General features: G+C 36.6%; 3 protein-coding genes across 4 annotated transcripts; all 3 read left to right on the top strand.

The window, feature by feature from the left end:
- The first annotated feature begins 517 nt into the window (after positions 1-517).
- On the top strand, positions 518-6,585 carry LOC140140643 (uncharacterized). Its single transcript, XM_072162400.1, has 2 exons — positions 518-619; positions 5,791-6,585. Exons 1-2 carry the CDS (start codon positions 518-520, stop codon positions 6,583-6,585), a joined length of 897 nt encoding a protein of 298 aa, XP_072018501.1.
- A 7,848-nt stretch (positions 6,586-14,433) lies between these two features.
- Positions 14,434-16,780, top strand: LOC140140644 (uncharacterized). Its single transcript, XM_072162401.1, has 3 exons — positions 14,434-14,535; positions 15,976-16,177; positions 16,281-16,780. Exons 1-3 carry the CDS (start codon positions 14,434-14,436, stop codon positions 16,778-16,780), a joined length of 804 nt encoding a protein of 267 aa, XP_072018502.1.
- A 6,341-nt stretch (positions 16,781-23,121) lies between these two features.
- LOC140140777 (uncharacterized) lies at positions 23,122-39,795 on the top strand. 2 transcript variants are annotated; one of them, XM_072162522.1, is made up of 3 exons: positions 23,122-23,193; positions 35,443-35,548; positions 38,170-39,795. In XM_072162522.1, exons 2-3 carry the CDS (start codon positions 35,447-35,449, stop codon positions 38,959-38,961), a joined length of 894 nt encoding a protein of 297 aa, XP_072018623.1. In that variant the 5' UTR covers positions 23,122-23,193; positions 35,443-35,446; the 3' UTR covers positions 38,962-39,795. The 2 variants fall into 2 exon arrangements, with proteins under 2 accessions (XP_072018623.1, XP_072018622.1); XM_072162521.1 differs by lacking the exon at positions 23,122-23,193 and adding an exon at positions 23,966-24,080.
- The last annotated feature ends 20,054 nt before the right edge of the window (positions 39,796-59,849 follow it).

The following is a 59,849-nucleotide window of genomic DNA, read 5'->3' on the forward strand; positions in this document are numbered from 1 at the left end:
AAAAAATGACCACAAATTTTCCTGAAAAAATTGAGTTTATATGCTTTTCTATGGTGTTGACCCATAATTTTCATGTCAAAAAGGGGGCCCTGACATTTTTGAGGTCTGTAAAGGGGGGCCCGCAAAATTTTCGTGATGATTTTTTTTTGCATCTTGCATCAGGCCCCCCCCCCTTACAAGTGTTTGTGAACGGTCCCTTAGTTTCGCCCGCTACGCGAAAGGCTATACATTGACACCCGGTACCCTGAATTGCAGATTTTGAAATGTGCAAGCAAAATAGTAATAGTGCGATCTTTGAACACGATATCTTGATATTGTGTTTACTTAGCATACAAATACGCAAATTGACATAATTGGACGTTCTAAAGGCTACCTAAGGATCAATGTTTAGTAATAACTGACATTTGTGGAAAACAGTTTTCGGGTTGACAAGTTTGCATTCTAATTGTTTTAATATTTCAAATACTTCAATTCACCTTATTCAATGAACAGCGAAAGCAATTCACTTTTCAGCAGTATGGATGAAATCAGTAACGAGCCTAAACAAAGAATATTTCTTTGGACAATACCAAGATCTTTGGCGACGGTCTTCACCAAGTGTATGAGCTTCGCAGAAGGGGTGAGTTTAGTTAATACTACCTTTTTATTAACTTCTAAATGAAAGTAAGTTGCTATACAGGGTGTCCTAGAAAAAAATAGCTAGTGAATAAATGTTGAAATATAATTTTATTATTTTATTTCAATCGGTTGACTAGCTGACTTGTTGCGAAGAAATGAGCGATTACATAATATGCGCATCAATGCAATTCATTCCAATTTTGATCAACAAACGGTTTTTCATACTCGAAGACATGAGCGCAAGAAGACCGTAAGTCCACTTGGCCCCTCAACATGTATACACTAAAGTTGCGTATAGTTTCGTATAGTTTAGTAATGTTTTATACATGTTCAGGGGCCAAAACAAATCTTTCACAACCTTTCATGATGTTTTCACACTGGAACATGTATTAAACAATATAAAACCCCAAGAAACTATACGTAACTTTAGTGTATACATGTTGATGGGCCAAGTGGACTTACCGTCTTCTTGCGCTCAGGTCTTCACTCACTCACCCCTTCCTAAAGTCTGTGTATCTCATTAAATGTAGTCCTCTTATCTATTTTATAACCCGACGGTGTTATGTGATATCACCTGAGGTGGTCGCACATTACTCAGCCAAAATAACAATATGTTGTGTTGGTAATGCATAGGCGGCTATGTATGTACCGTTACTTGGTGTTTTTCTGCCTCCGCAGGAGGTAGTTTGCTTTGAAATTGACACCTAAAATGCCGCACATTGAGCGGCATGTAGGCCGATTGTACAAATTTATATTCTGACAAGTACTCTAATTTCCGCCCAATATTGAGAGCCCAATATATATCCCCACCTCTCTGCGCCATACATAAATTCGCCTATCGCCATTTCCGAATGTTCAAAAAGGTAATCACGCTTCCTCAGCATGTGCAATAAATTAGCATTAAAATTAATCTTATTCTATAGGGATTCTAGAAACACCTAGCACGTGGCGCCAATGGCGTGGGTCTATCAAGTTAATGAATTATGCATTAGAATATTCTCAAACTCATATGTTGTATAATTGAAGACCGAATTAAAAAAGACTAGCTTGCGTATGCCGTCCTGTCAACCAGACCAAAAATGCCATACTGCGCAGGTCAGCAACCAATCACGGCGCGCCTTTGTCATGACGTCAGACGCAAACTAGTCTTTTTTAATTCGGTCTTTAATTATAGGTTGTAGCCTCAGCGCTCATCAGCAGCTTTATCGTAGAAGACAAGTTCGAAAACCGTTATGCTGTGGCAATGGGAATACACATCAAACAAGGTTTAATTTCATGATTACATGAAACCTGATTATCAATGAAAAAACTTTGGCTCGAGAAGTTGAAGCTGACGTTCATGGCGACACTTTGGATGTGATAATTTGACATCATGGATTGTTTTGTGCAAAATTGAGGTAATTTTGTGCCGCGGCGAGTCAGCAGACCGACGGGCATGCATGCTAGGCTCGACTAGGCCACAATAATGATCATGATGCATTTGAACTGCAATGTATGGTATGATACGCCTAGCCGCGCCTATGGCCGGCTTCATTGCTGTTCAAATACATGTTAAGTATTGCAATTTTATTGCGTTGATATAATTCGGAATAATTCGTTTTAAAGTATTTGCTTCCCCAATTCCCATGCGTGGTTAGTCATGTTGGTGGTATGTATGTCAGTTTTTTACATTCTACTGAGTAGGCTACTGTTGCAATATTTTTGCATGCATACCCATGACCGTTTCAAGACTTTGACTGAGAATTTTGCTTTTTGTTTGTTAAGATAAAAATAAAAATAAAATGCAAGAATCGTCTTTCCCCACACAATACTTCTTACAAACAAGGTGTTGATATTGGCCCTTTCGATGCAAGACAAAGCACAAATGAAGGAAACAGAACAAAACAATAATGTTTTTGATTTTTTATTCAATTACACATACAAAAGAGTAATGGCCTATGAAAAGACCCCCCTAAATATAATAATATTAATATTATTTTAGTCCTGCATACAAAATAAAATAAACAAGCATAAAAAAATCTGATACGAAAATTTGTTACTCTGAAACGTTACAATCGTAATTGTCAGTCAAAAAATCCACGAGAAATGACTCTTGATACAACTTAGGCCTATATTTAAAAAACCAGAAACGGCTGCCTGCATCTGGAACTCTTCATATCTGAAAGTTTGAAGGTCTTATTTCATAGCCTACATCAGAATTATCTGCAAGATTGCAAGATGGCTTTAGGTGACCGTGGCTCTATTGGCTAATGCACAAATTTAGATTTTCTTTCTATTTAAATAATATGTTAAAGCTTATAATGCCCTTTAGATTACATTCCGTTCTTGAGATATGGCCTGTCAAAATGGCGCGAAACCAAAACAAAAAATTGGCAACAACTTTCTTTTTATTTTCTATATTTTTGACAAGTCCAGTTGCCAGATGATTTTCTAATTACATGCATGAATTAATATGCAAAGTAAAGATTTCAGATACAATTAAAAGAGCTATCATGGTACTGAGGCATGGTACATGGGTAGAACACACACTTTACTACAAAATTACTGTTGCGTTTGGCAAATTTCAATTTGCATAATTAATTAGGGCCACTTATTAGAAAAGTTGATTAGGGCCCTAATTAATTATGCAAATGGAAATTTGCATGAAAAAAGGCATCCATGGGTTTTATATCTTAGTTTGTAGCCGATCTGAACATTTTACTTTGTATAATTCTTGCATATATAATTAGAAAATAAGGCCTACCTGACAACATTGCATAACAAAAATAAAAGAAATTTGTTGCCAACTTCTTGGTTTCGCGCCATTTTGACAGGCCATATTTTGGTAACCGAATATCCGATTAAAATAAAATTTTCAGTCTTGTAATCAGGAGAGAATGGACTCACATATTTCAATCAGACAAAAATCTATATCCAATAGCGTTACCTTAAAGCTAGCATTATAAGTGTCTCCTTAACTAATAACAAAAGGTGCCCACTGGTATCTTAAAGACATTTCTTGTTCGTTTTATTTTATTATTGACTATTGACTTATTATTATTATTATTATTATTTATTTATTTATTTTGTCTACGGGATTGATCAAGCTTTCATTTTGAATATAACATTTTGAATAGAACATTGTCAATTATAAATACATACTTTTCATATATGATATCAGTCTTAAAGATTGAATAATATTTTAACTTAGAATTAGTACGCATAGACTCATCAAAACGTTGTAGTTCTATGTCTGTACAACGATGCTTAAAAAGTGAAATAAAAACATTTTTATTGGCAACACCTTGTGCAATCCAAACGTGACCAAATCCTCTGGAGAACAAAATGTTTTTAACAGCTAGTGCCCAACACTCCTGGCCACGTTCGGCTTTGTTGTACTGAAATTTATAACACTGAAATAATGTTCTATTATGACTTAATTCAAGAATATATAACCAATACTTGATAGCTCTCATCAGGGTTTGAAAAACAAAGGATATCTGCCCAATTCCCCTCGCACACCATCACTAGAAGTTGTTTTTGGTATGTCGCAGCCATAAAACATAACTGGGGCAATTTTAGTATCAAAGTTTACTGAACCTAAATACCAATAAGTGTTGATCAGAACTGAAATGCACTTGTAATGTACCAGTTTTGAAATGGGAGGAGCTTTTAGCAAAATTAGCTCATAAAAGTGGTACGTACTCAGAAAGTTTGAATGGCCCCCTAGAGCCAAATGTTATAAACTTACTGTACACAAAGAAAAGGCGCGAGTCAAAATAAATTTGATAATAATAGAACAATGTTGCATAAAGTCCGAAATTGTGTCCTGCACGAAGCTCAAATTCAGCCTTCTTAAGTCTGCCGTTTAAGGCAAATGCACTATACGAGCGTATTACGAGCACTTTAATGTAAACTCGTGGAAAGCACGTTTTCTATCAAACAATAATTATTAATTTACGCCATCTCCCGACACACCCAATTAATATTTAGCCCGTGCGGTTTATGCAGACCCTTCCAGACTAGACTTCGTGAAGAAATATTCCATACTTAATGTCATGTTAGCAAGTGAAAAGTGAAATCAAAACGGATATTCTGACAAAACTGTAATATTTAGACCCACATAATGTGCCTTATAGAGGTGGGGAAAATCTTTCTTCAGCGAACTATATTAGTTTGAAACGTTAAAAAGTTAATTTCAATAAAAGCTCACGGGCGAAGTTGAGGCCTATAAAAATCTTACACTAAAAGACTAAATTTCATGCCTAATTTTAACACCAAGATTTTTTAAAAAGGTATGTCTAAGCACCATGTTTTTACTGAAAAAAATAAAATTATTGTTCTTTATTTGACCGCGAAAATTAATTCCAAAACAAAAAGGTGTGTCTCTGAATTGTGCGGATTTCAACATGTATCGATCGAATATCAGCACGACTATGTTGTGCATAAAAAATGAGGATGATGAGTAGCGTTCTAAGTGTCATATGTGATCCTGTCATATACTGAGGTACCCAAAAAGATGGTTTTGTTACATTTTGATGTGCAGCTTGGACTTCAAAACACTGTCTCTTGAGTATTCCTTCACTTTCAATTAGGTCTTAAATTGAGGCTAATTTATTCTATATTACTCATGTTTTTATCCTGTTTTAAAATAATTTTTAGTTATTTTCTTATGACGTTTGGCATGAAATGTGCAAAGGGTGGATGAGGATTAGGAGGAGGTGGATTAGGGGGAGGGATTCATATCGTAAATTTGATCTAAAACCCCCATTAAAAATTTGAATCTAGTAAAAAATGTTTAAATGAACTCCCAGACATCTAAACCAAGTAAATAAATACAGAAGGTCATTTAAAAGACTAATACTTGCTGAGAATGATTGTAAATGTGGAAAAAGAGGTGAGGTTAAATCCCACCTACTTTGTGATTGTTTTTGCCCGCACTCTCTATTTTTAACCGATTTCCATTAAAAAAAAAGGTGTCAAAATGCTCAGGAGGATGAACCACTTCAAATGAGACGTGTAGGTAAAATGTTTGAAACATTTCATTTTTTTTACTATGTAACACAAAGGTACCCCAGGTTGTGACACAGGACCATGTACGTCTCAGTTCGACGGATTTCCACTCCATGTGATTCAGCTCAAAAACCATTGTTATAGTAGCCTATTAACAGTAATTTTTTTATTAAATTTTAGGTTCAGATCATCAATGAGCCACTGGTCGCAGCTAATTGTTTTGGTCCAGAGTGCAACGCAGCAGAAGATGGTGAATTGCAGAAGACATTAAAAGAAGGCATCGTTTTCCCAGAATCCAAGCCAGGCAAAGTGACTTTAGCTTTCGATGAAAGCATAGCTACATTCAAGTGGGTCAAACAGATGTTGGAATCACCGTTTCCTGGCAAGTCCTTCGTATTCGTTCATGCCCAAGCTTTCGCTCTACGATCCAATTATGACAACATACCACGTGGATATACACACACGTTTCTCATACGTAATCCGTATAGGGTATTTCCATCATGGAAGAAGATTTTGGTGAAACTAATGCCATCGTTTGTTGATAAACCATTCACAGAAATGCCAAAGTACGCAGTTCCTGGGAGGTTTGGCTATGGCGAGCTATACGATCTTATAGTCCACGTCCAAGAGAATTTGGGCCAAACGCCAATTGTCATTGATGCTGATGATCTGCAAGCGAATCCTTTGTCTATTCTTCGCCAATACTGTCATTTCTTGGGTGTAGAGTTCAAAGAGTCAATGCTACGATGGGAAGCAGGGGATGAGATAGTTGACACGTGGGTTGCGTCAAAGATAATTCAGCAAGGGACTAAGATGGACGGAGGTGGATTCTATGAAGATGCGTTTCGGAGTACGGAGTTTCATCCTCCAAAAGAATTACCATCTCGAGAACAGATTGATCCTGATCTCCTACCATTGATCGATCAATGTATGCCGGTTTATGATAAAGTGTACAGCATGCGAATTCGGCCATGACATTATGAACTTATGAAGCACGAATGTATGTAAATAAAAATTATATACTTCAATTCAGTGGTTTGGGCTTTTGATCTTTCTCAAAGGCAGGTGACAATACAACACACATACATGATCAGCCAGAGGGATAGGAAAACCAATAGAAACATAACTGGTTCCTGGATATTAATATTACAGGCAGGATGTGAAATGACTTAAGTGGGGATAGTAGGCGGATAAAATAAATTGCAAAAAGAAAAAGAATGAAAATTCGAAATGGAATGAAAACGAATAACTATAATATTATACGATATCGGGCAAATGTAAATTGTGTTATTCTTTGCCAAAATTTATGAAATGATATTGATTCTCGGATTTCAAAACACGATGCGGCACCAGCGAAGGATTTCTTATGATCCGTAGATAGAAAATGGATTTACTACAAATATGTTTTAGTGTGCATTCGCATGTAACATTATCATATTAACATGTTTACACACAATGACATATCATGATATGTTCTCGTGTTGTATTCGTATTAAGCGGTCTTTGGCGAGGGCGCTCTGCACTGGAGGATAGGATATGAATACACAATTGTGCACATGGTGTTTGTTTGCAGTAATAGGCTTCCCCTGGTATACAGGGAGCAATAGAAGTCCATGTGTACAATTGTACACAGTATGTACGAAGGGGATAATGAGGTAAAATGAAAAAATAAAAAATTACTACTACCTTGGACGCTTTTAAGCACAGTTAAAACTGTGTGTATGAGGATCGTACGATATTAATTTAAAATTGTGAGCACATTCCGATTTTAAATTGTAATTTGGGAGTTTTTTTAAATGTACAAACATTACCAATGTGCCAAAATGGCGTAAAAACAATATTAGCAATATTGCAATATAATTATGCTGAAGATATTTTTTTATCAAAATCCTGATTTTTATATACGATAGGCACTAATTACTAATTTAAGAAACTAACATACCCACTAAAATCGAAGGCCTTGTTTGCTGCACTCGTATATTTTAAATACAATCGCAGAACACGACATGAATTCATAGATCAAAATATTAGTCGAACATGGAAAAACAGTGGCATGATCAACGGGAATTATTATAAATAAACGTAATTTTTCACCAGGTTCTGGTGAAAAAATAAGGTTTATTTCTATTAGTCCAAACGTATATTTATATTAGTCGAACTTGCATATGGCTGAAATGTCTCTCGGCTTGTGTTTAAATTGACGTATAAATGGGCGTATATGTATATTATTATGCATTCTTTTTCTTATATTATGCCTCTTCTTTATACGTACATGCGTGAATTTACGTGATGTTCATAACAGATTGAGCCGATCGACCTCATTAACGATCTAAGGTTTGATAACACGTGTATAGCCGAGTTTTTTTTGTTTGATTTATTCGGTAAACTTCCACTGTGGAGGATTTGGTAATATCTGCCACAGGTAGGTATGAATTTCAAATGGAATTAACACATTAGCAGCTCCATAAAAAACTCCCTCTCCCTCAGGGGAAGATTTAGGTTGAATCTCTCTCAGAGGGTGTATGAAATTCAAATGGAGCTGCCTAATGTATTAATTCCATTTGAAATTCATATTCCCTCTATGGTAGATATTTCCAAAATCTTCCACATGGGTAGTGTGGATTTTAAATGGAATAGCACATTTTGAAAGGATCATTTATTAATTGAAATGTTGCAATAAGAATAGAAAGGAAATATGCGACGTCTTATTGTGGTATGGATAGGATATGTGCACTCATAGAAATGACTTGTTCGCCTTGTTGGCGCAATTCAAAAGGAGTAAGTTTGGACAACTCAAAAATAGTGTAAAAGTTTCCAAAACAAAATTCATTTTAGTTATCCGAACTTAAAAATGCTGAAAAAGCTCAAAAGTTCCGTCAACTAATCAACTTTGTTGGCATTACTTAAAAAGTTGATGTAAGTCGTTGCGTCAACTTTTTAAGTAATGCCAACTTCTGAATTCAAGTTCAGGGAACTTAAGAAAAATAAACAAGGTTCAAAGAACCAATAAGTTGAGTTATTGTAACTCAACATGTAAGTTGATGTAACTCGTTCATATTAAGTTACTGGTACTTATTGTTTTGAGTTATCCCAATTTGGTACTTTGTTACTTAATTCACGTAATTGGATCATTTTCTGCACAATTAGCAGTATTCAAATACTTGTTTTTGTAATCAGTGCAAAATTGTGTATACTATAGCACACCTCTAGAAAATTATGCTAACCTAGGCTAGTTTCATTTTCTGAGTTGTAACAACTCAATAAAGTAAGTGCAAATGAGTGCGACCAACATAATGATATCGAGTCAGCGTTACTCAAAATTGTACGCGTTTGGCATTACTCGGAAAGTTGACGCAACGACTTACATCAACTTACTGAGTAATGCCAACGAACAATTTATATGAGTGTGCTTCTTAACTGCAGGTCCTGGCTGCCTGGCTGTTGGTTGTCTTGGGACACAAGGGTTAATAATTATGTGACGTGGTATATCGAAACGAGACACTTTTGGGCATGATCGTAAATGGAGAAATAGCCAAAAACTCGGGGTGATTTTTTTCACAATTTGGGTTTGTTGCAAATTTGTGATGTTAATAATGTTTGAAATACTGTCTGATAAGTTCAGACTGGAATATAACTCCCGATATAACTGGCATCTTGTATTTTTATCAGACATTTTTCAAGGTCAGTCCTACTCTCGAAATTGTCAATAACATTTTGAAAGGCCGATATCTTAATTTCCGATTTTATAATACCTTAACTTACGAAGTCATTCGGTCATTTCAAATGTTTAGTTTTAGTTTTGGTTTTGGTTTTGGTCACGTGGTTTCTTATTATCCTGCCTAACCACTTGATTCACAAGATATCGAACTCTTTGTTTCTACCTTTTGTTAAAAACTGAACAATTGTATCAGGCAGATTCGGTATTCGTTTCAGTTTCTTATAAGTGGTGTGAAGAAGAAAATTACAGGATTTGAAGTTACCTGATCTAAGTATACAAAAGAAATGTTTAAATTTCGCAGTGCAATATTCACGAGCAGAGAAGTCGAACAAAGCAGTCTACATTTGAAAGCATTGATTTAATTTGAAAGCATTAACTTGAGACTACGAAATAGCCTTAGCTTATTTCACTGTCAAAATATATAGACCATCGAAATATTTCCACAGACATTACAATAGACACTTGACAGATTATACACTTGAGTGATATAATAGACATTTCAGTGATATAAACACTATTATACACAACTCTATTTATGTGCATGTCGCATGACGGAAGATCAATATCATAGAAAGCTAGTTTAAATTGACTTTTATTCAATTTATTTATTAATTTGGGTATCGCATGATGTGATAGGCCTAGACTTAGAGTAACAGAAAGATGGAGAAGAGAGAGAGAGAAGAGATCGTCAGGGAAAGAGGGTGTGTGGGGGGGGGGGGTAAGGATAAGGTAGAAAGCGAAACAGAGGGGAGAGAGCATTGGAAGTGGGAAGGGAAGGAGGGGGAGAGGAGAGGAGAGCTCAAGAGTGGGGTGGAATAATAGGGAAGAGTCGATATCGAGTGTGGGGAGGCAGGAGGGGGAGGGAGGAGGTTATATATAGGTGGCGGAGGGAGTATAGGTAAGAGGTATGGGTTGTATTTTTCGAGGAATAAACTAATTCATAATCAAATCATCTACATCATCATGCATCGTTTATATTTCAGACAAATAAACAAAACACCACCCCCCCACCCCCTCAATATATGCACTTGATTTCTACATGTAGGCCTCGTAGAACTCGGGTGTAATTATAAGGTGTCATGAAAGTGGGCCACCTACGACAGAGAGCATCAACTGTCGCCCGCGTTGATGATTGATCCGATAATGAAAATGTTAGCACAATGGCTATTATATACGTTTGGTTATAGGTAAAGCCATGATTTCTCCCTTATACGGAAAAACGGAAACATTCACGGAATTCGGGGTTTACTCACAGAAATTTGAAAATGCCACAAAATAGTGAAAAACTGTGTAAAATGTCTAACTTTTGTGTTGATTTGCAAAAGAAAACAAAGAAAAGTGATAATTTAGCAGTAATCAACCATTAAACAATCCATTCTAGCATTTATTCTCGGCCTACGATGCAAGATTCTGGCCGATACAGCATGTACAGCTATCGGAAGTACACACAAGACAATTGATGATGCTTAATTTTAATGGGGATGTTGAGGGAGACTACAGTAAAAAGGTACATATAATTATATAAGACAAATTACACTTTTAAAAACATGCTTGTATTCACTTTTTAGTGCTTTATAAATGTAAAACGGAAAATCACGGAATCGTCCAATTTGTAACACGGAATTTAAATTTTGTAACACGGAAAAATCGTGGCTTTAGTTATAGGCCATTATACTTTTGGTTATATATACCCTCTTGTGTCCTCCCATCACAATAGTGTTATGATTGCAGACCAGTTCATCTCCACTTTTTAATCCCTTGATTTTTGGTTTCTGAACAAAAGAGAAACCAAAACTAATGATTTGAAATGAGGGACTGTCTTCGCAATAGGATTGTCCGATTTCATTGGGGAAAACGGCGTTGTGCAGCAAAATACCTATTATTAAAGATATGTTAAATACTCCCAATTGATAAACTGCCCAAACGTGTCTCTTTTTGATATATCACGTCACATATAATGAAATATGCCTGTGCGTAGGGTACTAAAAATCACTGCACATTTTTTTTTTTTTTTTTTACAATAGGAAGTACATGCTCTAGAGCCTTGGCAACATTTTTTACCCAGTGAATTGGTACACAATTAAAATGATCCAAGTCAATGTAATGAAGATTATTATGAAATTACCAGTATACCAAGTATAGGGTCCACAACTTATAAGTTCCCCCCTAATATTTTTTAGAATAAGTCAAAAAATATTTTACGGAATGTAACAATGTAAAAAGATATGTATAGCCCTATTTATTTTACACATGTGGACCAATTTATAGCGTCACACGTCATTGCGTTCAGTCACAGTGGTAAATTGTGTAAGAAAAGAGTCTGTTTTAAAAGTTGCACCTGAGTCCATAGCAGTCAGGTTTTCTTTAACAAACACATGAATAGACCTGGCCCACTGTATTGTTTGAGAGCTGACTCCTATGGATTCAGATGCAACTTTTAACAGTCCCTCATTTCAAATCATTAAAAAGTAGAGCAGATCTGGCCTGCATTCATAACACTATTATGCTGGGAGGACACAGTATAGGGTATATAACCATAAGTATACAATAGCCTATTGTGCTAACATAATTATTATCATGATTATTGGATGACAGTTGATGCTCTCTGTCGAAGGTGGCATATTACACCCAAAGTTCTAGGCCTAGAAATCATATACATGCACGTATATTGAGGGGTGAGTGGGGTGTTGTGGGGGCTTTGTATGTTTGTATGAAACATAAACGATGCATGGAGATGATTTGATTATGAATTAGTTTATTATCCCCAGTAAGCACAACCCATACCTCATACCGAGGCTCCCCTTTCCCCCATCTGTATAACCTCCTCTTCCTTAAGTGTCTCCTCCCCCCCCCCTCCTCGCTTCCCCTACATTCGATATCTCATCTATCTCGAGCTCTCCTCCCCCTTCCCTTTTCACTTCAAATGCTCTCTCCCATCTGTTTCTCTTCCTCCCTGCCCTTACCCCCCCCCCCTACACACACACACACACCTCTCTCTTTCCCCTCTATCTTCTCATTTTTTTTCCAGTAAAAATTGCTTAAGTTAAAGTCATTAGCTTATATTAATTGGAAGTCATATAATGGCCTTCCATCGATTCTGGAACCTGGGATTTAGGACATCATAGGATCGATTTTGTTTATAACACCTGAATCGCCCCTTTTGTAATGTCGAATGCAAATATTGGGTCCATATTTTCACAGCTAAAATAGCCATGGCTTATTCGGTTTTCTAAACCACGTTTTTCAATGTAGATCGGCATGCTCGATTTCTCTCCTCGTGAATATTGCACTGCGAAATTTAAACATTTCTTTTGTATACTTAGATCAGCTAACTTCAAACCAAATGCTTTCTTTTTCACACCATTACATAAGAAACTGAAATGAAAACCGAAACAAAGATATCGATATCTTCTGAGTCAAGCGGTTAGGCAGGATAATAGGAAACCACGTGACCAAAACCAATATTAAAACTCAATATTTGAAATCAGGCACTGTTAAAAACGGTCTCTTTTTTACATAATAAACCATTGTGACTAAACGCAATGATATGTGACGCGATAATTTGGTCCATATGTGTAAAACAAATACGGCTACCCATACCTTTATACACATTTTAAAAAAGTATTAAAGGTCAGGTCTATTGCAAAAACAAGTTCGAAGAGAATAATTATTACATTACAAGTTGACACTCGTTGCAAATTTTTTATGCGTATTTCTCCTGAGAAAAGAGAAATTGTGTGGGTAAAGTGCGGACTCGTACGTGTTCTTCCCCCGTTTGAAGCGAAATAAATTTTCGAGGCAGCGGGCTATGACGTAAGTAAATAAAGCGGACACTATATCATGCTTTCATTTACTTGTGTGACAAGTTTTACATTAGCAACAATGAGTTGTACTATAATTAACTATAAAAATGCTGCATAACAATATGCAGACTATTGTTCTCATTTCGGAAACAAATCCCACACAGTATTGTTACTATGCGTTTGCTTTGTAATATTTCATCCAATTGAAACTATAGTAACTATAGCACAGTGAAATCAGATACATGAGTTTGTGGACTTAACACGGTTTATATGCTAGTCTCAGATGGATCACGATGAAATTCTAAGCTCAAATTATTTATTTATTTTTTAGTCCTAATATTTCTCATGATATTGATATACATATGAATTGTAATATCACAATTTACTAATATATAAAAAAAAAAGCGGCTGATTTTATCCATATGTTTAAAAACCATCAAATTTGTAATACTTAATTTAGAGTTTTTTCTGTGAACAACAACAGTATACGTTCTGTGCATTGAGAATGTTTATAATCCCTTCTCGCAAAGCACAGTCATTTCATTATAGGTCAAATCTGTCTCGTTCGAAGGAACTCATCGCTTAAGTTGGTTTTTGCGGAATATCAATTTTAAACGTCTTATTTTCAATGTCCTCATAATATTAGCTTGCCAATGATATGATGTTATTTTTGCAATAGACCTGCCCTTTAAGGGGGAACCTGTGGACCCTATATTTAAATATTGCATAATTGTTTGTGCAAAATGTTTGGCCGTTATCTCCATAGTGGCGTACCGACTAAGTATTTGTGGATGCGGTGAGGGTAACAGGGGTGTCAGTTTGCAAGGTGTATCCCGGATTGTAATAAACCGATGACCACATCTTCCTTTAGGCCTTGTGGGCCAGTTTTGTATTACCACAATTATTGCATGTGTTACAGTAAAGCCAATCCATATAGTAGTGGGTAGGCGGGACGACCTTGTAATTAATGTCCACTTCTTTTAAGTTTCGCCCGCTACGCCAATGGCTGTCCATTAACGGACATCCTGACTTGCAGAATTTAAAATGTGTAAGCAAAATAGTATCAGCTAATGGTGGAAAAATGGTGCGATATTTGAACATGATATCTTGATACTGTATTTACTTAAGCATACAAATAATCAAGGCAAAGGTTACCCGAGGATCAGAGTTTAGTAATAATTGGCATTTGTGGAAAAAAACAGTTTTCGGGTTGACAAGTTTGTATTCTTATTGTTTTAATATTTCAAATTCTTCAATTTACCTTATTCAAAAAACAGCGAAAGCAATTCACTTTTCAGCAGTATGGATGAAATCAGTAACGAGCCTAAACAAAGAATATTTCTTTGGACAATACCAAGATCTTTGGCGACGGTCTTCACCAAGTGTATGAGCTTCGCAGAAGGGGTGAGTTTAGTTACTACTACCTTTTTATTAACTTCTAAATGAAAGTTAGTTGCTATACAGGGTGTCCTAGAAAAAAATAGCGAGTGAATAAATTTTGAAATTTTATTATTTTATTTCAATCGGTTGACTAGTTGACTTGTTGCGAAGAAATGAGCGATTACATAATATGCGCATCAATGCAATTCATTCCAATTTTGATCAACAAACGGTTTTATACTCACTCACCCCTTCCTAAAGTCTGTGTATCTCGTTATAAATTTAGTCCTCTTATCTATTTTATAACCCGACGGTGTTATGTGATATCACCTGAGGTGGTCGCACATTACTCAGCCAAAATAACAATATGTTGTGTTGGTAATGCATAGGCTATGTTTGTACCGTTACTTGGTGTTTTTCGTTTGATTTTATTATTGACTATTGACTTATTATTATTATTATTATTATTATTATTATTATTATTATTATTATTATTATTATTATTATTATTATTATTATTATTATTATTATTATTATTATTATTATTATTATTATTATTATTATTTATTTATTTATTTATTTATTTTATCAACGGGATTGATCAAGCTTTCATTTTGAATATAACATTTTGAATATAACCTAATTAAATGTTTTGCAAGAAAAAGATGGTTTAAGAATAACGATAAGGATTTCAACAATGAAACTACAAAGCCCATTGGCCACTATACTAATTTTCATTGTGTTGAATGATCTTTATTTGGAATGAAGTGAATTAACGCTTGCGTTATAGATGATTTGACTTCTGACGTCAATGCCTGGCAGTATGCGCACGCATCGTCACAATTGTCATTGTTTTTTGCTCATATTTTGTTCAGGGCTCGTGTTTTTAAAACTCCCGCCACATCACAACAAGACTATTGAACAGTGTAGTGGTTGCATGGGGTTCACTTAAGCATAAAGATATACCGGTCCCTTGCCTTTGTTGTTTAACATTGAGGTCAACTCATCTATAAAATTGCTCATTTCTTCGCAATCAGTCAACCATTTCAAAACAAATTAGCGTATAAGATGCAGAATAAGATGGGCTATTTTTTAAAGTTTTGAATTCTGATGGCTATTTCTCAACTTTAATTTTTTCTGGGATACCTCCTAATCTAATAAACTGCAACACGAATGAGAACACACACATCTCTTTTTTGTTCTGATTCTAATCCAAACAATCTGATCTTAATCCGGAAACATTGGGGCACGGAATATCCATCGGAGGCTTGAAAGTATTAAATGTCATAGGTGTTACTCATAATTGCTCAGGAGTAATTTAATAATATCGAATCTCGGTACCACGTTTCGCAATATGAGTTTAGTGGCAAAATGATAAATGGAGGCTAGGCTGAATCTAGTGTGTGCAAATAACGTAAACCTGGAAATAACTGTTCGGTGTTCTTTTAATTGATTAAATTGTAGGTTCAGATCATCAATGAACCATATGTCACAGCTCATATTTTTGGTCCAGAGTGTACAGCAGCAGAAGATGATGAAATGCATCAGACATTCACAAAAGGCATCGCTACCCCAGTATCCCAAGCGGCAAACGTGGATTTAAGTTTTCATGAAAGCATAGCTACGTTCAAGTGGGTCAAACAGATGTTGGAATCACCGTTTCCTGGCAAGTCCTTCGTTTTCGTTCACGACCAAGCTTTCTGTCTACGATCCCATGACAACATACCACGTGGATATACACACACGTTTCTTATACGTAATCCATATAGGTTATTTCCTTCATGGAAGAGGATGGTGCTTACACATTATGCCATCGTTTATTGATAAGCCATTCACTGACTTGCCAAAGTACTTGGTTCCTGCAAAGTTAGGTTATGGCGAGGTCTGCGATCTTATGGGTCATGTGAAAGATAAATTAGTCCAATCTCCAATCGTCATTGATGCTGATGATCTGCAAGCGAATCCAGCGTCAGTTCTGCGACAATATTGTCATCTCCTGGGTGTGGAGTTCAAAGAGTCAATGCTACAATGGGAAGCGGGAGACAAGATTGTCGACACGTGGATCATATCTAAGGCGCAGAAGCAAGGGAATAAGATGAAAGAAGGCGGTGGGTTCTACGAAGATGCGTTTAAGAGCACGGAGTTTCATCCGCCAAAAGAATTACCATCTCGTGAACAGATTGATCCTGATCTCCTACCATTGATCGATCAATGTATGCCGCTTTATGAGAAAATGTATAGCATGCGAATTCGGCCATTAAACGTATGATGAACGAATAACATGTATCCAAAAATTAAATTAAATCATTAAAGCACTTGCTTTCACGTAAAATTTACCTTCATTTTAGGCTAAAATTGTCTGAAATTGGAAATTGAAAACTAGCTAGGATATTAGTAAGAATGATGGCCAAAATTCATTTCTATTAATAGGGATGCCCACTCTCAATACAGTTTCCACTAGAACGATTTTTCATTTACTGTGTGCGTGCACTCACACACGTATTGTCTATGGAGAAACTGATCGATACAAGAAATCCCAGGCATGTTAAATGGCGTACATACTTGTTTTGATCCAAATGTAGGCCTATATCAGGGTGTTTCAAGAAATTCCTGATTCCACCAGAAAACATTCATCAAACTTTTTCCTGTTTGGTCAGTAAATAGAGAGGACCTTCCTGCATGAAGAGATCAACTTTTTTAATGAAAAATTTAATGAGATGAGAACTACAACAGGTTGAAGTGACACCATTCCGTGCATCAGGTGTTCAAACGCAATTATCTCCGAATTTGGAGTGAATCAGACAAGCAAACTTACATACTCATAAAATTTAACTATTTATGAAGACAAAATGTGTAGGATGTTAAGAAATTTAAGAATGTTTAAGCCTACTGCGGCCCATCTCAAATCATGCACTTCCCCGTGCACTTCTCACTACCATGTCCATTTCATAGGGAGTATAAAAACCGGGGACCATCATGGCTTCCATGCACACAGTGTATTGCTCAATGTAGTAAAGATAACCTTTGAGTTGGAGCAAATTTCTCAAAATTGTTAGTGATTAATGTTACCAAACTTATGCCATGATGAAATATAATAATTTTTGAAGATAAAATGTGCTGACCTTAAAAGATTGAACAATGTTTAAGACTACCGCTTTTCATTTGAAATAATGCACTTATTGTTCTTCTCCTCTATGGAGATATTTTCCATGGCGGCCATCTATGATCATGCTTGAGGTTTCAACAAACAAACCATGGGTTTTGAGGTCTTATAGTTTTTGTTGTATGTCAACAAAATCGATTAAATTTTCAGGATGATCTTATTTTCATGTTGTTATAAGCAAATATAATGTTCCAGATAAGATAGTTAATAAATACATTAAGAAAAAGTACCTTAAAGTTGCACTTTCTGTTAGTATTCCTTTTTGGACTTTAACTTTTTAACATGTTCTAGCAGCCCTATATAAAACCGTGACACTCGAAAGGATCATATCTCTGGAATGAAACGTCCGATTAAGATTATTTAAACGCCAAAATGTTTCTTTCATCAATTCCCATCCAATAAGTTAGGTCTGAATCAATTTAAAAGTACTTCAATTTTTAGTGGACATGCCTACTATTAAGACCAAATTTGTAATAAAAAAGCAAAAGCAATATCTTTGAAAAAGTAATAACCCAGTTTACCATTTTCCTTTTTGGGCCACTATACTGCAAAATTTTAACTTATTTTTCTTTGAAATTTTTACTCTGAAAGTATACCCCCATTTTTGTTTGGTGGATTTGGGCCCCAGCCCCATACAGACTTGCCCCCCTGGAAAAAATGACCTCTGTGCAAAGTTTAACGACCTTTTCTACTAGAATGAGGGTGGGTACTGTTAAACTGCCTTCATAGCTTAGATTAATTAGCGCTATTCATCTGCAAAATATGACAACTTTAACATAATTTGCACGATTGCAATGAATAAAAACTGAAATCAATTGCACTATGTATGGTGAGTGTGTATTTCGAAATTCGATGTCTTCATTTAATTCGCTACTTGCACGGTTCCGCCATTATGCACTATGTGCGGGGAGAGCCTCGAACTGACAGCATACATGAATGGGAATTGAACTAGTCATAACGTTCTGTGTAAGGTTACATAATTCTTCCTTTCATGTATGCTGCCAGTTCGAGGCTCTCCCCGCACATAGTGCATAATGGCGGAACCGTGCAAGTAGCGAATAAACACAAACCCTGTAAAGAAAATCACACGGGTACGGATCACCAGTTTCACTTTAAAGTTTGCCCTCAACTTGATCTTGATATATATACATGACGTTATATTATATTTTATCGTAGGAGGCTATCCTCCTACGATACTTGAATTTGTATGTGGCCACGAGCTTGCTTCATTTTCAGTGAAATAGTGTGAGTGCTTGGGTACATTGTATTAGGTTTCGATAATTAATGGATATTGAATTGTTTTTTCTATTGCGATTTGTGTAGTGGAGCGTGACAGGGTAGAAAAATGTGTTTTGAGAAGAGTTGATGATTTAATGAATGTGGTGTTAATGAATGTTTGGACTGGTTTTTGTGGAGTTTCAAGGGTTAATATTAATTGGAATTTGCAGTGGGAATTGTTAAAGTTTGTTTAGTTGAACTTGGCCAAATTGTTTGTTTTCAGTTGATGGAGATTAATGGAGAGTGTATTAACATATGGATTGATGAGGTTGTGAATGCACAATGATCCCTTGGGAGTAGTAAAAGGTGTTTACTAGAAGTGAAATACCAGTAGTGATTTTAGGAGTTGTAAGTGCAGCAAGTAATGTGATATTGATTGAATGCACTTGAACCGAGTTCAAGGTTGTAGGAGGTTGTAACCAAATAATTTAGTTACTTTGAAAGTTTTGTAGATGACTTGTGTGATAGCTGCTGTAAGGTGAGTGGGTGCTGTTTGTGTTATTCTTAATTGTGCGTAATATGGGACGTTTGTTTTAAAGGAGCTGTTATATTAGTGGCAGGATTGGTGTGGCTGTTTTGTAATGAAGGGAGTGGTGTTCACACTAGCTAAGGGGTGTTCAGTTGTAAGTACGCGAAGGTACTTTCACACTAGTTGTATTGCGAGAGGGGGTATTTAACTCGAGTAAACTGGGTATTTATACCTCGAGTAAAGTGCCCAGTTGTGGTAAGCGTGTGGTACTGTAGGCTTACCCCATTGACTCATTACAAAACGTTTGTTTAAGAGCTTTAAAGACAGATATTACTAGTACTTGAGGAATATGTCACTAACCATTTGCTTGCCTCATCAGGGTATAGATAGTACCCGGGAGATAGTAAACCTAAGAGGAGAAGGCCATGTAAGAATGGGTGACCATTGGGAGAGTCTGTTTAATATTCAGTAGTAACACTAACATCAATCCCCATCGCACCAGTTCTTTTGCCCAATATTTCTGTACAATAATTGAATGACCTTTGAATGTGCAAAAACTCATATTCCAAAAAATGAGGTCAAATTTGAGCAATGATTGGTATTATGCTGGTGAACGATAGCCTTTCGGAGATGGTGTCACTGTACATACCCACAGATTATAGGGACTGTGGTATATATGAATATGAACTTGACCAGGTCAGTGACTTTCTCTGTCAAAACGTATTATGGTATTGTTTCAGTGCGAAAGGGGAGATATCTGAACAAAATGATCATAGTGCAATTATCTTGATTGTATCAAACAGTCAAAAGTCTTTTTGAAACCAGTTTTATGATGTAAGTTGATGTAACAACTTAACCTTTGTTTGAGATAAAGAGGTATTGCAACAATGTTATAGTACGTTTAAGGGACCCTTGGACTATGTTTGCCGGAAGAGAGGTAGAAGGTTAGATTTGAGGTGCATGTACTTGGTTAAAATGTTAAATGAAGGTTTATACTTGGCCTAGCACCTACGGACATGTGCAGACGTGTGACGATGTTAACCTTGCGCGCATGCTTCATACCTAATTCGTTTATTTACACACGTCACACGAAGCATATTCAAAAGGCTAGCTTTGGGCGACATCGCAGTAGATGCTGGTAGATGCAAGTATGAATACAACACCATCCATGTGTATAATCTCTTATAATCTTTAGGTCCGAGAAGTACTTAAGTTTGTTAATGATGTTCTATATACTTCAGTGGGGAATTATGCTATGCCACCGCATCCACAGTAGGCATATATGATACAATGTCATCGAATACTCGGACAAGTATCCAGAATCAAAGGTCTTTTGACAGCAATGGTTGAGTACACATTCTCTAAACGCTTGATAAATAGACAGATTTGCACTACCGACCTTTAGTTCAGGCCACGCACACAGAATATTGTGTTTACTCCCCAACAATCATTACAAATGCAGTCGTGTATTAAACATGTTTAACGTCAATTGGAAATATCGCAAAAGTATAACCAATACTTTATAATTCAGAATCATATACTACATTAAATTTACCTTGTTCCCACAATGTATTCCCATGCCATTATAGTGAATTGTCCTCGTGATATCAGAGCCTCCATCAACCATCACACAGGTATTTCGTATCTTTAAACATGGCAATAAAATATCTGTGACATTACTCCAGCTTGAAAACTTTCTTTGAAAAAGAAAATGGGGGAGGAAAATCCCCTTTTGTTTTAGACTACATTTTCATTAATACAAGTTATAGGCCTATGATGTACAGGAATTAAAAGAAAAGAAATGGGTATAATATTAATCAAATCAAGAAGAATATCAAAGAAATCATCCATACTCGCACATTATACACTTGAGGCAAGTCTGTATTGTTATTAGGCCTACGGTAAAAATATTTATAAGATAATATGGTAGTTACGCTAAACAAGAAACTTTTCGTGCTTGGCTGATCCTCACTTGATGAAGGTCATCGTCTGCAGAGATGCCTCCTCTCCAGACCAATGGTACGTTCAAATCGATCGGTTGGACGTCCAAAGGTCCCGTAAACGTATTATAATATGTCTTCACATCCGAACTGGATAATATTTTGATGGATTTGGACAGATTTGTTGGGTGATTTGTGTTTGTAATTTTTGCTATTCGTGATGTGTATTTTGAGTTGTGTTGGTGGAAAAGGTAAGCTTCTGAACCAAGTTTGAACTGATGAATGCCAATGGAACATGTAGTATGAATTGAGGGAATCATTCTAAAATTGTCAATTGATCAGAATTTTCAGCAGTAGGCCTATTGATCAGAATGAAATGGGGGAAATGATAAGTACAATCAAGATCGCTAGTTCTTATTGACAGAACGAACTCATAAGAGTCATAAGTTCTGAATATTGTGGAAAATATCTCAGGTTTGGGCATATAGCCACCAAAAAAATGGTATTTATAAACAAGCAACAAGTTAATAATAGGTCATTACTGGAGTGATTGGTTTCTGGCCCCCAAGTAAACCATATAATAACAAAGCTATTGTGGCACTCGACTGCCCATCTATATGCTTGTTCAGACGATCGCTTGTAAAGTCGCTTGTAACTATATTCAAATGTAAACTTGCATGTAGTGCCCGTCTAAACGCACTCGCATGTAGCTACATGCAAGTTACAAGTGACGATTTTACATGTAAGATATCTTACATGTAGCGAGCCCGGGGGGCACTCCCACTTTGGAGGTCACGCGTATGTAGGGCTGTTAAGACCCCCTTTTCAGCGTCGCTCTACCCAAAAACCCATATTTTTACGAACACATGTTCTGTCACCCGAAGGCCCCTTATTTTTCCATTTGATCTGTCACCCAAAGACCCTTATTTTTCAATTTGAACAGCAATTTTCATTTATCACTGATTTTGTTACCTATTATTTGACAAAACAAAGAAATTTGAAGCCTTTTTGAACTAAATTTGTGAGGTTTTTTTGACACTGTTTCGGCTCTCACCCAAAGGTTCCAAAAGTCATGTTCTCACCCAATGACCCCATATTGTTTACATTTTGCTCTCACCGAATGCCCCTTACTGCGAAAGTGCCACCCTACACCTATATCCATTTCATATTGAAGTGCCCCCCCCGGGAAGCGAAGTACATTCGAATGTAAGGCCAGTGTGAACAAGACTTGCTTGTAAACTCGCATGTAAGCATGACCTTGATGACCCAATTCTATTCTGATTGTGCATAATCATGGCATAATTTACCAGTGAAGGTCACTCTTACTTTTGAGTTGGCTCATAGACCATGTTGGCTTACAAGTAAGTCCCGTGTGGACACACACTCCCTTGCAGCCTAGTCTCACTTCCCTGGCATAATTTAATTGCCGGCTTGCTTGTAAGTAGGCTACCGTCTAAACACACCTAATTTGCAGTTGGTGGTGCAATAGGAAAGGTTTTGGGAAGGATATCAGCCTTTGGTAGGGCATTAGGCACAACTAACCACCAACATCCTAACAACCAAGCCCCAACCCCACCTCATCCCCGCCCCCATCCAGAGTTACAACAGCCATCACAGAAAAAACCTACGATATATGTGGCTCGAGAGCCACAGCGGCTCTAGTTTGTACTGAGTTTCATGGGTGCATTGTGTGACATTGTTTGGATCGGTAAATCTAATCAACCACGTTGTGCTATACGTACGTATGCCGAATAGTGTATGTGACATTGTGTTGGCAGCCAACGGAGGAAGGGAACATTAATTGCTGCAAGTGTTTGTTTGTCATAAAGCAGGTAAGATCTGCATTAGCAAGATTTGACCAAATTTGAAATTTCACCCCCTGCATAAGCGGTCATTTTGGATTTATACAAATTATGCACTGTTCCACTACTAAGATTTATGGGGACTTTTGGTATGTTTTTGTATGGGCTTTTGCGAGATGGACGCATGCGAAATGGATTCTGCTGCAATTAGTGGTGGGTAAGAATTAAAAAAAAACAGAAAAGGAAATATTCCTTGTTCTTTAGTTCTTATAATCAGTTAAGGGAAGACGAGGTATTGTTGGTCGAAGCAACCTAAAAATCGATTTTCATTATCTATATCAATATACGTATTATTGAAAACTAACGCCTTGATGTTTTGCAAAAGTTCATTCTACAAATCATATACTTTGCAAACTTGCTTAATTTATATGAGTTATGTATGTTTACAAAAGTGTTGTTGTTTCAGCTCATTTTACAACATAACTCAAGAACCACAGGACCTACATAAGTATATCTGTGATATTTGAATTCTTCTACACGCTCGCTATGAATCGAGCAATGCAATCTTTGCTAAACCGCACTACCATTCGCAAGATGCTGTGAACTACTTTTTTCTCCTGCTTCGACCAACAATACATCGTATACTCTTAAATAAACACAAACCCTGTAAAGAAAATCACACGGTTACGGATCACCAGTTTCACTTTAAACTTTGCCCTCAACTTGATACATGACGTTATTACTATCCTTTGTACTAGTTTCATGGGTGCATTGTGTGACATTGTTTGGAGCGGAAAATATCATCAACCACATTGTGCTATACGTACGTATGCCGAATAGTGTATGTGACATTGTATTGGCCGCCAACGGAGGAAGGGAACATTAATTGCTGCAAGTATGTGTGTGTCATAAAGCAGGTAAGATCTGCATTAGCAAGATTTGACCAACTTTACAATTTCACCCCCTGCATAAGCGGTTATTTTGGATTTATACAAATTATGCACAGTTCCACTACTTAGATCTGTGGGGACTTTTGGTATGTTTTTGTATGGGCTTTTGCGAGATGGACGCATGCGAAATGGATTCTGTTGCAATTAGTGGTGGGTAAGAATTTAAAAAATCAGAAAAGGAAATATCCCTTGTTGTTTAGTTCTTATAATCAGTTAAGAATGTAACATTGGAATTTGGATGGATGAAAACAAAACTAATAGACAAATTGACAGAAAGGGCCAAAGAAAGGAAAAGTCAAAAGAAATGATATAATGATGGGAACTAAATAAAAACGAGCGATAGGCCTGTACGTCGTCATCATCGTCGATCTACTTATATCTGAATATTCATGACCTTTCTGATGACGTTGTTCTACTCATGTCGATCTTGCGCTTTGGTGAAATAGTGGTAAATTGACAGTTTAGTTACAGAAATAATCCCGTCTGTCCACCTGAGTCTCTGTCTCATTACTGTTTTGGGGTCACTATGTTTGAAAAAATCGTTTTGCCGAATTTATAAATTCGTAATTAAAAAGTAAATGAGATATTTCAATTTTTCTTTTGAAAACATTAGTCAAGTTACATAAAGTAGTGCACAAAATGGGTCCGAATTTGACTGCAAGAGCTAAATTTATCAAAATCAAGGGTCTTTCGGATTTCTATTTTGGTCAAATATAGGGTGTCTTTCTGGGGGAGCATACCCGTATGGTCATTTGTGTTAAGTGCCCTTCCCCGGAAAGTATAATGCATATACACACACATTTCTAATACGTAATCCATATAGGTTATTTCCATCATGGAAGAGGATGGTGGTTACACATATGCCATCGTTTATTGATAAGCCATTTACTGACATGCCGAAGTACTTGGTTCCTGCAAAGTTTGGCTACGATCTTATGGTCCATGTGAAAGATAAATTAGGCCAATCTCCGATCGCCATTGATGCTGATGATCTGCAAGCGAATCCAGCGTCAGTTCTGCGACAATATTGCCATCTCCTAGGTTTGGAGTTCAAAGAGTCAATGCTACAATGGGAAGCGGGTGACAAGATAGTCGACACGTGGATCATATCTAAGGCGCACAAACAAGGGAATAAGATTTTTTTGTGTTTTTTTATATTTGACAAATAAATTGTCTAGCTTACGCCTTTATTTATGAAATTTTCTTTATTCTTTCTTCTTACCATTATTATAAATGTAGTATCATTACTTAATATTCCAATATATTTTACTATAATTCCATTTTTCTTTATCTATATTTATCCTCAGTTTTCGTTTTGTATTCAACATTATTTGATCAATTCTTTTTATTTCCTGAATAAATAACATCAATATAGGTACAGATTTTCCAGTATCATTGTATATTATTCTAGATTTGTAAATAGCAAAACACCCCAAAACAATTAAAATATTAGCTAAATGTTTTTCATTATTTTCAATATCCCACCCACATAAAATGTTTTCCAGGTTTATTTTAAACAAGTTGCAATTTTCCATTTGACAAATAAAGTTAGAAAATTTAATCCAGAATACGTTGTTATTTGAACACATAAAGAAATGTTCCAAATTATCTGTACTATTACAAAAGTCACATGTATCTGAATTACTAAGTTTCCATAAATACAAATTCCTTTTACATGGAATAAGATTGTATAACACATTAAATTGGAATTGCCCCAATCTATTTTCAATTCTGTTTTGAATTTTAAATTGAAATACCTTTTCCCACACTCTTGCATACACACCATGTTTTTCCCAATACTGAATACACACAGGCTTCTCCAGATCAGTATTTAACATACTATAAATTTCTTTCGTTTCAAGAATGGATATATGTTTAAATTGCTTATTCCGAAATTCAAAAATAGTGAACGATTTTTCTTTACAGGAGGGCATAGAATTACTCCTGACCTCTTTTTTCCAGTTTTCCGGAATCGCATGAATTAATTTGTGAAATATGAACATGTTCAGTGGATTTTTGATAACTTGAGATAGTTCATTTAAATTTAAAAACCTATTATTTATAACAATGTCTTTCATGCGTATTACACCTGCATCAATCCATTCCTTAAAGAAAAGAACTCTATTTTTATGTCTTATATTTGTATTGCCCCATAATACAGTATTATTGTTTACAGAAATGTTTTTCCTTTGTCTGTTTTGCAGTGTATACCAAGCTTTTAAAACCTCTTTATAGAACAGAGGCATTTTGTCATACACGATTTCTTTTATGTCTTTCGCATTACAATTAAACTCGAGTATTAAAGACAAGCCACCAAGCTGTTTGAACCAATGTTGTGATATTTTCTTCCATATAGCGTTATTGTTATTTCCATCTAAAATTCTAGCAATCCATTTTATTTTTAAAGCAGCTATTTGATGCTCTAAGTTTATCATCTTCAAACCACCATATTCCATATAACCTGTTATTGTTTTTCTTTTAACCTTTTCTCTTTCTGAACCCCAAAGGAAATTAAAAATTTGTTTGTTTACGTTCTTAACAACATACTCTGGTACATTTAGATTACTGGCATTATAAAGTATTTGTGAGATACCCAACGTTTTGATAATCGTTATTTTACCATAATATGTTAGTTTTCTCGCTTTCCAGCTAATTAAGGTTTTTGCAATTTGGTCAATTTCGGTTTCCAGTTAAGGTCCTCAGTAATCTTCTTATCCTTCCCAAAATATAAACCAAGACATTTCACTGGACCTTCGGTCCATTTAAAATCTGGAATTAAATTCGAGGGTTTATTTATTCCCAGCCACATTCCCTCAGTTTTTGTTTGTTAATACTTATTCCTGAAAGAAAACTGAACTTCTCAATTTCTTCCATAACATTTTTAACAGAATCCATATCATTTACAAATACAGTGGTGTCATCTGCTAGTTGAACAATTTTAATTTGTAGGTCTGGTTCCTCTTTGAAAGAGACACCCTTAATATCTACATTATCTTTAATATTTATTGACATAAATTCCGCCGCCATAATAAATAATAAGGCCGATAATGGACAGCCTTGACGAATACCTCTTTTTAATTCAAATGATCTTGATAACCATCCATTCATTGAAATGCAGCTATTTATATTAGCATAAATGGTTTTTATCCATTTTAAAAATTGCGAGCCAAAACCAAATCTTTTTAGACACTTCAACAGAAAATTTATTTCCAACGAATCGAAAGCCTTTTGGAAATCAATAAATAATATAGCGCATTCATTATTCTTACCATTACAATATTCAATAACATCCTCAATAATTCTTATGTTTTGTCCAATGAAACGACCCTTAACATATCCACATTGTTCTTCACTTATAATCTTTTTAAGAATATTTTGGACACGATTTGAGAGCACAGCAGTACATATTTTATAATCATAATTTAACAAAGTTATAGGTCGAAAATTATCCAAATTGTTTTTATCACCTTTTTTGTAAAGTAGGTTGATAATCCCTCGTCTCTGAGAGAATGACAATGTACCTCTTTCAAAACCTTCATTTAGGGAGTTCGTAACCATTTCCTTTATATCAGACCAAAAACAAATAAAATTCGGGAGTTAATCCGTCAATTCCGGGTGATCGATTAAGTTTAAGTGTTTGTACTGCTTTTGTACATTCTTCAATTGTTAGTAGCCCTTCACATTCGATTGTTTCTTCATTTGATAATGTTTCTACACGAGTTTTGTTAATGTAGGCATCAATATCTTTATCTTCTATTTCTTTTGATTTATACAGATTAGTATAATAATCTACAGATTCATTTAGAATGTCATCTGTGTCTGTGATATTTTTACCGTTTTCGCGTCTGGCCCCAAGGGGCCAGATGCATTTAGTGTCGGGATTAAATCCCCAGGGAGTTCCAGTGACACATTCTAAAAGTTATCTTTTATAACTCAGCTGAAGATATACATACAGTGATCATTGATACTGAGGCAGAGATGGGATTTGACCGACCAGCCTTTTAATGACTCTTTAGGGTAAGGCGGCTTATGGTGTCATAAATTTAGTAGGAAGAATTGTGGCCATAATAGGTTCATAGGTCAACGCTAGAAAGTACAATATAATAAATCAGAAGATATACAGCTTCAAAATTACATGAATATAGTCGTGTGTTGCCATAATATTAATGTATTACATAATATTAATGTTCCTCCAAACTTATTGATATGACATAGTATAATTTGAAACTATTTTTTGTTCTCTAAAATCCAACGCTAATTATATTACACAAATTGTGAAGCACGCTGGTAAAGTAATGCACTTCATTTCACAAAGTGATCATTGACATACTGAGACAGAGAAAGCAGAGATGGGTTTTGAACAGCCTAGATTTAATAAATAAATAAATAAATAAATAAATAAATAAATAAATAAATAAATAAATATTAATTAATTAATTAATTAATTTTGTGACAGGGATTGGTTAAATATATTAACCCTTAATAAATGGAGACAGAAAGTTTTAAGATAAATAAATAAATAAATAAATAAATTGATTTAATTAATTAATTAATTAATTCCATCCGAGGTCAAAGGTTATCAATCAGAAGTCATCCGGGGTCAAAGGTCATATGGAGGTCAACGGGGTGAAACAGTACCACTATCATGCCGCAACTAGGATTATACCATTTTGTGCCAGGGTTGCATTATAATATTAACCTTTTAAAGAAGAAAGAGTAGTCAGTTAAATAAATAATTAATTAATCAATGTCATCAACAGAGGTCATTCGGGGTCAGGTTATATGGGGTCAACGAGATGAAACAGTGTCGCTATCATCGTGCTGCTACTTGAGTACAACAATAAAAAGTAATAATTCTCAAAAAATTATTTAAATACCACCAACTATATTCATTTTTATATTTATGTCGATTAATAAAAGTCATGAGAATATACTAGTACTTGGATCCTGATTCGTCAAGTCTGTTTCCATGACCACAACGCATCCAATCTTTTCTCTGGACCAGACGCATCCCTTTTTAAAGGGATTTTTATTTAACTTAAGTTCTGTAATTGAATTTCTAGTTGCTTTGTGTTTTTCGAGCCCCATGAAATATTTAGAATTGGTTTCACCCTCCTCAAACCACTTGACTCTTGACCTTATTATAGCTCCTTTAGTAGTTTCTTTATACAGCTTTTCTAGTTTTGACTTTGCTTCAATATATCTGTTCTTAAATACATTTCCAACATTATCCATTTCTCTTCTAATTCTTTAACATCATTTTCTAATTTCTCCAAAAGCTTTTTTTTACATCGGGCCTTTTTTTTACAGTATTTTACAGTGAAATCTTTTATATTTCTTTTACATAATTCCCAAGTAAGTTGATTGGATAATTTTTGCCGGGTACAATCCTTTTGGCAAGAACAAATAACTTCACGAATCTCTTTTTTGTAGTTATTATCATTTGTGAGTGAAGAATTAAATTTCCAAAAACCTGGTCCAGTATTTGTTTTTCCCATTTGTAACTTTAATGAAATAGCATTATGATCTGATTTTACAGAGGGTCTAATATCAGTAGTTTTAACAACATCGATGAACTCTTTGTGAATCAGCCAATAATCTAGCCTAGAAAATAAACCAAGTGATATTTGTCTCCATGTGAATTGACGTTTTTCTGGCCATCTATGCCTCCAGATATCAATTAAATTACAATGTTTAATAATTTTTTGCAGATATTTACATGGTACATTTTTCCTTTTCATGTTTTTAGTATCTTTATGGTTTTGAGTACAATTTAAATCACCACCAATAATAACATTGTACTTAGCATTTCTTTTAATCCAATGAAATGTTTTCTTGAAGAAAATATCTTTGTATTTTTGTTTCGTTGGTGCATATAGATTGATTAAAGTGCAAGGTTTTTTACGGATTAGCATATTCAACAAAATTTTTCTACCATCGTCAGCAATATGACTATTTTCGATTTTTACATCTAAGTCTTTTCTATAGACGATTGATACCCCTCTACTGTGAAATGTTCCAAACGAACTAAAAGATTCTATCGCCCACTCTTTCCTCAAAGCATTTTCCAACCTTTGATCAAGATAAGTTTCTTGCAAAAGAAATATATCAACTTTTGGCTTTTTAACCAGTTACATACAATTCTTCTTTTATCTTGATTTCTAAGCCCTCTAACATTGAGGGAAATAAAATGCACATTACACGAATTCATAATTATTTACAGATATATACCTTATACATATTATATACTATATACATACTTTGTTTTGGTTTTTTTGTTGCTTTTCTGCTTGTTTTTTTTTTTTTTTTTTAAAGCTCTAAAAGAGAACAAAAGAAAATGCACATTATACATATGCTTCTGAAAGTAGATGGGAAATTCATTCAACTATTGTTTATATTGTTCACTTTTTTCTACTTGATGCTCTGCTTCTCCTCTTCTTCTGTTTGCTATCTTTCTGCTTTCTCTTGGCACCTTGTTGATCAGGTGATGGAGACTTAGCACTTAAGCTGGAATATTGATAATGATCTTGATCGCTTGATAGATCTGAACTGTTATTACTATAATATTCTGTCTCATTCTGGTCAGATTTGTACCCACTCCTTCCCACAGATGAGTTTCTATCACAATTCGGATCCCTGGTGATTGCAATCTTGCCAGCAGTTAGTTTTAGCACACTTTGCTTGCTAGCCTTAGTAGATTTGTTGCTTTCACTCATGTCTCGCGATGGGGTGGGGTTAGATAGGGCTGGTGTCTTTGGCAGATGAGACGGTGTCTCTTGCTGCTTCTGTTCCTTCATTTTGTTTTGGTTCGTTTCATGTTGCTCATCTGTTGCATTATGACCATTTACCACTACATTAGTTTTGTTTACATTTTCATTCTGCTCCTTTCGGGGACAACTATCAAGTGAGTGTCCTGGTTGTCTGCATTCTTTACATTTCTCCGGGTTTCCACATGTAACCCAATAATGTCCCTTTTCTAGACAATGGCTGCACTCTACGTCCTTAATCTGTGGTTGACCTTGATGGTATACCTTGGCTTTGAAATTGTTCACATTTATGTATCTTGGAAGTGGTTTTACGGGTTTCTTGATAACAAATCTTCTATTGCCCGTCAAGCAATTTACAAGTTCACCGCCGACACGAAGTTTTTCATGCATACACTCCCCAACAATATTCGCACCTAAAGAGAGTATCTTTTTAGTTATATCTGAGTTGTCCACTGATAGGGGCACTTCACAGACACGAACAATGACTGTTTCTGTGTCTGTGCGATCACGGAGGAAGGGGTTGTCTTGGTGTATTTGGATGTTTTTACCTCTAATGTTCACTCCTTCCGCCAGTAGTTTCACACGCGGAGGTGTACCCTGTATGTACAGCCGCCATAAGCCACCAATCCTTTGGACTCCTATTATATGTTCCTGTCTAATCACCTTACATAAAGCCAAATATACTTCTTCGTTTTGTAGTCCTTGTTCTTTAAAGTCTTCTCGTGATAAGTATCCTACGACATCCTTGTTCCTCATAAACACCGTTACAACGGGTTCTATGTGCTGTGCACTGTGTGCTGTAGTAGTACCAGGGGGATGACACTCTATTCACGTGGTTTCTTTTCCAACGCTAAAAGATTACGAATTTTGATGGTTTGTAAATGAAAAGTGTCCGCACTATCGATTGATTACGTAACTGTTATGAATAATTTATTAGTTTTTCAATGCAATCGCCTCGACCCATTAATACATATTATCTGTATTTATCAAAGTACTTGGAATAGCAATCTGGTGAGTTCACTGAACTACGCCCAAATACTGATGGAGTTTTAATGGCGCTAATCCTCTCCATACACAGATGAACAAATACAATAGGAGAAGGTCAACACATATGACCTCCTATATGACATGTTATATGAGATGTACAACAACCTGAATATCATAAAGATCAGTGTTCGTTTGTGCATATGAACTGCATATTTAAAATACTAAATATTACTCGTTATATATTATGTCAAATATTGGTATTATGACAACACGGTATATACATTGTATATAAAACGACTAATAGATCCTACTATCATGGCGTCAGGTCATTGGTTCATCATATCCCGTATGTTTCTTAAAATTCATTCATATTTGAGACAAATTTCTGTGCCCATTTTATAGGCGTACAGGTGGATCCGGTTTTTTGTCATTTTCATTTCTTTTTGATGAAAGAATTAAGGTTTTCCACTGCACGGAGGCCACTATGTGATACTAATTTAATGCTATTTGTAAATGAATGCGGATTCCCGGTTGTTGTTTTTCCACAGTGTGACAACTGTCCACCCATCCAGACAACATCATCACATAATAAAACGTCTGTATTTTTACGATGAGTAAATATTAAACTGAACTTTGCCTTGGAACATTGTGTAAGACGGTGTAAGATTTTGTGGGCGCCCTCAACATTATTATCCTCTTTGTATCCGTAAATGACATGGCATAGACTGTGTGAATTCTATGAAGACTAGGGGCCTACTTATACATGGGGTCATATCCATGGACACAAGTAACGATAATTGACAACACGATACGCGACTGTATTTAGGGAGGCTAACCACTAATAATTAATAATGCCGGGTAGGGCCTACTCCTGGGCGACTAGTGTGGGCAAGGACGCTTAGGACGGTGACCAAATGAGTCTCAAATTTCACCGGGGAGGGGCACTCAAGTATGATAATGTAGGCCTATTCGCCACTTGCACGGTTCCGCCATTATGCACTATATGCGGGGAGAGCCTCGAACTGGCAGCATACATGAAAGGAAGAATTACGTAACCTTACACAGAATGTTATATGACTGGTTCAATTCCCATTCATGTATGCTGCCAGTTCGAGGCTCTCCCCACATAGTACATGCATAATGGCGGAACTGTGCAAGTGGCGAATACAATAATTAACTTTTTAAACACCCCCTAAAACGAGTTTTACCCTACCAGCAAATTTAGGATCAATAGGCCTAAGCTAACTTAATACACTAAAGGAAGTTTTGGATGAGAAAACGGACATTTTGATGAGAAACGGCCAAAATGGTGAGAATTTAAATTTTCTCATTCTTTTGGATGAGAAACTTCCTGGTGTGTGTGTCAATCATTATTGTCTTATTAAAATCCGGGACTTTGGTTGACCTGTGCTAGACTCCAGCACATGTTAATGACGCAAAGACAGTTGTGGTAACACCATGGTCGCAGACCTGCAAAAAAGCTCAAAAACAGATAGTAATGAAACCAGTTTTTATTTTCCTTGCTCTAGCGAGTTCACAGAGAAGGTGTTTCTAGTACAATGCAGCGTCGGACTCTAGCTGAGAGCGTAGCCTGAGTCCAAACGGACTCCAAGAAGGGCTCTCCATACACAAATGAGCAAACACAAAGGAAAGTAGTCTCCTCCGTGACCAGCTTGATTTCGATGGAGCGAAACCAAATTGGCTGCAGAGGAGACGGGTAATTTTGCCATGCAAATGAGGTGAGTGCCCTCTCAAGAATAACTACTCTCTGGTAGTACTTGGTTGACTTGAATGCATATCGAGTTGTCTCGGATGAGTGCTCATATTCAGTTTGTTCACGTTATTCCTTGTATAACTTCAGAGCCTATTAACATACGTCCTCCGTGGAGAAGTTTCAATAGACGAATCCAAAGGGAATAAGATGGAAGAAGGCGGCGGGTACTATGAAGATGCGTTTAAGAGTACGGAGTTTCATGCTCCTAAAGAATTACCATCTCGAGAACAGATTGATCCTGATCTCCTACCATTGATCGATCAATGTATGCCGCTTTATGAGAAAATGTACAGCATGCGAATTCGGCCATGACATTATAAACTTATGATGAACGAATAACACGTTTAGAAATAAAATAATATAATTCAATTTAGTGATTGAGCTTTTAATCGCAGCAGAATCTCTCTCAAAGGCAAGTGACAATACAGCACACAAAGAAGAATACATGATCAGGCACAAGGATATGGAAACCAATAAAAACATTATGTTCTCAGAATCTTCCTTCCTATACTTTGTACAGTATACAGAGTCCAATATAATCAACACTTGGACTCATAACTTGGACTGTGTTGAATAGGCTCACTTTTTCCCCTAAAATTTAGTTTTCTACAATTTTTTGACCAAAACACATTTTTGACCAAAAATCAAAGTTTTGACTAAAAAATCAATTTTGACCAAAAAAATCATATTTTTTACCAAAAGTCATGTTTTTGACCAAGAAAAGATTCTGAAAACATAATAATGATAAAATTGGATGATTTTTTTCACCCAATACAAAATTTATTGGTCTCGCTATGAGTTTAAAAGTATTGGACGAGATGGTCGCTCGGGTTCAAACCATCCAATTTTATATCATTATTATGTTTTGTTGAATCCAAGTGTGTAAAAATATTGGATCCAAAACACAATTATGTTAAAATTGGATGCTTTACGCTCAATATTTATTGGTCTCGCTATGAGTTTTAAAATATTGTACTCGGCTACGTCTCGTCCAATATCTTAAAGCTCCATAGCTCGACCATATCAATCGATCCAATTTTATATCACAATTGGTTCCTGGAAAATAACATTATAGGCAGGAAGTTACAGACTAAAGTGGGGATATTAGGGGATGAAATAAAATGCAAACAGAGAAAAGCAGGCGGGCTTTGGATGTCGACTTTTTCCCATGATGAAGGTCTCTCCCTAGTAGCCGTTGGAGACGCATAGTAATTGTGAATACCCTGACAACAGTCAGGGATATTTTCTGTCCATTTTAAGTCAAAATAATGAAGTAAACTAAAAAAAATAACACTTACTACTACATTGCTCGCTAAACTGTGTGTATGGCTGATTACAAACTATGGTTTTAAAAAAATCTGGTTTGAACAAATTAACCAAATTCATTAAAAAAAACATCGTTCATTATGGCTTAAAAGCATTATCAGCAACTTATAACATATGCTGAAGAGAATAAAATCAAGGCCTTGGTGCTGTATTTGTGACAAAGTCTAAAACTTTCAATAACATCGCAGAATACGATGTTAATTCATAAATCGAAAAATTAGTCAGAACAGTGGCACGATGACCGTTGATAGCTCAACGTAATTTTTCAGCAGGTTCTGGTGAGAAAAATAACTTTTTATTTATATTAGTCGAATCGGCAAATAGCGTAATCTTTGAACTTGATATCTTTTACTTAGGCATACAAATGACCAAAGCAAAATTTACCCGAGGATCAGTGTTTAGTAATAACTGGCATTGTGGAAAACAGTTTTCGGGTTGACAAGTTATTATTTGTTTTAATATTTCAATTTTACAGCAGTATGGATAAGATCAGCAACGAGCCTAAACGAAGGATATTTCTTTGGACAGTACCGCGATCTTTGGCAACGGTCTTCACCAAGTGTATGAGCTTCGCAGAAGGGGTGAGTTCAGTTTTATTACTACATTTTATAATGAGAGTTGCTATACAGGCTGTCCCAGAAAAAAACGGAAGAATAAATTTGGAGATAAGTCGATAAATAGACATCGGAATAAAATAATTAATTACAAAAGCAGCGTGACTGTAGCTTATTGTACTATACACTCCCTCATTTCAAATATATAGTTTTGGTTTCTCTATTGTTCAGAAACCAAAAATCAAGGGATTAAAATGTGGAGATGAACTGGTATGCAATCATAACACTATTGTGCTGGGAGGACACAAGAGGGTATATATAATCAAAAGTATAATGGCCTATAACCATACGTATATAATAGCCTATGGTGCTAACATTTTCATTATCGATATCTATCAACGCGGACGACTTTTGATGCTCTCTGCCGTAGGTGGCACACTTCCATGACACCATAAAATTACACCGAGTTCCGAGATTCGTTTGATAAGTTATGCATAGACATCATGTGCATATATTGAGGGGTGGGGGTGGGGGTGTTTTGTTTATTTGTCTGAAATATAAACGATGCATGATGATGTAGATGATTTGATTATGAATTAGATTATTCCCCGGAAAGCACAACCCATACCTCTTACCTATGTTCCCTCCGCCACCTATATATAACCTCCTCCCTCCCCCCTCCCCACACTCGATATCGACTCTTCCCTATTATTCCACTCCACTCTTGAGCCCCCCTCTCCCCCTCCTTCCCTTCCCACTTCCAATGCTCTCTCCCCTGTGTTTCTCTTTCTCCCTAACCCCCTCCCCCTCACACACACATACCCTCTTTCCCTGGCGATCTCTTCTATCTCTCTCTCTCTCTCTCTCTCTCTATTCTCCAATAAATAAATTGAATAAAAGTTAGTTTAAACCAGCTTTCTATGATATTGATCTTCCGTCATGCGACATGCACATAAATAGAGTTGTGTATAATAGTGTTTATAACACTGAAGTCATAATCTGTCAAGTGCCTATTGTAATGTCTGTGGAAATATTTCGATGGTCTATATATTTTCATAGTGAAATCAGCTTAGGCTAATTCGTAGTCTCAAGTCAATGCTTTCAAACTAAATCAATGCTTTCAAATGTAGACTGCTTTGTTCGACTTCTCTGCTCGTGAATATTGCACTGCGAAATTTAAACATTTCTTTTGTATACTTAGAGTAGGTAACTTCAAATCAAATAATTTTACGATCCACACCACTTATAAGAAACTGAAACCAAAACAGAAACTGACTGACACAAATGTGCGGTACTAAACAAAAGCTAGAACCAATGAGTTCGATATCTTATGATTCAAGTGGTTAGGCAGGACAATAGGAAACCACGTGACCAAAACCAAAACCAAAACTAAAACTATATATTTGAAATGAGGCACTGGAATCGGTTGAATAGTTGAGGAGAAATTAACGAGTACACAATGTGCGCGTCAATTCAATTCATTTCAGGTTTAATCAATAGGTGGTAACGCAATATATTAAACATTTCAAGAAACCAAGAAAAACATCGAGGGTTAAGGGCCAGAAAGCCTAGAGTCGCCAGGGCACTATAAAAGATACAGTCAATTAATTGTGACAAAATTCAATAGAAAATAAAAGACATTGTGGAGGAAATATTGATTTTGGGAGACCAAAGCAAGAACCCGACTTCATGCTTATTTTGTGAGAGCTGGTCATAGTAAGTTACGCTGGCTTTCTGGTTCTGAACCCTCGACATGATTAACTGATGAGATAAGATAAAGAATAGGCCTACATTATAATATTACGCTCCCGATAATATGCTCGACTCATGAATATTTAGTAGCCAATTACCGGTCATTAAGCTATTGAAAGCCTGTTGCAATTCGTGCTTGATGACGTGCTTTGCCGAATTATACATTATCCAATCAAAAGTTCTCGTGCATTATCATTTGCAGACTGTTTGTGTGGAGTGGGCGGAGAAGAATATGTTTACATTTAGTTTGGAAGTGTCGCATTATTTACTCGCGCACGCCTTGATAGGACGCTTACTTAGCAACTGCGTAATAAAAGCAATGACGTCACTATCCCTGGTAAAACGAAGTATAGAGGATTGTTGCCAGATATTACTGTCAAACAATAATTATCTTTAACATATGTTGTCTCTCTACTTGTTAACCTTATTACTACGATGGGGAGTTGGTTGTAACAACCACCCCTACACTCTAAGCAATAAATGTTCTAATAAGGTTCTAAAGTTGTCCTCTCACGAGAACCCTTAGAGGTTCTAAAAAGAACGAAGAAATGGTTCTCAAAAATGTAATACAGAACCTTTAGTGGTTCTTTAGAGAACCTTTAAGGGTTCTCCAAAATTAAAGAACCTTTTCGAGAGGTTCAAGAGGGAGGGATCACCTGAGAGGACAAAACAACCTGAGCTAAAGGACGTATTACGCCCAAACAACCTGAACTAAACGACGTATTACGCCCAAACAACCTGAACTAATCGTATATCTATCCTTTACGCCCATTTTAGTGACAACTTTTACCATAGCCCCTTACGCGGTGGTAGGGCCGACCATAAAGTGAGAAGAACGTAATCCTATAAATTACAGTTCGGGTTTTGTTTTGTTTTTTCAATTGATTTAATTTTAGGTTCAGATCATCAAAGAGCCAATGCTCGTAGCTCATATCTTTGGTCCAGAGGGCACGGCAGCAGAAGATCATGAAATACGGAAGACATTCAAAGAAGGCGTCGTTTCCCCAGAATCCCAAACAGGAAAAGTGGCTTTAGCTTTCGATGTTAGCATAGCTACATTTCAGTGGGTCAAACAGATGTTGGAATCACCGTTTCCTGGCAAGTCTTTCGTTTTCGTTCACGACCAAGCATTCTGCCTACGATCCAGTTATGACAATATACCACGTGGATATACACACACGTTTCTCGTACGTAATCCGTATCGGCTATTTCCATCATGGAAGAAGTCTGTGGTGAAACAAGTGCCATCGTGTATTGATAAACCATTTGCAGAAATGATAAAGAACGCAGTTGCGAAGTTTGGCTATGGCGAGTTATACGACCTTATAGTCCACGTCCAAGAGAATTTGGGCCACACACCAATTGTCATTGATGCTGATGATCTGCAAGCCAATCCTTTGTCTATTCTTCGACAATATTGTCATCTCTTGGGTGTAGAGTTCAAAGAGTCAATGTTACAATGGGAAGCGGGGAACGAGATAGCCGACACGTGGATCGCGTCTAAGATGGCTAAACAAAGGCATAAGGTGAAAGAAGGCGGGTTCTTTGATGTAGCGTTTAAGAGTACGGAATTTCATCCTCCAAGAGAATTACCATCTCGAGATCAGATTGATCCAGATCTCCTGCCATTGATCGATCAATATATGCCGCTTTATGAGAAAATGTACAGTATGCGAATTCGGCCATGACATTATGAACTTATGATGCACGAATGTATATAAATAAAAATTATATAGTTCAATTCAGTGGTCTAGATTTTGGATCGTCCTCAAAGGCAGGTGATAATACAACACACAAACAAGGTTACATCATCAGCCAAAGGGATATGGAAACCAATAGAAACATAATTGGTTCCTGAATATAACATTACAGGCAGGAAGTGAAATGACTTAAAGTGAGGATAGTAGGAGATAAAAGAAATGCAAAATGCGAAAAGTATGAAGATTCCAAATGAAAAAAGTATAAATGAATATAAAAGGCTGAATGAAAACGAATAGCTATAATAATTATTATTCGATATCGAAGAAATGTTAATTGTGTTATTCGTGGCCAAAAATTATTAAATAGTAATGATTCTCGGATTTCAAAACACGAGGCGCCACCAGCGGTTGCTCTTGCCCGCTCCATGAATGATTCCGTATGATTCATAAATAAAAAATGGATTTACTACAATTATATAAATTGTAGCGCAGGCTTTTGTCGATGTTGTGGAAAGCCCTGTAGTAAAGCAGAGGGTGGAGGCGAAGGTGGTGATGGCAGGCTTTGTACTTTTATCGACCTCGATGGGCTGCCGATGATGAATCAATAAACATCCGGGTCTATATTTCTGATCAGCAGAGTGTGGTAAAAATGTCCCCATTTTCTTCATTCGTCTCAAATATTACATGTGATAGCATCACATTTACGTGTAGTAGGTGGAGCGGGACAATTTTGCCTCAAATAACAGAATTTTCAGTAATTTATTGTTATGACTTGTGAAATGTATATCGACAACAAAAAGTACAGGAACAAATGAGCGTGCATTGTAGCAACAGAGAATTGTCATATTATAATTCGAAAAGATAAATTTTACCCTTGACCATATTGTCAATATGGTCACAATATTATCGGTAACCAGTGAAACATTTGAACGTGATATCACATTGTTTAAATAAACTAAACCTCAAAGTCCATTTTTGGGTCCAAAACTGGAAGGCGTTACAGTGCGACACTTAGTTTTCTGGTTGACAAGTTTATTCTCTTTTGCTTTAATATTTCAAATTCAATATACCCAATTCACCTTATTCATTAAAGCGAAAGGTAATCACTTTTCAGCAGTATGGATGAAATCAGTAACGAACCTAAACGAAGGATATATATTTGGACATCGCCACGATCTATGGCCACGGCCTTCACGAAGTGTATAAGTTTCGCGGAAGGGGTGAGTTTATTTACTTACAATGGGGAACACTATATCCCTTTTATTTGGGAAGTCCTACACTAATGCCCTGATCGACCAAACTGCAACATGGCTGAGATCACCTAAATCTCTCTTTATGTTAATTACCGTAGAAACCCGTCTATAAGGAATAGAAGCGACTGTGATGATAGCATATTTCACGCTAGCGCCCTCCACAATATTATATCATTATGGAATTTGAGCAAATCATTTACCGACACAAGCAGGTATACAATGTATTATTTTATCTTTATTTCGCATCTCACGAGCATAGCTCACTTGGCAAGGCATAAGACTTTGGTTCTTTAGATCGGAAGATGGTGAGTTCGAGCCTCATCACGGTCACACAAACTTTTATAAACAAAATATTGTTCAAACTTTTCATTTATATTTTCTTGCATTTTCTAAAGACTCCTTTCGTGATCATTTTTTTTTCATATTTAGTTTAATTTATTCTATTGTTTTTCTTTTATTGTTTCTTTTCTTTGTCTTTTTTTCTTGTTTAATTTTATTTTTTCTTTATTTTTCTTTGATTCATATAATATTGGCAGGATAAGGAGAGGAGGGAACTAAAGACCCATTCAGTGATTTGCTCATCCGGACGATCGTAAAAATCATCAAAATTCACCTTTGTCATTGTCATAGATGTGGTAACATAGCCTGCTAGTGGTTCAGCAGAAAACCGTGTGACACATAATATACATTTGGCTACATTTTATTATACGATAAATACGAATTTATTAAACACGGTAACAAATATTCTCTAGCAGATCGGTTATACGATGGAACTGGTATAAATTCGGGATATTAAATATCTTCCTGACGAGACAGATCTGCGCATGTGGTCAAAGACGATTCCTTACTAGCCACAGACCGTCCGCTGGAATTAGTTGAATCGCTATGGCTGTTGGTCGGACCTCTCATCTCTCCACATCGATTGTGACCTATCCCCGACATTGCCCTTATGAACTCACATCCTCCTGTTTTATTCAATACGCTGGCGAAGTTACGTAATAATCGGATTAACTACCATAGCAATAGGTGAAAACAATTTTGAATATACCGCGTTATACACTGATACGTTCAGGCGGTACCTCTTCATTGAACCATATCATGCTGCACCTGTAAGATGTTTGAAAAGACCAGTATTGTATTCAATCTATGATTGCAGACATACACAGTACAGGTGATGAGTGTAACCTGCTTGTAGCGCAGCGCGATATGTTCAAAATTGTTTTCACCTATTGCTATGGTAATTAATCCGATTAATTACGCAACTTCACCAGCGTATAATGGCCGAATAAATTCTGACCATCACTTGGCTTGTTGGATTCGTCTATACTACAATTCGCTGTCGAAGTGACGTAATAATCGCAATAACTACCATCAAGCAGATTGCACTAATCACCCGCGTATGTCACCAAACATAGATTGAATACCACTCTTTTCATAAATACTAATCTTACATGGCGAGTGATTAGCATTTCTTTGACAACTATGGTTTAATGCATAGGTGCCACGTGAACGATGAAGTGCAGGGCTATATATTCGAAATTGTATTCATCAATTGCTATGGTAGTTAATCCGATTAATTACGTCACATCGACAGCGAATAGCCTATACGCTGGCGAAGTTACGTAATAAATCCGATTAACTACCATAGCAATAGGTGAAAATAATTTTGAACATATCGCGCTTCACTACAAGCAGATTGAACTCATCACCTGTGTATGTCTGCAATCATAGATTGAACACAATACTGGTCTTTTCAAAGATACTAATCTTACAGGTGCAAGTGATCAGCATGATATGGTTCAATGCATAGGTACCGCGTGAAAGTATCAGTGCAGCGCGGTATATTCAAAAATTGTTTTCACCTATTGCTATGGCAGTTAATCCGATTATTACGTAACTTCGCCAGCGTATAGTATGGGTTCAAGTGGAACAAAAAATACTGTATGTCCATTGCTAGCTATGGTAATTAATCATGTTAGTGTTTACATCACTACTTCGGTGAAGACAAGAGAAGTGTGCCTTCTCTACCAACGCCTGTGATATAGCAGGTGCAAGCGAAACAAAATTGAATGACCAGAATAGTTTCCTTTGTCAGATGAATTGATTGAAGTTTTTGAAGACACTCTATTCTTGATGGGACAATAGATTCAAATATGGAATAATTATTATTCCTCATCTATTTTTTTTATTGAAAAAACTGCAATTGTGGCAACAGAACAATATTTATTTTGATTTCATTTCAAGTAGAAACAAAATCGTGCTTAAGCCAAAAACGCACCCTACCTCAAGAATTGGGATGGCACAAAGGTGCAACATAGCTTTTTATTGCAAAGACGAGGACAGACAAGTAGTTACAACACATCTGTCTAACCGTGGGTTTCGCTATTATTTAGAATAAATGCTTTTACTAGTTTCTATAAAACCACAAAATTACTAAAAAAAAACTATAAAAAAACTTTAAAAAAACCAAAAAAAAAAAAAAAACACCTAAAATTAAAAGTAGAAAGGTAGATTTGAAGAAAGATAAAAAGAACATGTCAAAAAGTTAAAATTAAACGAGAATGAAAAAACGGAACCGGTGCCCGGACCATGCTCTCTTCAGCATGTCTTCACTTCCAAAGTCTGACGCTCTATCAATTGAGCTATACGATCCTGATATACGAAACAGTCGTTATTATGTCAATACAATTGATTGGTGTTACAACATACTTAGATGGAATGCATAGCCACCCAGTGCCAGTATATATTTGCTCAAACTCCAAATACAACAAGCAACCAATTTTATTGAGGGCGTTTCTTAGGTATATCCTTGTAGACGGGGTTTTACGGTATATTCAAACCAACGTGGCCATTTATGGCACACCAAGTGTTCGGTAATTTGATGAACTTAGTTTTTCACATTTTTAACTTGAACTTTGTTTTTCAAACATGGACTTATTTTTTCAAACATAAACAACAACATTTATTTTCATTATAGACTTTTTATAGTCTATATTTTCTTCATTTCAGCTTAATTTAGCAGTTGTCATGGTTGTGTGTAAATTCCTATTACTATTAGATACGTTGTAATAAAACATGATTTTAAATATTTGTATATTAATTTTCTCTGAGGGCTTGCAGCAAAATTGATATTTTATTTTTCTTGGTATGGGTTTGTGGCTAGTAGTCAGGTAATGATGAAGGCGATGATGATGATGATGATATGATGATGATGATGACGACGACGACGACGACGACGATGATGATGATAATGATGACGATGATGATGATGATGATGATGATGATGATAATTAATACACAAACGACAAAGAGGAACAAACATGCCTAGCATGTAATTCTATTTATAACATGGAAAAATTTGACCTCTTATCTTCTCGCAAACTAAGATTATGCATATTTTATCTCTTCAATAAACATTGTAAAAGTCGATTTGGCCTTGGCACGTGGGCCTCGTCCTCTATAACAGCAGGTTTACTTTCTTGTTGAATGGAGGCCTCGAGGTCACTGAACTGTGTATTATTTTGGAGATGATGGCTCATACAGGGTGTATCAAAATGATTGGTACCGACGACTTCTCATTTTTGCAGAATTGTTTGTACTATTTTTTGTACCAGTGTGGGGTTAATTGTTTATATATTTGAAATTATAGTAGTTTAATCTTCTCTAAGAATTTTAGATCATAAAGATAGCACATTCCGTTCAGAAGTTACATGATTCTAAAGGAGCTAAGAGAGTAGGTGTTTTTACACTTTTCATCGTAACGCTGGGAGTAGCGCACCATTTTCAAAGCTCTAATTTTACTACAAATACCTTGTGAGAATGATATCGAACAATTTAGGTGGGGTGGATGAAAGAGGTTTGTGTAATTTACACCTTCTAGGGCGGTAATTTAAATTGCAGTAAGATGCATTGAGATTAGCTCCCAGACGCATCAACCTATTATCTTCAGATTATTAGATCAATAAGTTAACATATGCCCCTTTCTATTTAAAGTACAAAAACTATATTAATTAGTAATTTCATATTTTTTATATATTTTTGAAAATGCCACACATCCCGGTACCAATCATTTTGATACACCCTGTAGCACACGTGTTAAGCAAAAACATACATGAGAAGTAAGTAGGTTACTGTGAGTGATACCATAGAAACGTGCTCTTTGTTTAAACATTACAAGTAACATGAGTGGCAAACATTAATGTTTCATATTGCTTGCAACCCCTCCCCAAAGCAATGTTGGAGCCAATACTAGACCAATTGTCCGTTCCTGTCTCAGTATCAAAACAACATTGACTGGGTGGGTGCGGGAGGGGGGTTGAAAATTTATTACTAAATTAAATCCTTCATCACTGCCATCATCGTCACCATCACGACTCATCATCATCATCATCATCATCATCATCATCATCATCGTCATCAACAACAACAACAACAACAACAACAACACCATCACCATCATCATCATCATCATCATCATCATCATCAACATCAACAACAACAACAACAACATCACCATCATCATCATCATCAACAACAACAAAAACAACACCATCATCATAATCATCATCATCATCATCATCTACACCATCATCATCATCACCATCATCATCATCATCATCATCATCATCATCATCGTCGTCGTCATCATCATCATTTACACTATAACCACACAAATAGAAATCTTACATTAACTGCAAGTCATCAGAAAAACAAAATATTTAAAACAAATTATTGTTTTATTACTGCGCGCACAGTTTGCAACAACAACATCAACTGCCAGATTGTGCTCAATTGAAAAAAAAATAGATTTTTTAAAGTCTAATATGAAAATAATTTTTGTTAAACTTAGTTTTTCAGTTGATATGCTAAGTTTATCAAAATCCTGTCGTAAAACTAAGTTTGTCACCGAAAAACTAGTTTATCTCAGATAAACTAAGTTTATCTACTGATAAACTTAGTTTTTCAGGACATTATCCTTGCGTCAATATCAGATAAAAATCTAATGAGGTAGAACCAGAAAGTGCATCCACGTTTACCTGTTACTCCGTGTTCCTCCGGACAATTTCGTTATGCGCCCAGGAAACTTCTATCCAAAGTAGGTCGTTTGCTTTCAAAGTGTAACGCGTTGTACCAGAAATGCGCGCTAAGCGCTGAGTGCGAAAACCTTTGTAATTCTTAAACTTACATACACAAATTGCGTTTGCATTATGCAGACATGCAGACATAAAGGAACTATGTATTTATTTTACCTTGGCGTGGCAGTGATTTCAGTGCATTGATGCGGGGTTTTTCGCGAGCGCATCTATGCGGCGTCTTTAAACGCGTTCGTATGTGATTTGAGCGAACTCACGTGACTTGAAGCAGTGGCGTAACTCCTATGGGCTCTGGGGGGCCGCGCCCCCGGGCACCCGGGCTAAGGGGCACCCTGGCCAGGCCTGGATACACATGCATTTCGACACGAAAATACTTTGTTATAGGAACGAAGTGGACACCTTTACCTACCATGAAGAGAATTAATCTTCATTTGGGTGCCCCCCTCAACACAAAATGTTCGCGCCCTTCGCGCGCAGTGCACCTTAACTTGTCATTTGAAAGACCGAAATTCAACTTGATTATACCAAATTAGTGGTATTTAAGCCTGACATTTCGCGCGCCCGCGCGCAATTGTTTTAGGAAGAAGAGGTATTTTGTACTCTTGCTCCCGGGCGCCACAACCTCTAGCTACGTCACTGCAGCTAGTGATACAAAAGTAAAGCCATTGGAGAAGATGAAAACATTTTTTGTTAACATGAAGTTCATTGAAAGATAAAATTAATTTGATCGGAAACACTATTTTTTAAAAAGTTATTCGGTAGGTATATATGGCTTTCAATCAATGGCATAGCAAGCTTTCTTGGTCGGGGGGTAATATTTGAGGGCAAAAACGAAAGCAATTTTGCGCTTGCATAATTTTGACCCGGTTTTCAGAGGAATTATACATATACCGGTTTTCTTAGAGAGAGTATGTACATTTAAGTATTTGATCTTCCCAAAAAGGCTTTATTGAGACAATGTGCGGGCGTAGCGAGCAAAATGTTTGTATTTTACGCTATTTGGGCCCATGATCTGGGTGGAAAGGGCTTATACTTTGATCAGCTCCTAATCGGCGGGCCTTATAACATCGCGGATTAATATCAAAATATTTTACTTTGAGAATTGTTTTGTCACACCTCTCCAGAAGCATCACAAATTACTAATGCAAGTCCTATACTTTATCTACTTTCTTTAACATTAACACACAAAATATAGGCCGGAAAGGTCAAATAATGGCTCTCTTAACGTGGGTCTACTTTTGGCGTAGTAGTAAAAGCCTAACAAGTCCCACCTATTACGAGCTGATCAAAGTATAATAGGGACATTGTGCGCGCGAGCAGCGCGCAAATCTTTTGTATTTTGCACTATTTTGGCCCATGGATGAATTTTGGTGGAAAACGGGCTTCTTGCATGATGCAGTCATGTCTACAGTAGAATTCATCTCGACCGTTGCAGGACTTAAACCCCATTAAAAGCTATTAAACCAAGATAACACTCATTGAAACAGCTCAACTGATTAAATCGGATCTTCTCTGGTTGTGCACAAGTGTCTGTTTTACATGTGCGATATCGCAATAAAGCTGGTATTATAGCTTCAGTTGGGTAACCGATTATAAAGGAAACAAAAGGAAACAATGGTATGTGTACCTTTGTTCACGAAATGAGACAATGGCGTGCCTTTTGTAAACCAGCATTCTTGAAAATGAGCAACATAATGATTGTTGACTTAACACGGTTTGGAAATAATTTCTTCATATTTTTGGTGTTATCTGTCGTTTACATATCCTTCCTAAAACACAAAAGTGCGACCCTCTCCAAACACCTAAATTAGCTAAAAATTTAGGACATGTTACAAAACTATATTGTCTAGAATTTTAGAAGAGTACTTTTAATATTGGCCGGTTATTTTTCACACAGCGACGTTAACTAGGCAATGTACTATTACCTATAACATTAACTAAAACACCAAAGTACGCATACAGAGGATGATTTAAGGAAGCCCCATCATGCACTGTAAAAGTGTTATCACTAGAGTTTCAACTGCCACTTTACTTTTCAAATCCCATTGAACTCTGTGCAAAAGATGTTGTTTTAGAATTGCCCGTGTGTCGTCATTATATTGGTCGATTTCAGATCTAAAGTGATGTATGCATGAAGGATAATTCACACCTTCTGTAGATAACATAAAATGTGAAATCGACCAACTTTTGGAAGGTGTTTTTATTGTAAATATATCTGTCCAAATTCAAATTTAACCATGCACGTGTGTATGCAGTGGGCGGGCAGTGTGTCATGTTCACTCACACAGCTGTGCTAACCGCAAGACTTGCTGGGAAGTGCTTAAATCATCCTCTGGTACGCATATTTCCAAACATCTAAATTAGCTAAAATTTAGGACATGTTACAAAACTATATTTTCTAGAACTTTAGAAGAGTACTTTTAATATTGGCCGGTTATTTTTCACACAGCGACGTTAACTAGGCATATCCCCATACTTTTACCGTAGGCTATTTGTAGAGGTCACGCGTCAATGGGAAAGAGCACTGTGTATTGTGCATAGGAAAACGGACAGTAACTGCAGTATATGGTCCCTTTTCTTTTCCTTTGCGTTCCCGATTTTCTCTTTCAATTTTTGTCGGAAGAGCACTTTTCTCTTTCATTTTTTTGTCCGGGTGGGGGGGGGGCTTTGCACCATGCACACCATTGGTTAGGGGCACCCGATCTACTTTCGCCCCCGGGCACCCTGAACCAAAGTTACGCCACTGACTTGAAGCTGCGACCGATGAAATTCGCACTGACGTCACTGCCACGACAAGGTGAAAAAATGATATAGTTCGCGTCTGACAATCCTGTGAATCAAACTCCCCACGAGGAAAGGCACCTCCCTATTTACGCGATACTAACCAATCGCAGGATGTGCTGCATTTTGACTGACAGAATCGTCGGAGGCGAAGTTTTTCTTTTTTTAATTTGTTATTTCCGATGGCGGGTTGCGTTACACGCACAGAGGAGGTAGAAATCAGAGAGCGTACAACCAGTCAAAGTCTCCGCGTCATCCGATAATGAGGGTCGATTGTTCCATGAAATGCTACAGGCGAGACTGCTTCGCAATTACCGCGTATTTTCACGGTCTATCGCGTAATCGCGAAAGCACCCAACGCTCTTTCGCGTATACGCGAAGGCACGCAGCGCTGACGTGATTGTTAGACACGACACGATCGAACAATCGGCCCTCATGATTATGCAAGAACTCACCGCATACGATACACGGGGACTTTGACTGCTGGTACACTCTCTGTTTTCTTTCTCCTCTGTGGTTACACGCTTTGGATATAATCTCTTTGAGTAGCCTATATCAGGATTGTGGCGGCGCTCACTGGTTACAAGTAATACTTTAAATTCTTTTGAAAGGAGCCGTTCTCCCAGGTGTTCGGTAATTCGTTAAACTTGGGGTTTTTTCAAGCTGAGATAACCATAGGTTTTTCTGAGATAAACATAGTTGATCAACAGATGATTCTTCATCTTTTATCATCGATAGTGAGTCTGGGATGTGTATCACCAGGTCGTGACTTTTTTGAAGTTAGGCTTAATCACACTCTGAATCTAATAAGTCGATCTAATGTTTTTAATTCTTGATTAAATTTTGGGTTCAGGTCATCAATGAGCCATTTGTCACAGCTCATGTTTTTGGTCCGGAATGCACGGCAGCAGAAGATGACGAAATGCAACAAACATTCACAAAAGGCATCGCTACCCCAATATCCGAAGCGGCAAACGTGGATTTAAGTTTCGATGAAAGCATAGCTACGTTCAAGTGGGTCAAACAGATGTTGGAATCACCGTTTCCTGGCAAGTCCTTCGTTTTCGTTCACGACCAAGCTTTCTGTCTACGATCCCATGACAACATACCACGTGGATATACACACTCGTTTCTTATACGTAATCCATATAGGTTATTTCCATCATGGAAGAGGATGGTAGTTACACATGTGCCATCGTTTGTTGATAAGCCATTCACTGACATGCCGATGTACTTGGTTCCTGCAAAGTTAGGTTATGGCGAGCTATACGATCTTATGGTCCATGTGAAAGATAAATTAGGCCAACTTCCAATCGTCATTGATGCTGATGATCTGCAAGCGAATCCTTCGTCAGTTCTGCAACAATATTGTCATCTCCTGGGTGTGGAGTTCAAAGAGTCAATGCTACAATGGGAAGCGGGAGACAAGATAGTCGACACGTGGATCATATCTAAGGCGCACAAGCAAGGGAATAAGATGGAAGAAGGCGGTGGGTTCTACGAAGATGCTTTTAAGAGTACGGAGTTTTATCCTCCAAAAGAATTACCATCTCGAGAACAGATTGATCCTGATCTCCTACCACTGATCGATCAATGTATGCCGCTTTATGAGAAAATGTACAGCATGCGAATTCGGCCATGACATTATAAACTTATGATGAACGAATAACACGTATACAAATAAAATTATATAATTCAATTTAGTGATTGAGCTTTTAATCTCATTAGAATTTTTCTCAAAGGCAAGTGACAATACAGCACACAAAGAAGAATACATGATCAGGCAGAAGGATATAGAAACCAATAAAAAACATTATTATGTTTTGTTGAATCCAAGTGGGTAAAAATATTGGATCCAAAACATAATAATGTTAAAATTGGATGCTTTACGCTTAATATTTGTTGGTCTCGCTATGAGTTTTAAAATATTGGACTCAGCTACGTCTCGTCCAATATTTTAAAGCTCATAGCTCGACCAATAAATTGGGCTCAATCGTTGGTTCCTGGAAAATAACATTATAGGCAGAAAGTGAAATGACTAAAGTTGGGGTAGTAGGGAATAAAATAAAATGCAAAAAGAGAAAAGCATGCGGGATATGGATGTCGAATTTTCCCCATGATATAGGCCTCTCCCCAGTAGCCTTTGGAAGCGCATAGTAATTGTGAATACCTTGATAAGAATTCTAGAACCGGCGCAGTCTATATTTACTTTGTTCTCGTACATAATTGGACTAATGACTCGGAAAAGGAACTAACTGCTTGTTTGCCTCGGTTACTCAAATCCAGGGTACTGATTTTGGCAGAGATGGCTAGATGTGTGCTTCTTCGCTGTTTTGGGATACAAGGGCGAAAGAAATATGCCTGTGCGTAGCGCACTATAAATCACTGCCCTTTTTTATTTATTTATATTTTTTTGTATTTCGGAGGCACCTCTCTACATGTTTGGAGCCTAAGGATTTTTTTCCTGGTGAATCAATATACAATGAAAATGACCTAAGTCAATGTAGTGAAACTTATTATGAAGCTACCAGGTATCCCAGTAAACACAACAACGTTTTAAAGACGTTTTAAATAAGTTATATTTTGGCTTTTGGTTTAGGTAAAAACGTTTTAATAACATTAAAATGTCGGGTTATATAAAGGTCATGATAAAGTTTTAAAACGTTTTGTATAAAAACACACTACAACAATATTTTTAAATGTTTTCAAAAAATGTTATTGTAAGCTTATTTTTGCAAACATTTTGCCAAATATTGTGTCAATACTTAAATAACATTGTGTTAAAATATTTACACCCAGCAAACACAGAAATGTTCTTAAAATGTTTTTTTCAAAACCTTTTAATAACATTTAAATGTCGGGTTAAATAAAGGTCATGAAAACGTTTTTAAAACGTTATTGAAAATATTTTGGGCAAACATTTTTCGCAAAATATTTTTTCAACCCCAAAATAACATTCGGTTTAGAATGTTTTGTATCAAGTTTTCAAGAATGTTTTTGGAATGTTATTAAAACGTTTTTATACCCTTTATATAACCCGACATTTAAACGTTTTCTGTAAAACATTTTTGTTTGCTGAGCAGTAGATTATAAAAACATGTTTTTTAAGGTTATGAAAACGTTTTATACTCTTAATATACCATTTATATAACCCGACATTTAAACGCTTTCTGACAACCTTTTTTATAACCTTTTGCGAATGATGTCGAAAACGTTTTGTGTTTGCTGGGAGGTACTTTGCACAATTTACTGTGCAGAAAGTTTGGTCGATGTGACGTACCGACCATGTGTTGGGGTTGAGGTGAGGGTGGCAGGGGTGCCAGTTTGCAAAGTATGTTTTAACATATATTGACCAATAACGACATTTTCATTTAGGCCCTGTGGGCCAGTTTTGTATTCCTACAATAAATTATTGCACCTGTAACAGTAAAGTCAATCTATGTAGTAGTGAAAGGCGTGACGACTTTGTAATTATTTTCCAATCTCTTTGGCTGTTCATTGACGGGCAACTAGAAATGAATCGGCAAATAGTGTAATCTTTGAACTTGATATCTTGATATTTTACTTAAGCATACAAATGACCTGAGCAAAGGTTACCCGAGGACCAGTGTTTAGTAATAACTGGCATTGTGGAAAACAGTTTTCGGGTAGACAAGTTTGTTCTCTTATTGTTTTATTTCTCATACTTCAATTCACCTTATTCAATGAACAGCAAAAGGAATACAGCAGTATGGATAAAATCAGCAACGAGCCTAAACGAAGGATATTTCTTTGGACAGCACCGCGATCTTTGGCGACGGTCTTCACCAAGTGTATGAGCTTCGCAGAAGGGGTGAGTTCAGTTACTACTACCTGTTATACAGGGTGTTCCAGAAAAAATACCGGGTGAATAAATTTGGACATAAGTCGATAAATAGGCATCGGTATAAAATACAAAATTATTAGTTACAAAAGCAGCGTGACTGTAGCTTATTGTACTATACACTGGAATCTGTTGAATAGTTGAGGAGAAAATTAGCGAGTACATAATGTGCGTATCAATTCAATTCATTTCAGGTTTAATAAACAGGTGGTTACGCAATATATTAAACATTTCAAGAAACAAAGAAAGCAGGTTTTCTTTAAGCATTTTGCTGAAGGGGTATTTTCAAATTTTTTTGACCCTTTCAATTGTGAATTTTTCCTCAAAAGGGGTCCAAAACATTGCCCAATGGGTATTTATATAATATTATTTTTGAAGACAATGTGTGTGTGTGGGGGTGTGTGTGTGTGTTTGCAGCATTGGCGGATGTAGGGCAGTCAGAAGGGGGGGGGGGCAATTTTAGAAGAAAATAATAAAGTGTACAAATGCCCCTTGAGGAGTAAGAAACTTTTGCAAAATGAAGACCTAACTGAAGCGATTTGGTGGACCATTTAGGCACTATTAATGTGTAAAACTTTAGTTCAAAAAAGCTGAAAATTTGTGAAATGAGCAGTCCATGAAGCCTTTCCTGGACGGCAAGTATTCCTTATTATGGCAGGCCTATAAAAACATAAATTGGCAAATGTCGAAAGCAGAACTGAAAATGAAGACCTAATTGAAGCGATTTGGTTGGCCATTTTGAACAGCTGAAAAAGCCGAAAATTTGCGAAATGACGGTCCATGAATTGGAGCCTTTCGTGGGCACGTTTTCCCTAGTATTATTGTAGGTCTATAAATTGTGTTTTAAAACATATGTCCTAAATTGGAAAATGTCGAAAGCAGAAGCGAAAATGGCCACTTGTTATCCACTTTGCAGGGGGTGTCTGGGAGGAAAAATTTTGCAAAATGAAGGTCCACTTGAAACCATTTGGTGCATCATTTTTCACTATTTAAATCATTACTTTAATCAGAAAAATACGCGTGTTTTGTGCGTTAAAGTAAACCCTGCAAGAAAGACATCGAGGGTTGAGGGCCAGAAAGATACAGTCCATTAATTATGACAAAATTCAATAGAAAATAAATATCTCTAAAAAAGTAACTAACCCCCCTTAAATAATGGCCATTATTCAATAACGGGCTATTGTATTACAAATCTGTAAAATGTGTTGGAAGCAGAATTTATTTCTGCGTATTTTGACACCTCATTTGATACGATAGCTCAGAAAACAATAAACGTTGTCATTTTAAGTTTTAAACTCATGTGATTTCATGGTTTTTACAAATGTCTCTTGTAACTGTTGCTGTAATGTTCACTTTCATATCAGTGTGGCTTCCTTCTGCTTGAATAACTGCCAAGCAACTCCGCCTCATGCTCAGTGGCGTACCGTGGCCGCTCCAACCCCGATTGATGCCTTCTTGTTACAGAAACTGTTTGGTTATCCTAGCCCTATGTGGAGTTGCATTATCGTCCATTAAGATGAAGTCTCTCGTAACCTTGGTATGTTCAGAAGGTATGATCTTAACCGTTGAAATGACAACTTGGCGGGGCATTTAAGAATTTGTTAACTCTTCATGTGTCAATGTGTCATGTGTAATAATTGATATTGATTTGAGCCCCAAATGCATGAAACAAAACGAACATTCCCATGACAGCCGAGCAGATTTCCTTCCATTATACTGAATACATATCAATAGAATTTACTGCAACTTTTAAATCTTGGGTTCCAATGATTCAAATGTACGCTGCGGCGTCAATATTAATAGACAATTGCTACAAACGAGGTGTCAAATGCGCAGAAATAAATTCTGCTTCCAACGCATTTTACAGATTTGTAATACAATCGCCCGTTTTTTAATAATGGCCTTTAGTTACTTTTTTGAGATGTTTACAAGACATTGTGTAGGAAATATTGATTTTGGAAGACCAAAGCAAGGAGCCAACTTCATGCATATTTTGTGAGAGCTGGCCATAGTGAGTTACGGCTTTCTGGTTCTGAACCCTCGACATGATTAACTAATGAGCTTGTAGCTACTACTTATTGCTATTGTGCAATATTGTATTTAATGATAACTTTTTGTTTAAAGTTAAAACTTTTGAATTAATTATTCATTATAATACTTGAAGCAACATTTAAAGACCTGAGCGCAAGAAGACCGTAAGTCCACTTGGCCCCTCAACATGTATACACTAAAGTTACGTATATTTTTTTCGGGTTTTATAATGTTTAATACATGTTCCAGGGTGAAAACATCATGAAAGGTTGTGAAAGATTTGTGTTTGCCCCTGAACATGTATAAAACATTACCAAACTATACGAAACTATACGCAACTTTAGTGTATACATGTTGAGGAGCCAATGGACTTACGGTCTTCTTGTGCTCAGGTCTTCCTTTTGCCTAAGAAACCTTTGATTTCTGCAATTGGAAGAACCTTCCCAGCTTCCATTCTAATGATGATCAATATATACACCAGGCACAAAAAGAAACTCGTCAGTTATATTCATCCTTGCTGTTCAATAACTTGATAATTTCATTGAAGAGATTCATCAGGATTGTCTATATAAATTATTACTAGAGTTCTCTTAGCAAATCCAGGTACTCACAATTAGTAGTGACGTTTCACTTTCCCGATGAAGAATTTTGGCCCCCTCCCAGTCTATGATGTGATTGTGTTCTGCAACGTGATCTGAAATGGCAGACTTGTGTTGTTCTGAAACTGATGATAACCGAGCGGCTCCGGTGCATGTCCTTTGACTGATTTTATCTGCTTCTTTCTGATGTTATTTCATTCTAGTTCCAAACTGTCTTCCTGTTTCCCCAACATATGTGTGGGTGCAGTTGCGACATGGAATTTCATACACACATCCTGATGTTTCACTTATGTCCCTTTTATCTTTAGGGTGAACTAACATGTTCCTCAATGTGGTGTGTGGCTTAACTGCTGCAGAGACACTGTGTTTCTTAAAAATCCGCTGGACTTTCTCTGGGATACCTGCACATATGGAATAACTACCATACCCCGAGATTTTGTATCGTCCAAGTTCTTCTTTGGTTTCGATTTAACGGTTTTGTTGGTGCGCTGCTGTTTGACTCTCTCGAAAGACCAGTCTGGGGGCGCAGTTTATTTTCTCAGTCATGCATACAACCAGCTTATCCAGGAAAAATCAACTGGCAACACTAAAGCTAAGACAGCAAGTGCTAGTACTGGATACAGCTCAGTCAAGAAGAACCCAGCAAACACAAAAACGTTTTTAAAACGTTTTAAATAAGTTATATTTTGGATTTTGGTTTAGGTAAAAACGTTTTAATAACATTAAAATGTCGGGTTATATAAAGGTCATGAAATCGTTTTAAAACGTTTTTTATGAAAACACACTACAACAATATTTTTTTAATGTTTTCGAAATGTCACTGTAAACTATTTTTGCAAACATATTTGGCCAAATATTTTGTCAACACTTAAATAACATTATGTTAAAATATTTGCACCCAGCAAACACAGAAATGTTCTTAAATTTTTTTTTTACAAAACGTTTTAATAACATTTAAATGTCGGGTTATATAAATGTCGTGAAAACATTTTAAAAATGTTATTGTAAATATTTTGGGCAAACATTTTTAACAAAATATTTTTTCAACCTCAAAATAACATTCTGTTTAGAATGATTTGTACCAAGTTTTCAAAAATGTTTTTGGAATGTTATTAAAACGTTTTTATACCCTTTATATAACCCGACATTTAAATGTTTTCTGTAAAACATTGGTGTTTGCTGTGCAGTAAATTACCAACAAATGCTATTTAATGTTATGAAAACGTTTTATACCATTAATGTACCCTTTATATAACCCGACATTTAAACGTTTTCTGGCAACCTTTTATAACCTTTTGCGAATGATGTCGAAAACGTTTTGTGTTTGCTGGGAAGCAACCAGCCAGTAAGGTTGCGAAACGTCACTACTAATTGTGAGTACCTGGATTTGCTAAGAGAACTCTAGTAATAACTTGATAATTTGGGATTATTCTGAAATATACATTTTGTTATTTTTCTTTTTTTGGACTTTTCTCTCTCATTTGACACCCTGTTCGTGAACATTAAGCAAGAATTGACCTAGATATGCGCCTCCAAACTCTCAAACCCCAAAATGAAAAGTTGCAATTTTAACGATTCAATTGTGCCTGTTACACTGTGTGCTTTATTGATTGGCCCGTGGTCCTTGTGTGCAATACAACGATGCGTTCCCATTGAAAATCGTTGAAAATGCAACTTTTGATTTTGGGGTTTGAGGCTTTGGAGGCGCATATCTTGGTCAATTCTTGGTCAATGAGAAAGCAAAGTCCAATTAACAAAATGTATATATCAGAATAATCCAAAATTATCAAGTTATTGAACAGCAAGGATGAATATAACTGACGAGTTTCTTTTTGTGCCTGGTGTAGTTATCAACACGGCAGAGTGCCGAATACGAAAAATTGCTGTTCTGGGTAAACGGTGTTTGAAAATCTTGGTACCATTCCATTTGCCCTCAGAATTTAGAACATTCGTGAGCACTCATTTGAAATGTATATTTTAGAAGTGAATGTACATGAATTATTGGCAATACTTCCTTGTTCTGAAATAATCGATTTATCCCTCAAAACGCGTTTTAACAGCTATTCGGCTTTTTTGCTGTATCCAAAATGTCTCTACCACTGCGCAGAGAGAGGTCGAATACGCATTTACCTACGTGTAAACCATAGCACGTATTCTTGATTTGGGGCTTTTGTGTAGAAATTACTGGTTTTCCTAAGGCTATGTAGACTTAACTTGCTATATACATGATATCAGTTATAAATAGTCATCCCTGTAATATTTTAGCAAAAAGTCAAGCAAAAATAACAATATTGGCCTATATTTTGCGTATGATTTTCCGGGATTTTCATTATTAAACCACACCAATATAATGTGGGGAATGTTTGTACTTATTTTGGTATCACTGGATAGAAGATACCTACAGCTATACGTTGGTATCAAATTGCAAATATATTAGTATAGGACATGCAATATAGAAAAATCGGGGTTTCCCGCTATACAGAACTATAGATCAACATGATTTGTACAGCTAAGTATACGATTCGTCTCTCTGCCGAATTCATTTATCGCAATCAGGCGCGAATCGTCCAAATCCGAATTTCAATAACTACGTCGGTGAGTAAGATTTACCATTTATAGGTGGAAATAAAAGATAAACTGAAACATAATTATAGGCATACAAAAACTCAATTTGCTCAAAATTCTCGATTCGTCACTCTGCCGAATTCCTAACGATATTATATTTTAACTTTCCAAAAACATTGGAGCGTTAAAATCAGTTACAGAGCCTCAGTTGACAATGCTGGGGTATCTATATCACCTAGTCTACTTTGAAGCCAGTTTGCTTCCGCTCTCTCTCCACACAAATCATCTTATCTGCCAATTGCAACTTACAAGGCCGTGTCTGATTAGCTATGCCATTTGTCAGAAACAGGAAGATCCAGGACCCGGGATCCAGGGACATTAGTCGCCGATTAAAGATCACTGAAGTTGCATGATAACACGGTTCATCCATTGGATGCTTGAAGGTATCAACTGTCATGATTGCACAAGAGTAACTTAATGATATCGAAAGTTAATAAAGTAGAGGTGGCTACGTCGGCATGAAAAGTTATGATAATTTAACTAGGTTCCAAGTAGAGTTTCTTCCACAGATTCGGAGACATGCCGCAAAATAAGGCCATAGGCCCTGAAATATAATGATGTGTCGGACATAATCCTTGAACACTGCAAAAGTTCCAAGTCAACAAAAACATCTGCATCCAGCGATGCTGAGGTCTTCATCAGTGCTCGGGCCCCAGTTCTATAAAGTAGAAATACTCGGAGACTCGTTTCTGACTAGAAAACATTTGCACGAACGTGTTTTCTAACCTTGGCAGACGAGTCACTTCTGCGTTGTGATGTTTACTGCAGAGGTGCCAGATGAAAGAGGCATTTCAAGTATCAGCGTGGAGGCGCTCAAACTTCGCGATGACTAACGCACAGCCAGCGCGGATGATAGACGCAACTGGAGACGCAAAAACGTGAAACCAATTTCATGAATTTTACAAGAATTTACGCCAAAATGTATCCCACATCGCACTATTTGTACACCAGTGGTTACCAGAGGTCACAACCTCATTAACGAAGTTCAAAAATGTGTGGTCCTTAGACTACCCAGAAATAAGATGGACCCCTAATGTGAACCTAGACAGAAATAAGAAGACTAGTTTGCGTATGTACCAAGTTTGCAATGATGATTTAGTGGCAAAATTCTATATGACTGAATAACGTGTATGCAAATAACGTAAACCTGTAAATAACAGCTCTTCGTTGTTTTTATTGATTACATTTTAGGTTCAGATCATCAATGAGCCCATAACCACAGCTCATGTCTTCGGTCCAGAGTCCACGGCAGCTGCAGATGACGAATTTCATAGGACATTCAAAGAAGGCATCGTTCGCCCAGAATCCCAAGCGGCAAAAGTGGCATTATCTTTCGATGAAAGCATAGCTACATTCAAATGGATCAAACAGATGTTGGAATCACCATTTCCTGGCAAGTCCTTCGTTTTTGTCCATGACCAAGCTTTCTGTCTACGATCCAATTATGACAACATACCACGTGGATATAAGCACACATTTCTTATACGTAATCCGTATCGGCTATTTCCATCATGGAAGAAAACTATGGTGAAAGTGATACCATCGCATATTGATAAACCATTCGCAGACATGCCAAAGCACACAGTTCCTGCGAGGTTTGGTTATGGCGAGCTATATGATCTTATTGTCCACGTCCAGGAGAATTTAGGCCAAACGCCTATCGTCATTGATGCTGATGACTTGCAAGCGAATCCAGCGTCAGTTCTGCGACAATATTGTCATCTCCTGGGTGTAGAGTTCAAAGAGTCAATGCTACAATGGGAAGCAGGGGACAAGATAGTTGACACATGGATCGCGTGTAAGCAGACTCAGCAAGGGAATAAGATGGAAGAAGGCGGATTCTATGAAGATGCGTTTCAGAGTACAGAGTTTCATCCTCCAAGAAAATTACCATCTCAAGAACATATTGATCCTGATCTCCTGCCATTGATCGATCAATACATGCCGCTTTATGAGAAAATGTATAGCATGCGAATTCGGCCATGAAACTCGGGAAAATAATTATTATAAGCTACATTACTACATGAATTACATGAAAGCGTCCATAATTGAAAAAGTAGATATATTACGTCTTTAGTTGTATTATCAGAACAAGAAATCCGTTTAAAACCTTTCATTCAGTGGCGTAACCAGTACACCCCTCCCATCCCCCGGACACAAACAAAAACTTGAAGAAGAGCAATAAAATGGTGAAGGGAGAGAGAAAAAGAGGGAAGAAGAAAGAGGGAAGAGAAAAGGGGATTAAGAAAAGAAAAAGAGGGAAGAAAAAAAGGTGGAAGGAAGAAGAGAAAAGAAGAGAAATTTGGACTCTGAAATACTGATTTTTTTTTAGCTTCTAATATGCCAAAAACAGAGTCTTCCAGGGCTCCTCCCCCTTAGACCCCATCCGTTTAACGCTTCGCGGCAAGCAGCTCGCGGTGCAAGATATCTCTCGCACATAAATACTACAACTTTAGAACAGAAATTTGGATTTTTTTTTAATCTTGCACCCACCCGGAAGGTCAGGTCTAGATTCATTATTCCTATCTCGGGATTCTGCCAAACTCTAATAGCTCAGAAGTCTCCAACCACATTCGTATTGAGTAATCTGGACAATTTGTGGACTAACACCAGGTTGATATCTTGGACAGAG

Source organism: Amphiura filiformis, chromosome 19 (genome assembly GCF_039555335.1).
Source record: "Amphiura filiformis chromosome 19, Afil_fr2py, whole genome shotgun sequence".
In the NCBI taxonomy this organism is placed as follows: Eukaryota; Metazoa; Echinodermata; class Ophiuroidea; order Amphilepidida; family Amphiuridae; genus Amphiura; species Amphiura filiformis.

What these genes read in the sequence shown, in the direction of transcription:
- LOC140140643 (XM_072162400.1), top strand. Translation starts at nt 518, where the DNA reads ATGGATGAAATCAGTAACGAGCCTAAACAAAGAATATTTCTTTGGACA. An exon ending in GTATGAGCTTCGCAGAAGGG is followed by an intron (nt 620 to 5,790) that starts GTGAGTTTAGTT and finishes ATTAAATTTTAG; the next exon opens with GTTCAGATCATCAATGAGCC.
- LOC140140644 (XM_072162401.1), top strand. Translation starts at nt 14,434, where the DNA reads ATGGATGAAATCAGTAACGAGCCTAAACAAAGAATATTTCTTTGGACA. An exon ending in GTATGAGCTTCGCAGAAGGG is followed by an intron (nt 14,536 to 15,975) that starts GTGAGTTTAGTT and finishes ATTAAATTGTAG; the next exon opens with GTTCAGATCATCAATGAACC. An exon ending in GTTGGAATCACCGTTTCCTG is followed by an intron (nt 16,178 to 16,280) that starts GCAAGTCCTTCG and finishes TAATCCATATAG; the next exon opens with GTTATTTCCTTCATGGAAGA.
- LOC140140777 (XM_072162522.1), top strand. Translation starts at nt 35,447, where the DNA reads ATGGATAAGATCAGCAACGAGCCTAAACGAAGGATATTTCTTTGGACA. An exon ending in GTATGAGCTTCGCAGAAGGG is followed by an intron (nt 35,549 to 38,169) that starts GTGAGTTCAGTT and finishes ATTTAATTTTAG; the next exon opens with GTTCAGATCATCAAAGAGCC.